The sequence below is a fragment of the Protomyctophum parallelum genome (genome assembly GCF_964188405.1).
Source record: "Protomyctophum parallelum genome assembly, chromosome: 1".
Lineage (NCBI taxonomy): Eukaryota > Metazoa > Chordata > Actinopteri > Myctophiformes > Myctophidae > Protomyctophum > Protomyctophum parallelum.
In genome coordinates this window covers 29,635,182-29,695,181 of record NC_139697.1, presented here as the reverse complement: position 1 = coordinate 29,695,181, position 60,000 = coordinate 29,635,182, and the positions used below count along the sequence as shown (strand labels likewise).

At 42.6% G+C, this 60,000-nt stretch overlaps 4 protein-coding genes and 1 long non-coding RNA gene across 5 annotated transcripts in view; 4 read left to right on the top strand and 1 right to left on the bottom strand.

Moving 5' to 3' along the window:
- Nucleotides 1-25,285: 25,285 nt before the first annotated feature.
- Nucleotides 25,286-31,287, bottom strand: cks1b (CDC28 protein kinase regulatory subunit 1B). Its single transcript, XM_083789366.1, has 4 exons — nt 31,138-31,287; nt 30,872-30,944; nt 30,494-30,621; nt 25,286-26,506 (listed from the first exon to the last, which is right to left on the bottom strand). The coding sequence occupies exons 2-4, from the start codon at nt 30,928-30,930 to the stop codon at nt 26,463-26,465; spliced, it is 231 nt and encodes a 76-aa protein (XP_083645492.1). The 5' UTR covers nt 30,931-30,944; nt 31,138-31,287; the 3' UTR covers nt 25,286-26,462.
- A 764-nt stretch (nt 31,288-32,051) lies between these two features.
- pbxip1a (pre-B-cell leukemia homeobox interacting protein 1a) lies at nt 32,052-47,352 on the top strand. The gene is made up of 10 exons (XM_083785722.1): nt 32,052-32,362; nt 33,226-33,352; nt 33,946-34,030; nt 34,190-34,257; nt 35,088-35,886; nt 37,859-38,107; nt 39,090-39,133; nt 39,321-39,416; nt 42,755-42,935; nt 44,845-47,352. Exons 2-10 carry the CDS (start codon nt 33,281-33,283, stop codon nt 45,873-45,875), a joined length of 2,625 nt encoding a protein of 874 aa, XP_083641848.1. The 5' UTR covers nt 32,052-32,362; nt 33,226-33,280; the 3' UTR covers nt 45,876-47,352.
- A 2,375-nt stretch (nt 47,353-49,727) lies between these two features.
- s100a11 (S100 calcium binding protein A11) lies at nt 49,728-50,895 on the top strand. Its single transcript, XM_083783923.1, has 3 exons — nt 49,728-49,877; nt 50,113-50,270; nt 50,739-50,895. The coding sequence occupies exons 2-3, from the start codon at nt 50,142-50,144 to the stop codon at nt 50,871-50,873; spliced, it is 264 nt and encodes an 87-aa protein (XP_083640049.1). The 5' UTR covers nt 49,728-49,877; nt 50,113-50,141; the 3' UTR covers nt 50,874-50,895.
- A 1,395-nt stretch (nt 50,896-52,290) lies between these two features.
- Nucleotides 52,291-57,988, top strand: LOC310868821 (uncharacterized protein). The gene is made up of 3 exons (XM_083779291.1): nt 52,291-52,595; nt 56,003-56,133; nt 56,626-57,988. The coding sequence occupies exons 2-3, from the start codon at nt 56,014-56,016 to the stop codon at nt 57,100-57,102; spliced, it is 597 nt and encodes a 198-aa protein (XP_083635417.1). The 5' UTR covers nt 52,291-52,595; nt 56,003-56,013; the 3' UTR covers nt 57,103-57,988.
- Nucleotides 57,989-59,935: 1,947 nt separating this feature from the next.
- Nucleotides 59,936-60,000, top strand: part of LOC310868813 — a 2,024-nt gene continuing 1,959 nt past the window's right edge. Inside the window, exon 1 of the long non-coding RNA XR_014570101.1 lies at nt 59,936-60,000. This exon is cut by the window's right edge and continues 971 nt beyond it. This is a non-coding gene — a long non-coding RNA (uncharacterized lncRNA).

Sequence of the window (60,000 nt, the reverse complement as noted above, 5' to 3'; positions counted from 1 at the left end):
CTTCGGCCTGGTGGAGACAAAAATACAGTAGTGAAGCAGAAGGATGACCATAGTTCAGTCAGGACAACTCATGAATGGATGGAATATATATTTATTGAATATAAAATGAGCAATACATTTATTATATGGTTTGGCAATTAATTGTCTCCACCAGGCCGAAGGCATGTGGGGAGAGTATGTTTTGCACTCCGTCCGTCCGTGTGTCCGTGTGTCCGTGTGTCCGTGAACAGCTAATCTCGGCCACCGTTAACCCGGTCGATGCCATATTTTGCACACACACTCCCTGGATGCCAACCATGAACCTCTGCCCCAAACTTTCCAGAACGGCCTGTTATAGCGCCACCAGGAGGCCGCTTTGTGCAAAACAAGTTTTTCGATGCCATATTTTGCACACACACTCCCTGGATGCCAACCATGAACCTCTGCCCCAAACTTTCCAGAACGGCCTGTTATAGCGCCACCAGGAGGCCGCTTTGTGCAAAACAAGTTTTTGCACAGTACACCTACAGATTTTGTCCAAACATCACGCAAATTGGTACACAGTCTCTCTAGAGCCATTCAACGAAACGGGTCTTTCAGATTTATCAGACTCCATCCTGATTGGTTAAGATTGGCTTCCAAAGTTCACAGGAGTGCTCAGTTTCAAACAAAATGCTGCAAATCATGAACACATCGCGTGATTTCCGTGAAATTGTGCACCCACATTCCCACTAGGCCGAGGACGAAATGCCACATGAACAATTTCAACTCAGCCTCAAGGTGGCGCTATAACTGGCCGAAAAGTGTTTTTACCTCTAACTGCACGGATCTGTGGATAACCTGGTGGAGACCTGTGCCCGGAAGGGCACTTTTTCTAGTTGGATCTGCTTTTTAGGTACTCTGATCAAGCGCATCAGTCCCAACCATATAGTGGTAGCTGGGGTGGAGGAGTGTGAGCAGCAAGCAGACAGCAGCGCAGCAGTATCAGTATGCAGCAAGCAAGCAGGATGAGTAGTTCAAACTTCCAGTTTAAATAGCAGGTGTATGAAGATGGAATGAGTGTGTGATTGGATGAGTGTTTGGAGTTTCCTGACTGAACTTGCTCTGCGCATATCTGTGACAGGCAAGATGCTCATAGTATAGAAATTGTGCAAATAGCAGTCAATATTTTCATAAGTTGTGCAATGATCTGTACAAATAATGATAAAAAAACGTATTATTATATTATATAAAGATTATTTACAGGTGAAAGAAAGTTTGGTCATTGTTCAGCGATCTGATGCTTCAGCTTGAAGGGAAAGTCTCTCTGTGGTATAGCTTTGTGGCATCGCATGCAGGCATTTGCCTGACCAAAGCACTGAAAGCAGCAACAGACCATTGCTGGGGTGATGGGGGTCCTTCATGATCCTTCTAGTTTTGCTCAAACACCTCCTAAAGCTAAGTCCTGCAGGGAGGGCAGTGAAGTCCCCATGGTGCGCTCGGCCGAGCTCGGCCGAGCGCACCACCCTCTGCAGGGCTCGCTGGTCCCGAATCCCGCGAGGAGCTATTTCCATATACCAAACAGTGATGGCCCCCAGTCAGGATGAGTGTAGTAGCAGAGTAGAAGGATTTCAGGATCAATAATTTCTTCAGGTGGTTCAACATAGTGTCTGTTTTTTGTATTCCTCAGTGATGTGCACGCTGATGTACTTCAAACTGTTCACCCTAGAGGGGGCGTATAGGTCCTCTCTGTCTGCAACCAACTCCTTGGTTTTACAGATGTAAAGGCGCTGTTGTCTTGGCCCCACAGTGACATGTTTGCCACCTCCTGCAGACGGACCATATCTTCAGTGTTTGTGATCGGGCCCACAACACTGTCATCTGCATTCTGTTGTTGGAGCTATAGATCTGGCCACACAGTCATGTATGAGCACAACCCTGTGCCTGCAGTTGAGGGCGAGTGGGTTATAGACGACCCGCCCTGTCAACCTGGGGTGAGGGGTCTGGTATAGTCAGGAAATCCAGGATCCAGGCACACACTAAGGAGTTCAGTAGTCCCAGCCAGCCTGTGGGATTATGGTGTTAAAAGCTGAAGTCAATGAACAGCAGCTTAACATAACGCCCCCACAGGCCTGCTGCATATATAGGCAGTAGGTGAGCATTTCCATAATACAATATGTGTTTGTGTAGTACCTTGTTTATGGTAGGTTTGTAGGTTCAGTCATGCAGTTGTGTGTTTGATTTGTGTTTGTACAGTATGCATTCATGCGTGTGAGTGTGTGTGTGTGCGCGTGCTTGCACATGCGTGTGTTCTTGCATCAGTGCTTGCATTACTGTGTGAAGGATGTAAAAACACATTATAGCTCTCCCATAACCCAGAAAAGGTGCTGTGGAAGGGAAGGGAAGAAGGAGAGGGGATGGGGGTTTGGGGTACAGGCAATCACAGCACATCGATATGATAATGTCTGCTGCGGCTAAGCATCACCCGAGGTCGGCCGGAGTATCACTTAGTTAGCTCATGATAGAAGCATCTGAGCGGCGGACCTCCCTTTCTTTCTGAGGCATTATCGTTTAATTGCAGGTGCAGCAGGTACACGGGGTGAGCAGGGGTTATCCCTAATGTGGAGCAGCTGGGTTAGAACCATGTATCACCGTCACTCTCCTCGCCATTAGAGCGCATCTCTGTGTCGTGGTATTGATCTCCAGCGCTCATTTGCATCCGATAGGCGGCACACAATTATCATTGCTCTGATGAAGATTTTCAAATACGCGTCAGGGTTCTCCACGACCTCAGCATTAAGATGCGTGGTCCGTTGCCATGGACGCCCCATCGTGACCCTTGTTTCATTCAATCTCATTATGTTGTGACATCTTGGCGTGGCAAGAATAACTTCAATCTAGTGTAATTAGCTCCTACGTATAATTAAGGCACCTCTTGTGGTGCTGTGAGTCTGCTGTCTGATAGTTTTGCTGTGGTGTGCTATGTTATTATTAGGAAAAAGGAGGGGGAGGCATAAGTCACTTGCCTGGCTCTGCTTTCATCTAATGATTGTCCCCTCAATGCTGGTACACAGGCTTGCACAAAAGCCGTGCTGTGTGGAAGTAACCAGAATGCATAGTAGTGGATAAGACATGCTTGTTAAAATTACATCCAGACAGAACATTAATTGTGATTTCCGCATATGGCAGTTGTATGTGGGCTGTTGTATGTGTAACTATAAATACAATAATACCACATGCTGACTTCCTTGCATCCCCCTTTGTGTGATTAATTATTTTATGCTTTAATATATTACTATAGTCTTTTGGTTTCCCCTGTGCACAGTCCGCACCTGCAAATGATAGCTCAATGTACGCTCGTTGCACATAACATTAGGAACACCTGCACATTCAATATAATAGACTGACCATGGGAATCCGGCCGGCTTGTAGCTTGGGTTCCCTTATTGATTTCCCTACCTAAATCCAACTCGTCGTGACGGGTGGGCTTAGATGAGAGGAGATGGAGAGAGAGACGACGAAAGAGACGCGTAGAGAGTTTCTAAGCCTCGAAACAAATGAAACCTGCATCGTGCCACAGGGGCTTGCAAATCAATATTAGCAATGCATAAAAGTGCTTCCTCCCTGGTGAAATAAACGTGTAATGAATATCGTAAAAGTTTTAATGAAGCTACAGGTTTACAGAATGGGCTACAATGAACTGGTTAATCCCAGAGGCTACCAGTTATGAAAGCTGGGTGGGGCCTTGGGTTCCATTAGCTCTCACTCCCTGTCGCTTGCTGATGTGCATAAATGAGTCTCTTTATCAAAGCGTACAGCAGCACAATGAGAAGTTAATTGAGATACAGCGCGTTTGTCTTGGCCCGTATACACTAACATTGCATCGATCGCTGCCGGCTCCTTGTTTATGTCGCATTTGACTGAGCATGATCAATTCTGTCCCGGCACTTGACTGATCACCAATACACCATGGCGGGTATCGATCTGGGCTATGGTTAGAATAATGCCATTGTCCTAACTGGGCGAGGAGGGTAAACATGCTGAGCTAGGCCATTTGTTTCTCTCTCTCTCTCTGTGTGTGTGTGTGTGTGTGTGTGTGTGTGTGTGTGTGTGTGTGTGTGTGTGTGTGTGTGTGTTTCTTCCACTAACATCTCTCTCTCTCTCTTCCAGCCCTATATCCTCTTTTGTAGACTTTCCTTCTGTGCTTCTTTCCCCTCCTCTACCAAGTACCAACCATCTCTCTCTCTTTCTTCCTCCCCACACACACACACACACACACACACACGGCATGTATACTTCTTCTTTCTTTGCTCATTATCCTGCCTTTTTTCCTCTTTCACCCGAAACTTCTTGACTCATTTTTCCAACGCTTCTCTCCCAGATCTCCTGTGTGCATCTGTGAATTCTCTCTCTCTCTCTCTCTCTCTCTCTCTCTCTCTCTCTCTCACTCTCTCACTTTCTGCAGTTCTGTCTCTATATAGCTGGGAGTTTTCACTCCATCCATCTCTGTCTCTCTCTCTCTCTCCCGCTCCCCTCATCCATCTCTTTGGCTCCCCTATTCATATCCCCACAGCCTTCTCCCCTGCTCATTGTATGTCATGGCAACCATCTTTCTCCTTGACCCTCTGAAGCATGCACTGCACACACACACACACACACACACACACACACACACACACACACACACACGCACACACACATGCTCGCACACACATGCTCGCACATGCACGCACGCACACACGCACGCACGCACGCACGCACGCACACTGTCTGTCTGTCTGTCTGTCTGTCTGTCTGTCTGTCTGTCTGTCTGTCTGTCTGTCTGTCTGTCTGTCTGTCTGTCTGTCTGTCTGTCTGTCTGTCTGTCTGTCTGTCTTCTATCTATAGCTATAGTGTGTGTCCAGTGCGTCTCCATTCATCCTCCCTTCCTCTTCTCCTGGTTGTCTCTCCCTCTCTCTGTCTCTTTCTGTCCCCCTCCCTCCTCCTCCTCTCCTTCACACAGCAGGGCCAATTAGAGAACATCCAGTTTTCCTCCTTGGCTCAACCAAGATGCTCTCCAGGGCCGCTAATTAAACACATCTCTCTCTCTCTCTCTCTCTCTCTCTCTCTCTCTCTCCATCTGTCTCACACCCTTCCTCTCTCTCTCGCTCTCTCTCTCTCTCTATCCTTGCGTTCCTCCCTCCACACAGCCCCTTTCCATCAATCCACCCCACACACACACACACACACACACACACACACACCAACTTCTCACTATTCTTGTCCTCTGTCTGCTCCATCCATCGACCCCCCCACCCTCCCCTCCCCTCGCCTATTTGTCACAGTGGGGGGTTTTGATATTCACATCGGGACTGTCTTCAGAGTCAATCTGTACAAAGTGCTGGACTTGTTATTCTCTGCTGGCCGTGTTAAGCCGCGCACCCTGCGACCCTCATCTCCTTGTTCGCTTTTGGAGCACTGTCCAGATCTGACAGTGCTGCTTCTTTTTAACAATGCCCCCCCCACACACCCACACACACCTCCCCATCACCATCTCCACCATCGCAGCAGAGGCTGCTGGTACTGACATCTGGCTCTCTAGTTAACGGGGTGGTCATAGAATACCACACAGTACTTCCTTTCTTCTGTCCTGCAGGAGAGCAGAAAATAAGTAGTCTGGTATTGATGCCCTTTCTGTATTTATGCTCTCTTTTTGTATATTGATTTGTCCATCGATTTATACTTATACCCCTCTCCCATTGGCTAATTTACATACATGTAAAAGGAAATAGCAAACAATCCCTTGTGTAAGTGTAATTATAGATTATAGGCGAGCTGTACTTTCTCCTTAAAGATGGAGTGCCGTGATTTTTTTCCAACCTAAAACATGATCATCAGGTCTTTTTTTTTTGTGTGTACAGTATTTGTTAAAATGTTGTTTTTATGTGGGCACGCCCACCAGTTCATTAAGTATGCCTGGTTTGGTGATGGGTGGTGATCCACCTGAACCCACAGCTGTAGTTGTATGATAAAGGGGGAGGGGTTAGGGGAGGGGCTGATAGTGTGATGTCACTATATTACTGTTTATTTAATTGGCCCGTTTGACTGTCAAGGGTTCAGCCTCCAGGAAGAAACCCTAAATACAAAGTTAATACACCATTGCACATAAAAACGACTCCAGGGTGTCTAATGAAGTACTGTCACCTCATAGACACATGAAAAACTAGAAAAATACAAAAATTGTGGCACTCCATCTTTAAAGGATAGAGCAGAGAATGTTGTCATGGCAGTGTCACGTTCCACTGCCGTCAAATGGCGTCAAAAGTAAACATCGGCCGGGCTGTTAAAATTACCCCACGGTCCCCTCATAAATAAACAATAAAAGGAGCACAAAAATGTTCAAACAAGCTGTGCAAACTCAACTAACTTTCCCCACAAAGCAGGAGTTACTGCCAAGTGATGGATCCACAGCTGTGCATGTCCACCCAGGCTATCCCCTGGTGAGTGTGCACACAGAGCACACCTGATCCTCATTTTGTATAAACAGAACCAATTTGAATCTGCAGATCAGGTCAATGAGGGGGGCATCGTATTATAGACTATTTGGTTATCAATGAATGTATAGATGATCACCCATGGCATTTGGGAATAGTCTATCCAACAAACGGCCAATGTATGATGCAGCGGATCCCACGGTTTGTTTAACCATTCAAGCCCTACTGTACAAACTTTGTTGGACAAAGTACAGTATAAGTTTATCTTTTTGAAAATGTCTTACATTTTGTCTTAATTTTTTTTGCCTAGGAACGCCATGATTAAAGTGCTTAGTGCTTAACGAGGGCATCGTGAATAATTTGTTGCAACCAAAGGTCGCAGTTAACTATGGAATTGTGGATTTTTCGTCACTCAAAATCCCCATACATGGGGCGTTTTTCGTCACTCAAACTCCACATACATGGGGTGTTTTTCGTCACTCAAAGTCCCCATATATTGTGCCCAGGTTCTCGTGACATCACTATGCATCATCATGAATATTAAGCCCATATACAGGAATGTATATAAAGGGCGAGGTCACTTCTCGCCCTTTAGGGTGAGGTCACTTCTCGCCCTCAGGCGTCTTACTGGTTCATCACTATAGGCTTACAAATAGCCTTATTTAGTCACAAAAATAGAAAATATTTGATCAGCACAGCAACCATGGTTACATTCACAAGCTGTAGCAGAAGACAGTCAACCTGGCAGTACATACTGTAATTTATCCCAGTTTCATCTTGATGTACTTAACTGTAACGACAGGCAATGTTTTTTGTATAGCACACACAAAGGCAATTCTGCGTGCTTTGTATAAGGCATAAAAAGGCACTTCACTGTATTCATTACTGGCATAGTAATGTCAAAGACACAGTATGTCAAAGAATGGTAGTAATAAAACCTGTATACCTTTATATAACCAGTAAGATCCCCTGAGGGCGAGAAGCAACCTCGGCGAGGTTGCGTGCACGCATCCGCCTGGGTGACGGCAGACGGCTGGGCTGGCGCTTTGGCATGGGGGGTCAGATCAACATATGGAATGAATTCTATACTGGCCATATATGGAATGTGTACAGGGTTTGATGAGGTCAGATCAACAAGAGTAGCTGGCCGGCTCCATATATTCAGATCTAGGTGATGATCTAGTCTTCTCCATGTATGGTTATCCAGGGATAGATGAGGTCAGTCAGTGTTGTGATCTTCATATATGGAGATGGCCAGGCATATATGGTGGCGTGATGTGTCAGGACTCAGGAGGCGTGATGTCATGAGGCGTGACCATATATGGAGGCGTTAAGGGTCTCCATGATGTCACATGATGTCAGAAGGCATGATGGATTGGCAACGGTGTGACGGACGTGAGACGCAGGATTTCATAGTAAATGTGACCTTCGTCGCGTGCTGAAACAACAGAGCTTCTTAATACGGCACAGTTGAGAAGCAGGAGTCAAACTATTAATCTGGTGTCAGTGAGGTCAGATGTAGAGTTGCTGGCCGGCTCCATATATGCAGATCTAGTGGAGATCCAGGTGATGATAGTCAGCTCCACAAATAGGAGATCCATGTGTTGTACCAACTTGGTTCATTTGCAAGTGTGATTCGCGTCGCGGCAACCACACTGGTTATCATGAGACTGTCACAATATTGGGTCATTATTGACATTCCCATATATGGCCTTAATATTGATGAAATCAGGGATCTCCATATATGGGCATAACAGGGATTGTATTAGGGCATTGGATGTCACGAGGCATGACCATATATGGGGGTGTGACAGATCAACAGGAAATGGGCGTGGCGGACCAACGGGAAATGCACGTTTTCATAGATAAAATTCATACGCATTGTTTTGTTGTGTATTGTGGTACCATGGTAGGCCTATATGGTTTTCATCTACTGGAGTTGATAGTTCATCCACCATTTTGTTTCTCTATATCATTACTTTAGCAGGTTATGAAGTTTCACAGCCTGAGATGTCCGGCAGAAACACATACCGGTATGTCAGTGGGGAGGGGAGGGGGGGTTGCACTCGGTCACCAATTGATTGATAAGAGGTTTTGTTCACATGACGCAAACCCAAATCACCATACTTCTGCTCTATCGTTCAATTCCCAGTCCCTGGTGCAAAACTAATCCTAACTAAACTCCTATAGGAGTCCTCTTCTCCTCCCTTGTCCCACTCCCCCCTCTCCGTTTCTTGTGTTCTGTCATTCCTGAAGTGGCACTAATCCTCTCGCCCCACCCCGCCACCCCACACTCTTCTCTTCTCTCTGTTTCATCTCCTCTTCTTCCTCCCCTCTTGCGTTTTTATGATCTGCTGGTACTGGAGCAAAACTAATCTTCCCTCCCTCTGTCCCACGGTGGATACTTCAGCAGTCCCCCCACCCCCACCCCACCCCACCCTCCAACCCTGCCTCTCTCCCGCCTCACCACTCCCCATCTTTCTCTCTCTTTCCCATCGTGCTTCTCTTCTCCTCCCTCGTTTCCTCACTCACACCTTTTTCCTTTCTCTGACACCTCACTGTGATTCACTGTAGTCTATGCTGCAGACTGTAACGTAAGTCTATTCACTGCACCCCACCTCACCCCCACTCCAGGTTCCCCAATGCCAATCGGCCCTATTTCCATTGATCTTCTTTCCATCACCCTTTCCTTCATTTGTTATTTTTCTACCTCACTCTGTCTGGACACACATCTAAATTCCCCTCCTAACCCACCCACCCACTCACCAGGTTACCTCTCCTGTCCCCTCTCATACAAGATCCCCTCTCTCTCCCTCCTTGTGTCCGACCGACTCTCTCTCTCTATCTCCCTCTCACACTTTTCTGTTATTCACCTCAGACCAGGTCTGACCTCGCTACCATCAACACACACACACACACACACACACACACACACACACACACACACACACACACACACACACACACACCATCCCCTCATCCCACTGCACAGCTCTCCTGACGACACTTTAGTCTTCCAGTGTTTACGGTTCCATTGACAGTCAGAGCCCGTTTGAAGAGGCCTGGGCTGAAACGGCTAAACACCTAACACAAAATAGACTTCTTCTGACACTGTCTCTGTCATATACAGTAAAGTGGAGAAGATTCACTGTGTAACCGCGTGCCAACCACCCATTCAAAAGGGAGACAGTAAGAGTAAGGGCAGCATGTCCAGCTTTAGTGTATGTGATGTAACCCAATTTTTGGCAACACAAACATTGCGTACCACAAACATTGATGACGAAGGTGAAGACGCAAATTCTGATTGTCCGGAATGAGATGACGTATGAGGATGTACAATGATAGGAGTGCCCCTCACTTCACACGGTGTGCTTTTTCTTCTTCTACATTGATAAACATAATAGCCTCTTTCTGATGGTCTCATTCATATGGTCTTACACGTATGGGCGCTGGCAAAGACATCCACACTCGCAAACAAATTGATCCATCCACATGCGTACGCATACAGCCAAACACATTTGTATTGTTTGGCCTGCCAATTCAGCTGCATCCCTGAGGCCAACGGAGGGAATGGACATAGAGGGAGCACACTGGGCTGTCAGCTCATTCCTCATTGCACTGCCATAGATATCTGCCGTAGCCACATAATTACAGCCTTATCTAAGCTCTTCTCAGGCCCTCGGCCACTGACAGCATATGAAAAGCTCCCAATTAAGCAATTATCTATAAAGGTAGAGTCTAATTCAGTCATTTGAGCTTCAAAGAAGCCCTGAGAAGGGCTGACAGCTATTTGAGAAAGTGGGGCTAGAAAGCATTATACGAGTCATGAAAGCAAAAAAAATACAAAAACATAATTAATGTTACAGTAACAAGAAATGTGATTTTCATCCACTGCAGTGGATGGTCACATTGTGGCGTTATATTCACATTTAATTCCCAGACATGTCACTGTTTTGACGCGATGGCTGATTGCCATTGCGCCCTTAGCTACCACACGACTAAAGATTAAATAAACAAGCTTCTTCTTCTTCTGCACCCTGTGCAACCCTTTATCAGCTCTGCTGAAACACAGTGGCTAGAGCCAAACGCTAAACGCTGTCATTTTAAAAATGAGTCTTTCTTTCTCTCCCTTCTGCCTCTTTTCTCCCCTCTTCCCGCTGTGCGAAGCCATTACAGCCATCCCTAATTGATCCTCTCACTCCAACCCCTGCACCCCCCACTGCGCTCTCGAGTCTCACTGTAATTGTCCTCACACACGTCTCCTCTTTTTCTTTTTGTTATCAAATGTTTTTTATTTTAAGACAAAAATCACAATAAGACACGTTAACATCATGAATGACTTAAAGAAAACAAAACACATATAAAACAACACATAACAGCAAAAGCAAGGAACACAAAAACAAAAACAAACAATCCCACCCACCCCTCCCCCCCGAGACCAAAGATGCCACAAAATGTCATTACTCCTACTACTGTGCAATGGAAACAAAAAATAAAAAATAATGATAATAATAATAATAATAATGATTAAACCATGCCCTTAACCAAATCTGCAATACCAGACCAAATCTCAATGTTTTCCTCTTTTGCACCATGCAATCTTGCTGTAGACATTTCTAGATAAATGATATCTAGAAAGGTCAAATCCCATTGGCGAAATGACAATGTATGAGGCGGTTTCCAGTGCGAAGCAACCATCTTCTTTGCGGCCGTTACGCCAGCAAAGAAGACACGAATACGGGTGTTATTTAATGGCAACTGGGATACATCATTTAATAAGAATAGAGATGGGGAGGGTGTGATGTTAACTTGTAGAATAGTCGAGAGGTTAGTAGCAACCAAATTCCAAAATGTGAGGACACTCGGACACTCCCACACCTTATGAAAGAATGTACATTAGACCACACTGTATCCCAGCTCCAATCTGGATCTAGATTTGGTATGTCATTCCTCCATACAGTATCGACAAGCAAGGTCCCATAACTAGATTCTAATAAATAATCATACAATACGGAAACAAAACCTCTTGACCTAACATCACAGATAAGTCTATGCAAAGTATGAATCCCCTTGGAACTCTGGTAAAACGAATAGGACGATTGTCCAAAAGCAAACCATCATTGTTGAACACTGGGGAAAACGAATTCCATTTCAAATCAATCTTGCGCAATTTTTCAGCCGCTCTCCACACTGTTACTAACTGAGAAATGGCCCAAAGCGAACTTTGCATTGATTATTCGTTATGTTTGAATAGATCAGATCTCTCAATTCAACAGGATGAACCAAACTCTCCTCAAGCTCTCGCCAACAAACCTTTATAGTTGAGTCGAAATATCTTAAAAGGGGGCGAAGAGTGAAAGCCCAATAATATAATTTGAAGTTAGGCAACGAGAGACCGCCATCAGCTCTGGCCCGCTGTAACAAGGAAAGTTTGAAACGTGGGCGTTTCCTATTCCACACAAATTTAGATATAACAGAATGAATGGTGGCAGTGGGAGCATAGAACTCACAAAATTAACCCTAGGGAGGACATTCATCTTTATGATTGATACTCGAGCTCGAAGAGAGTTGGGCAATGACGACCATCTGTCTAAATCAAGACAAATTTTGTTCAAAGTGTCACTATAATTGTTTTTAACAGTAGCTTGAAGAGACGGGAACACATCTATGCCAAGATATTTAAATTTGTTCACTACTGGGATTATGGGAGGCAGAACAACAGATCTCATCTCCTCATTTAGCGGCAAAAGGGCTGACTTTGTCCAATTGATTTTGTAGCCTGAGATGGCACTGAACTGATCAAAAATCTTAAGAATGTGTGTAATTGACTGTGGAGCATTCTCAATAAACAGCAGGATGTCGTCCGCATATAAAGAAATACAATGTTGTGTGTTGTTAACTGAGATAGGTGTGATCGCTGTGGACTGACGTACTGTCTGCGCTAACGGTTCGAGCGAGAGGGCTAAAAGGAGAGGACTAAGGGGGCAACCTTGCCTCGATGACCTGCCTATCGTGAACAAATCTTGCCTATTAATACCATCGCTGTTGGATTTGAGTACAATACCTTAATCAATGTGATGAATGTGGGACCAAATCCCATCTTATCTAGCACCGCCCACAGAAAAGGCCACTCCAAACGGTCAAAGGCCTTCATAGCATCGAGCGACAGCACCGCAGCAGGAGATCGGAGGTCACCAGCTCGGTCAATAATATGCAACAATCGTCTAACATTATCCGTGGCCAATCTGGTGCCTATAAAACCTGTCTGATCACAATGTACCAACCTAGTCATGTAACCCTGTAAACGACGTGCGAGCACCTTAGCAAATATTTTTAGGTCAGCATTCAACAGCGAGAGCGGCCTGTAGCTCCCACATTCCGTGGGGTCTTTGTTCTTCTTCAACAACAAAGATATAATGGCTACATTAACGTCTCTGGAGAAGGAGCCCCTTTCAATCGCAAACTGAAACATATCATGCATGTGCGGACCCAGATCGTCCCAAAACAGAGTGTATAGTTCAGGTGGTATCCCATCCAAACCCGGTGACTTGCCTTTGCGCATCCCACTGACTGCTTCCTTTAATTCCGTTCTAGAAATTGGTCTGTCTAAAGCCTCTGCGTCGGCCTTGCTGAGGGTTGGTAACTGAATTGTAGATAGAAAGTCATTACATTTACCTACATTATGAACGACCTCAGAGGTGTAGAGCTCATTATAAAAATCACGAAACACAGCATTGACCTCTTTAGGTTCTGTAATCATGGCTCCAGTTGTTGACTTGACACTTACAATATCTGCAAAATGCTCATTAGACTTAAGACGTAGTGCTAGTAGATGGCTAGGCCTTGCACTATTGAAATAATAATTTTGTCGTGTACGTTTCATTTGAAACTCAGAACGACGTTTAAGAATGGAGTTAATTTCTTTCTTAACTAGCTATCTCTGGGTTGCTGTACGTTCATCAAAGCTATTCTGGAGAGCAGAATCCAACGTGGCAAAGCGGGCCTCTAGTTCAACCAGCTTGGCTGACCTTAACTTTCTCACAGTAGAAGAATAGAGTGTTGAGTTACTTCTGATAAATCTCTTAATTGAATCCCATAAAATTCTAGGGTCATCAACTGAGCCCACATTGATATTTAAGAATTCACGTAAACCAGATTGGAATTGCTCTACAAATGGTGTACTGCGCAATAGTGTGGTATTAAACCGCCACCTAGGTGCCCTATCCATCACCTGCCGTAGAGATGCGACACACAACACTGCTTTGTGATCCGAGAGAGACATTGGAAGCAATTCAACCTTGTTGATTTTGTGAAACAAATCCCTGGGGGCAAAGATGTAATCGATCCGGGAAAACGAACCATGCCTTCCAGATAGAAAAGAATAATCTCTAACTGTGGGATTAATTAATCGCCACATGTCAACCATGCCAGTCGAGCCAGCCCAAGCACGAAGTTCTGCAGACGTTAGTGACTGTTCTCTGCTTTCTGCTGCAGTGGATCTGTCCAAGCCATAGTTCCACGCCGCATTGAAATCAGAACCAACTATGATTTTAAATTCCGTCAAATCCAATAGAGTTTTAGTTAGTAATTTGTAAAATCCTTTGTCCAGAACATTGGGAGCGTAAACAGACACTAAAGCAAGCATTTTGCCCTCCAAGCGGATTTTAGCAATAGTTATCCTACAATCATTGTCAGACACACGTCTCCTCTTTTATGTGTATCATTAAGATCCAGAGCGGACGTAGAATACGCACATCGACAGGCTGGGTGCTGGGCTAAAGAAACTTCAGCAGATGATGGATGGAGACCGCGGTACAAAAATACTTTCTTTATTGAGAAATCTGACAACGTTTCGATCTATTTGATCTTCATCAGGTCATCGTCATTAAGATCTAGTCATTTCGTAGGCTACAACTTTCATACCATTCCAGATAGGAAAGAGACTTCTTAACTATCCTCTTTAGCTTGCTTTGTCCCATAACAGAGGGACTTATGGGTCAAATTTGTTTCCTTCTAAATCAATCTTTCACTTTTTGTGAGATCTGTCATGTATTGTGACATGTCTGTTTATTCTGCCATCCAACATTTGAGTTTGGGCTTCTCTAGCAGGACCGCTGCTATAGTCAACTCTGCTCTACCTGCAGTGCCATCTGTCTGTCTGCTGTTGTCTGTATTACACGGTTTGTGACACAGCGGATCACAGTGATATATAATGTGACATGTTGTACTGCTTGTACTTCTGCACTGCCCTTGGATTTAAAGTGTATGAAAGTGCTGTTTCCCCACTTCCTCTATTATCATGCCACTGTCCAGCATTGCTGTATCTAAGACAAGAGAAGAGTGGATTGTGTTTCTTTATGTTCATTTTATGATTTCTCTTTCTTTCTTTCTTTCTTTCTTTCTTTCTTTCTTTCTTTCTTTCTTTCTTGCTTTCTTTCGAAAAAGACAGTGTTAGTCCTTTCCTATAATTATATCCTTGTGTGCTGAGAAAAACTGACATGTAGTCCTTGCAATTTGTAATTTCCATGGACCAGTATATGATTATTGTACGCACAAGACAAAAGTGACTATTACATGTTGCTATCTGGCAATGTGAAGAATGTCCTTTCAGTTGATCAAATGTGCTGTGGCACAGCCTGACAATATTCAACAGTGCAATGGCCAGACATAAAAATCACGCCCGTTCCAACATATTGCGATGCATTATTCATTTTTCCGCCTCTCTGTCTGATTACTCGAATTTGACAACCATCATGCTCCAGTATGTTTGGATTGTGAGTTGCGGGAAGCAGAAAGAGGGTATTGGGAATGATGAGGTATCTATCATGCAAAGAGGGTTTTTGCAGCAGACAAATGAGGAAAACAATTATTCACAGATCACAAAAGGTATAGATCAGAAACGGCAAGCTTTGGTAACATTTGCCATTAGGCTATATGATCTCTCAAAAGACAACCTTATGGATACATTCATGACGTCATTAGAACAGATTAGAATAGATACATACCGGTATTACATGTGATAAACGCCAGAGCATGATAAACTGTAGTACAGTTAATGTGCAATTCATACATAAATGCACGCAACCATACAATATTGCTAATAATAGTTTATAAATTGAAACATATAGCTAATAACATTAGCTAGAATGGCCACCAACTTAATCAAAAAAGTCATCCAAAGAACAAGATTCTTATACAGGATCTCCTAAATGGTCAACAAAAACACCTTGAAGACCCTAACAGGAGCCCTCGCACTGCTTGAAATGTACTGTAATTCTGCAAACTGTTAATAAATACTAATTAATCAATCAAAAACATTTAGGAAACAAATGTAGGCCCCAACCACACTTGTAATTTATTCCAGTGCATTTTCTTTTACATAAAGTATTGTGTAAATACTAAAGCACTTGCAGTATATGATGTCTTACAATGCACTTTAGTTAAGTACTACCCAGGTTTTAGCTTGACATAGTGCCATGGAGGGGGGGGGGGGGGGAGTGGCAAAGTAGCTCCATAAGTGGTCGATATAGCTCGCCATATTACACAAAGATAAATCTACCATGCCAAGGCAATTCATATCATTTGAGTTGTGTGGGGTCATTTAACCATTCCCATTGATTACTGTCATTTCGGTAGTGTGTTGTCGTCAAGGGGCCTGAATGGAGAGGATACTTAAGACCCGACATGGTGATCAATAGGGCAGTCTCCAGGTCCAGACTGCATCTCACACATACAAGGAAGTCCTGCTCCTCTCCAGCTGGATCAATATACTGCTCTCTCTGTCTCACAAACAAAAGCAAAATACGTATGCAAAACACAGACACGTGCTTCCACAAACGCTTGCACGGCATATGAGCATACTCCATCTTTGAACAATGTCTCAACAGGTGCAGTTAACGGGCCTCAATTAATACAGCACTATGAATCAGCCCCCATTGAACCCTCAAATAGAGCAGGTGGATGCTTCAACTGACATTCACTGGTTCCCTGTTGAAATCTACAAATGTTAAAAAGACCCAGTATAAAGTATCTGGCAGGGTAGAAAAGTGTCAAAATTGATTCATAAACTACCCTCTTACAAAGAGCTCTTTGGAAATACAGTACATAAGCCAATGCCACCGTGATTTAGTGTGAATTTCTTCTTTCCAAATTGAGCCAGGGACATCATCCAAAAATGTGGTCAAATGATTTTTCTGTCTGGTTGAAATCTACTCGAGGGAAAGATGGAGTGAGAATTGAGGGCCCTGAATGGTGCCTTGTGTGTTTACAACAGTGTATAATAAGGACAGGCAGCCTGCCCCTTGTTGCACACATCGACAGAAATTACCGATTTCTCCACTATGAGATGGCAACTATAGCTAGGCTCTAGTGAGACATACATATCAGACTTTTGACAGAATAGAATTCAGTTTCTCAGTTACTTTCCACACACATTTGTTCTGCTGGCTAATCCTGCAGGGGAAATTCAGCTTCACCCAAACTGATGGCTGCTCAGATGGTTCTGATGAGCATCCGGGGTGAGGAAGGAAGGGGGGGGATATAATTGGTCGTCACTAATGCTCATTATAATATGGTACTATTTTGGTCTACTCTGTCTGTGTCTCAGTCAGAGGAGGGCTGTGGACAGTGCAGAAACCCGTCTACCAGTGACAATGCTATAATAGAAACTGCATGCTTTCTATTCTTGGAAAGTTGGCATGCTATAATAATGGAAGCCATTGTCCCCGCGTTAATACACAAATATGTATATATACCTGCCTAATGATGATGTCACTGTTCGGCAGGTTTCGGGTTTTAGAGTTTAATACTTATCTCCCATCAGGGGCGCTGCTGACCATTTGGTTGCCCTATACGTAAGATATGTTTGGGCGTTACATTACCTATAAAATAGCTCAAAGCTCTATTGCTGGTTGCCTACTGTAGGTTATAACCCGCTGCAGTGGTGTCCGATTAGAACTTAAAACAGGATGCTTAAACTTCTGAGCTTTCAACCTTGAGCAGACCCTGCTTATATATTATCCGACTATGCTTTGTCACGATATATGGGTTCTACCACATCAATCTGATGTCAGCACTAAGTCAGCCCGGACCAAATATAGAGATTGTCCTACTAGGCATGTCATATGTCATAGCCCGACGTACTAGTCAGATATCCCCATGTATGGAGACTAAGGGCTCCAATTTCATCGCCGACTTTACCCACGCCGCAGCCCGCAATTCAGCCGTGTGGTCTAAACCTGTGTGCATAAGATAGCAAATATAGGGAAAGCGCATCAACATGCCTACAGACACACCTCCACCCGCAAATATAGTAGTCTGCAAAATGAATAGTGGGTTGTGTGGCCGCAAGATAACGTTTACGCATAGTGGAAGCTCCTAAACGGAAAATGTGTATTACTTGAGGATAAAGCATGGCATAAGATGGAGCCCTAAATATCCAATGAGCAACTCTCTCAGATCCGATAACATGAATGGAGATGAGGGTCTTCGTGACATTACCTCTCCAGGCACCTGCGTGGAATGGCACATCTGATCTACTACAAGCAGAGACACACTACACACACCCATATCTGGCACAGAACCATCCATCAAACTATGAAACAACAAAAACATCCGATCATATAGTCGTAAACAGTGTCTGTGTTGACGCTACAGTGGAAGTGATGGACAGACACCCTGAACGCTGCCACATAAATTCACTGCACAGTACAAGAGCTCACAGCTTGACCCCTGCTGCTCATATCGACAGACATTACCGATTTTTCCACCATAGGACACCTATGTGTGTGTGCTTTGCAATGGACCCAGGTGTGAAAATAACCCTTGCTGCCAATCCCGTTGGTCCGATTAAATAGAATAGACCAACCAACACTGCAACTCATACACAAACACACAACCACCATGAACTCCAATGAGGAAGAGGAAACACACAACCACCATGAACTCCAATGAGGAAGAGGAAACACACAACCACCATGAACTCCAAAGAGGAAGAGGCTGAAAGAACACAAACACACAACCACCATTAACTGAGGAATCAATGTAATCTAAACATGTTAGATCAGCTTCACTGAAAGTGTCCCCGTGGATCAATTCTGGGCCAGACCAGCTTCATTGTCTCCACCAGGCCGAAGGCATGGGGGGAGAGTATGTTTTGCACTCCGTCCGTCCGTCCGTGTGTCCGTCCGTCCGTGTGTGTGTCCGTGAGCAGCTAATCTCCGGCACCGTTAACCCGCTCGATGCCAAATTTTGCACACACACTCCCTGGATGCCAACGATGAACCTCTGCCCCAAAATGTCCAGAACGGCCTGTTATAGCGCCACCAGGAGGCCGCTTTGTGCAAAACAAGTTTTTGCACAGTACACCTACAGATTTTGTCCAAACATCGCGCAAATTGGTACACAGTCTCTCTAGTTTACTTTTGTTGCCCTTTTATCCAACCACCAGATGAAGGCAAGCTGCAATGTCCTACATTCCTATCCTGGTGGAGACCTGTGCCCAGAAGGGCACTTTTTCTAGTTTGAAGTGTGTTTTGACGTTGTGGCTCTTAAGGGCAGGGCCATCTAGAAAGGTGCGTGCGTGCGTGCGTGCGTGCGTGCGTGCGTGCGTGCGTGTCTGCGTCTGTGTGCGTGTGCATGTGCATGTGTCTGTGTGCATGTGCATGTGTCCCCGGCTTATCTCGCAATCAGTCAAAGGAGGGAACCAAAATATTCAACCAAATACATGTATTTTCCACATTTCCCACAGTTTCCTTAGCGTGACGCATCTTGATGTTACAGTGCATCCCCCTGGACATGATGCTAGTATGTCACAGGGACTTAATCCAATCCTTCATGCTGAGTGCCAAGCAGAGAGGCATTGGATACCATCTTTCTAGTATTTTGCCAGGGATCATTCTGGGAATCCATCTGCAAAACAAAGGGAAAACAGTGTCTGTCTCGAGAGACTAGCCAGGGATTGAACGCTGACCTCCCAATCTCATAGTGGAATCTCTAAGGACAATGCCACTGAGCTTGTGATCCACATGGAAGCCATGCCGTTATTAGACAGTAGGCTCTCTTTACTCTTAAAAAAAAACTAATGTACAAGAATGTCAATAAATATATTGTTTAAAAAACAAAAGTTGTTGTCAACCCGAAACAGAGATATCTTCCATGTAAGGCCTACTGTAGTTCCTAAAATCCGACCAGCAAAGAGATGTGGTTTTGGCTTTGAACTAAGACAGGTTGGAGAATCCATACTTTTCCAAACTAAAGCAATACATCTATTGCCAGTGCAGCACCCAGCCAAGACCCGGCCCACTACAGCCCTGCCAATCGGGCTCAGTCCTATTGGCACGACATGTTGTGTGTAGGTCTGGCAAGTGGGGGTTCAATCCTGCACATCAATACAATCTGGGGTAGTCGGCGGTCTTGGAGCGCGGGGATCCTTGTGTGATGGACATGAGGGACATTGTGTGCGGTGGTCCGCGGGACGCAGTGTGAAGTGTGAAGCGCAAGGACGCACTCCAAAGATTGTAGCACCCAGCCAAGACCACAACAGCCCTGCCAAGTGGGCTCAGCCCTATTGGCACGACAGGTTGTGTGTCGGTCTGGCGAGTGGGAGACTGGGGTTCAATCCCCACTCCTGCGCATCACTACACCAGCAATCATGGCCAGTTTGGTAAACCACACATTGTTTAGCAAGCCTGTGTGATTTTTGCATACACCAGGCACTGGCATGAAACTTTGAAAATCAAGACTATGTCAACTTAATAATGCATAATGTAAATGCAGAGAAATACATGCAAAATTGCAAATAGATATTTATATACACATTCTGAACAGTGTACGACTACGCATACACACCTACTGTATACCTCCATGATACACAACATTTAGAAGTAGGAACCATGCACACAGCACCAAGCACTTCAATGTGTGCTTATGCAATATGCAATATGTACATCATTTGTTATTCTCTTTCTTACTATTGCTGCTATTCTTTATTATATTTAGTTAGTTTTTTCTGCGACAGTGTTGAAGAATTGTACTCATCTAGGCTATATAACAATTACAATTGAGAATCTTGAGGTTTAATTCTAAATACAACATTTGTCCCACTGGCTCTCTGGAATCATAAGTGATGTGTCTTGGGTGTAAGTGCTCATTTTCACATTTCCATTCCATTGACGGTAATACCTTTTGAGGCAAATCATGTAAACTAAATTATACATTTAGCGGTATGTATTATTCAAAGACTAATTTACCATGGACAGTTTGTTGTTTCTTTGAAATTAACCTGGTTTAAGGTGCCCTTTCATGTATACTTTGAAAGATGATTCTTATAAATGATTTAATGGTGCTCTAAAATTCATTTTTAGAACACAATTCTGTGGACTGTGGACATCCTAATGGTGCAACCTTGCAGACTTTTTGTTTAGCCCTCTTTCAAATAGCAGCTTTCTCTCTCTCTCTCTCTCTCTCTCTCTCTCTCTCTCTCTCCTTCCCTCTTTCTGCTCTATTCTTCTCTATCAAATTTGCCTCCCCTTTAGAAGGCACCCCGCTGTGCCACCGACACCCAGACATACTGTAAATACCCCTTCTCGCTACAGCACTCCCCATCTCTCTGTCTGACCTTCTTTCTCTCTCACACACACTTTTCCTTTCTCTGTGCCCCTACTCTTATTCTCTCACTGTCATTCCCACCACTTGCATCTTTCTTTCTCTCACACCTAGTCTTTTCATCTCACAAATTCTCCTTTTTTTCCTCCCAGCATACATGTCTCTCCTTATAAGCTTAATTAAAGCTGTACTTTGTCGGACGCCTGTGTCTCTCAGTGAGAATAACAGATTTTCGGTTTTTCAGTTAAAAATAAAAGTAATTTTTCTGGATGTCTGACAAAGTATACCATAGCTCACTCCTCTAATCCTCTCCTGCAAGACCATTGTATCTGGCATGGCTTTGTGTCCTTGTTTCTCGCCTTCTATTCCCTGTGCAGATTTTCTCCCCCCTCTGCATGCTGCTCTCCTTGTCCTTAGCATCTTTTTCTTCCATCGCACATTTCACTTGCTGTAATTCATTTGGGTTTGTAATTACCGGTATTCATTTTTTTTCATATACTAACTACACAGAAAAATCCTTACAGGTCTATTTTTATACTCCATGAGTTGAATTAACAAACACTCATATTATATATATATTACTGTGTAGGCCTACCTGGCAGAATCTGATAGGACCTCAGGCCTCTTTATGGAAGTTCAATGTGTCTGTGTGTTTGAGAAACTGATGCACGCAGGCAGAGATTATGATCATTTTGCCCTCTTGTATAAACTGCGTTCAGCAGTGGTTCTTTTGGCATATAATCCCTAGAAACAAAATGTCTAACCGCAATTTCCCAGATTGGTCACACACTGAAAAACTGCTGAACCGTGACATTCAAGCAGCGTGTGCAAGTTGTATTTTCTCATTTTGGATCATTACCCTTGATTAATTATTGGAGAAGGCCTGACAGCAGAAAATATTGTTTCACTAGAGACAGCATTTATCATACAGACTGTAAACATAATTGTAATTTATATCGGAGAAGTATATTTTCTCATTTCTAAAACCACCACGTGGCTCAATGGTGGGTACCCAGCAGTACCCACCCTTAAATTGAGACCCACTGGTGTAGCCTACAGCAAAGTTTGGGCAATAGTATTTCGTCTTTCCTGTAAACGGTTGCAGGTTTGGGTTATCATTCACTGGCAAGCGTTCTATGGAAACCTTTCCCAGCATAATTCATAGATACCCCTGTGAGCTATTGCACCACCTTTTTTTTAACTCCACCCCATGAGGCGTCAAAGATCTCATTCTCACCACACATCTCTGGATCTCAGCAGGGGGGTTGAAATCGCTGACCATCATATCTTGGTGATTGCCAACCTCTGCAACATTTTTCTGGAGATGGGAGGAAATCTCCCTGTGATCCCCCTGCCACCACAAACATTTTATTTTCCACATTATCCGTATCTGCCCCAGATTGTGGTTATCATCCATGTGTAAAGGCTTCCACGCAGTGTCTACAGTACACCCAATCCCAAACCATGCATAGCTTATGGTCTCAGTATTTTATTTATTTTTTGAGACCACATAAGGATTGATGGACATTGAAGTGATTTTCAGACTTGCACTGTACTGTATGTAAATAAGAGGAAGTATAGTCTCTCTAGGCATCAAAATAAATATATGCCGACAAATACACATTTATACGGTTAAAATTCTGGAATTCTGTGCAGTCTATCTACCACCCAGCTGAATATAACTGCTAGTCTTCCCCAACTGTGTAATACTGCCCTCCATAGCTCAAAGTTTAAAACACATGTATATTTGTTTCTGCAGCCTAGAAATAAATGTGCAGAGAATATTTGTGTCTTTGCACTACTTTGCACTGACATAATTAAATAATGATTTCTCTCACACATGCTGTTCATAAATGTGACCCTTTAGGAGTAAATGTTACTCGTTTAAGTATTATCCAAAGCCAGCATAATGGCCAAAGTTATATCAATGTTTTCCATATACATAATAAAGGTATTGCCATACAAATATTAATAGTTAAAAAATAATATAAGAAGAAGTCATTATATGTTGCATTACATAATGTTCCTATTTATTATTCTCTTGATTTTAAGCTGTTATTCCGTTTAAGAAAAACAAATCTATTATGCCAATTCCCCTTTTAAGTGAGCAATCCTTGAAAGCACTACCAACAAAAATAGTAATACGGTACCCATTGTGAATAATTTGACTGTGCTGTCTGCTGAATCTGTTTATGGCCATTAGATTGTGGAGTCAGTGCAGGATAATCAAATATCTGGAAAGGCTGTGTTCGTTTTTTTGTAATAGGCTACTATATCTGCGTAGCTCAATGGGTAGAGCATGGTACTCACACTGCAGGTTTGTTTCCCACTGGGCCAGCCAATGCTAAAAATGTACAGTATGCACTGTGATGGGTCATCATAGCATACAGTAGTTGACAGGTGTACAGGGTAACCACTTACCAGAAATATTTTAGAGGCAAATCACCTTTTCCACCCAGTTGAACAAGAACACATTAGCAAGAGTGACTTATGCCTGTGACAGAAAAACAAACCTAAATTAAGCTTAAACATTTTATACACTACTAATGTGGACACTGGATCTGCTGTTGTCTTGCATATTGTACTATAAATAGGTGTGCAAAGAACAACCACTAGTTTCCAGTGTGACACCCCACTGTCTCCATTTTCCAGAGATGATACTGTGCTTCGTTGCAGGTCCCAAGTGAAGTGAGTGGGGCCTGGAGTGCCATCGACCAGACTGAGAGCGGACACCTGGATCCAGGTTTCAGAATAATTTCTTCAACACATAGAAGTAAAACTATGACAATCTGCAAAACTGTGGTTGCAAGGCTGTCTCCTACTCCTTATATATTAAGGCAGTATACAGTATATGGTCACTGTAGATAGGTCAGTAGGTGACTACAAGTGGCTCTGTAAAAAGTCAATGTCATATTACTGTTATAATCTAGGCTCTAGGGGAATTACTACACATTATTCAGGGGATCGATGACTGCAAACACACTATAATATATATATTACATAATTGTTGCGCCTCGACTTTGCATGTTTCAGTATGGTGGAAATACCAGTTTGATGCTATAAATGCAATGAGTATTACAATTTCACTCAAAAACAGAGAAACAGTTACATAAATGCTTGCTTAATATTTTGTTATTCAGAGAAAGAAAGGAAAGGTACAGTACTTTACACCGAGCCATCACGTGAAAAAGTGATATCCAAATGCGGGTTGCTCATTTTGATTTTATTTTCCACTGAATGTTTCGGTTTCCGTCCATGGCAACTATATTTCATTCTGTATGGCATTTAGTATTCCTCAGGTGACTACATGAATAGATATGTTGACATTCACAGTAATAAGTTCAATAAATGCTATTCAAGCGTACCATATTATTAGTTCTCAATAAACATGGATGCTGCCATGACCATTAAACATGTTAGTCACTAATAACTAAGGTTAGTCACGTTGCCATAACCGTATGTTGGGTTGGTTGTATGTAAGGTGGTAGCCTTGGGTCAAGACTATCATAGATGGATTTTATTGATTTTGATATTTGCATATCATACTACCATGATAGAATGTATCAAAATAGATCAAATATATATTTGATAGTCTTGATCCAAGCCAAGCAAGGTGGACTGGTAGTCACAAAGATAGTCACAACCCTCCCATTAGCAGGAAACCCTGCTCGTGGTGTAAAAGAGCAGTGGGCAACAGTCTTTGAGCCTGTCGGTGAAACATCTGAACCAGGATATGGAAATGAACAAACGCTTAAATCTAATTTATACTTCTATGACCATGTAGCTTTGGGCAAGCATGGTTGTATGACAAAGTATAAACTAACTGGGGTTTAATTACACTGAGTCTACAGTGATAAAGTACACTCAAAATTAGATTTGTTCAAAGCCATGGTTTAATCTACCCGATTGAGTGCATCAGACACATTTTTAAACGACGAAAATGTACTTTTACAGGACATTACAAAGTCAGCTATACATCATTTTTTAAATTACATCCATCATTTTGAATACAAAATATGTTTACTCTTTGAAAATGACATGGTATTACAAACCTAAACAGATCCTCCTTAAGCAATCCCTGAATCTGATTACAAGTCATTTTGGGGAGAGGTGACCAACTAATTATATATTCAAAAAAAGGATACATCACTTTAGAAAATCTTGGCTTGTGAGAGATAAACTCAAATCAATGAAAACAGTATTTGCACATAATCATAACTAAAGCATGGTATAAAAACATAAAGCCCAAGTCTGCATGTCAGTAAAGGTTTAATGCTCATTTCTGAACCATCTCAAGACTACAAATTTGACCAAAAGCAGAAGGTACTTTCTGCATCCAAATATCAAGGTCACGGCTATGTTCCCATCTCATAATCCAATCATACAACCATAAATCTATACAATGAGACTTCATTATTGTTAACAAACATCAAGATAGTACAATGGCTTCAACTTTTATTTCAAAGTGGGAATAAAAAATTATAAATATTGGAGCAGCTGATCAGTACAATCAATTCACCTTGAAGAATAGTAAACTGGCTGCATTACTCAGCATCCGAGGCTTCTGCCACTTACATAGATGCAGGTTTTCCATGTGCTTGATTAAGATTAAATGTCATGTTACAGTGTCATTTAAACTGAGCAGCAGCATACCACATATTAAAAACCACCATCAACACTTTAGCAACAGTGGGTTATCAACAGCCAGAAGCTCATGCCTGGTAAAAATGTATCTGTGGTTGGTATGTTTCTCTACTTTAGTGAAAGAATTGCAAACTCGAAGGTACTTTCTTTCTATGGTAAATATATAAGGATGGGGAAAATACTGAGTGTCACACATCATGTTCAGTTCTTTTTTCTTTTAAAGGACATGCTTGCTTATGAGGCTCTCACTACTAGCAGGCTCAGGATCTAACAATGAGAATAAGAGACACATTGGCACAGAATACACTGGTTTAGAATCTGTTTAACAAGTTTCATTCCCCAGATGTTAAATCACAAGGACAAACATTTTAAAAGCTTGGAATGGTACAGTGATACAGATTCAGTAAGACGCAAGAGAGAGAGGGGGAAAAAATGGATATTAAGTTGACAGGACAGTGTGTGCCGTTTTGCACATAGCCGGCAAGTGGTAAGTCACAGATTGCAGATGCACCAAGTATTTTTCCAAAAGAGGCATCATGATCTTTGTGTTCAAAAGTACTTTTCCCTCTCTTTTCATTACTGGGTCCATCCTTCTCTCCAGGTCCAAGACAGTGTGCCCAACCAGGGAGCTTCAGATAATGATTTTCCAAGATCATCTTCCACTCACAGTGAGCTAGTCAATCTATCAAAACGTGATCCCCATTTGTGGTGTGTAGTTGGGTCTGTGGTGCTCCCCAATAGAGCCAATCATCTCTGGACCCCAAGAATCTCCCCTTCAAAAGTTCATTTGCAAGGCAGTGGGCGCCTGAACAGCAGGATGTGTGGCTCTGTGTAAAAAGGGTAGAAGGGAAAAACAAGATTAACCACATGAACCATAGCGACTCATCCCTTTTCTGGGTAGGTCATAACATTTGGTGAAAATAACCCAACATTCTGCAGTAACAGTATAGTATAGTTTAAGATGTCGACATGAGCAGCAAAACACTGGTTACATTTGTCGTATTAATGGTAAAAAAAAAAGGATACAGAAAACTGAACATTTTTAAATCAAGTGCCCCATTCCAAGCTAAAAGTTATGTTGAGCTACAGTATGCGTAACGGAGAATCGGAGCTCTAAGACAAAACACTCATAAATCTCAGGATATATTTTGCCAATCTGTGCACCCTTTGAATCCTTGGGAAGGTGGTTCTGTATACCCGCTGAGCATATGGTGGTGGTGTCAAAGGTTGCAAGTAACCAGATAGCCATAGCCCATACAACCCGTTATGTATTCTCTTAATAAGAAAAGGATGCAACAGCAGGCATTACAAATGGTCCCTAGCATTGTCTTTAAATAGGCTTTTTCTAAGAGAAGGGTGCGTCTGTTTTTTCTGCAGAAGAAAGCGAAAAAGAAAAGGAGGGATCGACTCATGCAGTTTTTGATTCATTGAATACTTAGTCAGAAATGTAACAGCATGTGGTACACTGGTATACAGTCTGACATAAAGGCTAAGCCTGGGGCTTAACGGTCCAGGCACCTTGGCTGGTAAGTGGTAATCCAGCATGACAGTGTGTAACAGGTTCGAGTCCCGATCCTGACAAACTTTGCTGTGTCTCCCCCGCGACCCACTAATTATCATACCAGTTGCCGTGCGCTCCCTCGCAACCACCCGCCTCCCCGTTAGACAGGATGACAGCGCGAGCAGCGAGCGGAGGGAGAAGAAAATGAATGCGCAGTTTGACAGGCAAAGCTGTAGCGGCACAACAAGCGGCAAATAATATACAGTTACAGTAGATAACTAGAAAAAGTGCCCTTCTGGGCACAGGTCTCCACCAGGTTATCCACAGATCCGTGCAGTTAGAGGTAAAAACACTTTTCGGCCAGTTATAGCGCCACCTTGAGTTGAAATTGTTCATGTGGCATTTCGTCCTCGGCCTAGTGGGAATGTGCGTGCACAATTTCACGGAAATCACACGATGTGTTCATGATTTGCAGCATTTTGTTTGAAACTGAGCACTCCTGTGAACTTTGGAAGCCAATCTTAACCAATCAGGATCGAGTCTGAGAAATCTGAAAGACCCGTTTCGTTGAATGGCTCTAGAGAGACTGTGTACCAATTTGCGCGATGTTTGGACAAAATCTGTAGGTGTACTGTGCAAAAACTTGTTTTGCACAAAGCGGCCTCCTGGTGGCGCTATAACAGGCCGTTCTGGAAATTTTGGGGCAGAGGTTCATCGTTGGCATCCAGGGAGTGTGTGTGCAAAATTTGGCATCGACCGGGTTAACGGTGGCCGAGATTAGCTGCTCACGGACACACGGACGGACGGACGGACACACGGACACACACACGGACGGACGAAGTGCAAAACATACTCTCCCCACATGCCTTCGGCCTGGTGGAGACAATAATACAGATCCAGTGCTGGTTGATGCGTTTGTAAAGCGTTATACTATTAGTATTTATTATAGAAATGGTAAATGGTGCATGTATATAGTACCTTTATCCAAGGCGCTTTGCATAGGTTGTGCATTACATTCACACACACATACTCATACACCGATGGCAGCGGAAACCATGCAAGGCACTAACCAGCACAACAGGAGCAATTAGGGGTTCAGTGTCTTGCTCAAGGACACTTGCTTAAGGACACCAACTTTCCCCGTGTCCTGTCTACTTCTATCAATAAAAAGGCAAAAGAAAAAAGCCCCAAAAAATAAAAGTCCAGTGGGGACTTGTTTCCATTGAGGTTCTATAAATAAGAGGTGTACAAAATGTGGGCTGGGATATATCTATTAGATTGCAAAATTCGCAACGTTAAAACATGAATCCATTGTAACGTTAAAACATGAAATAAAGGTTAAATGTTCACTTCAACGCTGCATTGAGGATTTCTCTGTTTTATATTTGATTATTACATTAGTTGCTCCGTTGTAAATGGTGCATTTATATAGCACCTTTATCCAAATCGCTTTACATAGATTGTGCATTACATTCACCCATTCATACACTGATTGCGGCGGAAGCCATGCAAGGTACCAACCAGCACATCGGGAGAAATTTGGGGTTCAGTGTCTTGCCCAAGGACACTTCGACATGCAGACACTAGACAGGTGGAGCCGGGATTCGAACCGCCGACCCATGGATCATTGGACGACCTGCTCTACCTCCTGAGCCACAGCCGCCCATAATGTTGCTCTTAGCCTACCAGTAATGGTAGGCTAAGGTTATTACACATGCATGTGTTATTGTGTGTACTTAGCGTCCTAAGAGTAAGAAGACCTTGATTTTGGTCAAATAATGTTACTTGAAAAATAAAATGCTTTATAGATTTCCTTAGCTTTTACAGTAATTTAAAACATGGCCGTTGTCACTGTTAAACCAATTGTCATGTCAATTTTCATGAATTAATTCTACATTAGGTTAGTTTCCCTGAAAATGTTGTGCAACCCTGTACAGAAACCTGGAATTCATATAAACTAGTCAAATGTTTTTTTTTGTTGTGGCTTTCGCTTTTATTTTATATTTTTCATGGAGTGATAGCTGACAGGAAATCGGGAGAGAGATGGGGGGAAGACATGCAGTAAAGGCCGTCGAGATCGGGAGTCGAACCCGCGGCACACTGCCAGACTGGATTACCAGCCAAGGTGCCTGGACCGCTGAGCCACGGCCCAGGCCCAAATGCTTCATTTTTGTGCCCTACCAAGTTCATGATTCACCAGTTAATGTTCTTACACATACAGTACCACACATACATTAACGCAATGTATCTGTACTTGTCAAACTAGTTTTCACAGGGGTGGGATAGACCAGGTGTTCTCAACCTGGGGGTCCCCTCAGCGGGTCGCCAAATAATTTTGGAGGGGGTCCCCAGATTATATATATTATTATTTTTTAAAGAATCGCTGGGTCCCCAGCCAAAAAAGGTTGAGAACGAGTGGTTTTCAAGCTGTGCAGACATGATTTTGGGGGTGTCCCCAGACGGTGACAATTAAAAAAAAAAAGTCAATACCATAGACTGACATAGAAGACACTAATCCATAGTCTGTATCGATACCAGTAGTCGATCTGATAACAGTTAGACCTACGTAAAAACAAGAATCAAGCTGAATACCGCCTTCTACAGGAATATTGTTTATCAAGAATGTTCTAATCATACAATATCTAAAGATTTGTGGCTTCCAACATGAGGTTTGGGAGACCGCAAATTAATATAAATATTCATGTTAAGATGTAAATATTAAGTCCACAAAATATACATCTGTATAATTCAAATCCCTGACTGCAAAGTGCAAATCCTGGTTATGTGTATATGTGGTTCTCTCAACCTTTTCAGGCAGGGAGCCCGAAACCCCTCAAATTGATATTTTTTAATTGGGGGACCCCCAAAATAATAATCATATTTGTACTGGGGATGTGGACAGACACACACACACAACAAACATTGATTAAAAAATAGCAGATCTACAAGCTCACAGCGTTGAGTTTGTAGATCAGCTATTTTGTATTTTCACAATCTTTTGCCTCAGTCACAATTTGAGTATTTGACTATTTTTTTTATATATATATAGTTTGCTGATTACTTTTGATGCAGTAATGCTCTTCGGTAGTAGGTCTTAAAAGTCCTTTAATTGTCACTGAAAAATCAGACTCACAGGTTTGAGAACTTCACTGTTGTATACCACAGGCCAACACCACCGTTTTGGCCTTGGCACATTTTGTACAAGCTGTATTATTATGTACCCAAATGGAGAACCCATCATCAAAATAGTTAAGGAAAAACAGCACACTCCTTTCCTTTGGATTTGATGGAGTCATAAGAGACTATTATGTACCTGGCTGGTGGATCATGTAGTGCACCCATCCTTGGCTCTGCTGGACCCCGAGGTTCCTCCACTCAGTCTCCGACATCAAATGGGTTTTGGGGACACGCTTAGCAATATCCTTGGGCAACATCACGTGCCTATCGACACAGAAGGCAACAATCATCATCATGAAGAACTGACCCAGGTTACGTCATAATTTGGACAGCAGCTCCGACTGTCGAGCGCACAGATGACCAAAGAGAAAGCATTGTTTTTGATCCTCATCAACTGAAAATCGATCCGCCTCCGATGGTGACACAGTTGAATGTGTACATTGTGCAGGATAATTAACATGGATGTAAACTACTGTAATAGTACATTTGAATAGTTTTGATAGTAGTGTCATACCTGTACTCGTATTTCTCATCATCATATTTGTCAGAGTAGTAGATCTGTTTATGGGACATGGCGTGGCGATTGTCTGTTTATGAAAAAAGGGCGACATGTCAACGTTAGCTGGCAATATCAAAATTCATAATTTATTCGTCGATTATGTAGAAGGGACAACACAAGTCAGTTCTTTGCTAAATGGCTAACAGCTAGAACACTAAGGTCTGCTAAGAGCTCCTTTAGCTATCGCTACTGGCTGCAGCTTATATCTAGTGAATGCTTACCTTATGTGATATTTACGATGAATAAACGGCTATAAAGCTTGCAAGTTGCTATAAAGTTAATAAATTATTCCGATGTTTAGCGTCTTGTTCTTGTAGTTGTTGACACGGCGTGCACTGCAGCATGAAGTGAACGCTTCGCTTTTGTTTCCCTCTCGAATATGACTTGAACCCGCCTTTCACCGTTCAAAAAGCCCTCACTGCCCACCATTGGTCAAAGAGCCGATGCTGGTTGCTTTCCATTGGTCAGCCGTGTCTGTCACCGGAAATGACTTTACGTTTCCACACAGTCTCATGATTGGTCAGTAAAAAGGAAGCGAATTGTGATTGGTTCCTGGCTGCGTAGTGCTTAAAATCCATGACCATTCTGTTATTATCTTTGGTTATTATTATGATCAGGGGCGTAGCGTAGTGGTCTGCTACGCGTCGCTAATAATTTATAGTAAATGGCACGGTAATGCACTGCAAAGTAAAAATAGATACGTTTCAACTCTCATACATTTCTCATGGAAAGTAAATGAAGAAATCAATTGATGTGTTATAAGATTGTGTATACAGTAAAGGCTTAACAACATATGAATGAACGTTTCTTAGGTAAAATTACGGTACAGTTAACTACAGAGCTCCGAGTGGCATTTCCTTTTGGTTTAGAAGTAAAAGTGCCAACAACCAGTATAACCACACTCCACACAGACAACAGATGCGCCCAATGTGGCACACATAAAGGGGGACATTATGATGAAACACATGGTCGTGGTCATGCAACCAGCCTGAGGGGCTGTCCACACTGGAAGGTCCCCACTGACTCCCCCAGACAGATTTAGCTCTGCAGACGTGTCAGTGTAGGGCTGGTGGGAGTTCAGTATATATGTGCACGTCGCCACGCATGTATCTTCAGTGTTAAGTTCACCCAACAACCCATTGAAAAAGCTATCTATATTCATCATCTGCTACTTTCACCTGCAAGTGTCAATCAAGCTGAGAATATGCGTCCTTTTCCCTGACACGACACATCGTTCCGATTGGCTGCCTCGGGTTTAGGGGCGGTGGCAACGTGGCCTGATCTGAAATCCTATTGGAGAAGACGCGCCTGCGTTTCCCGTGACGCAGTTTGGAATTCCCAAAGTTACCAAGTTCAGGAGAAAGAAGCGGCTTAGTGCGTTCATTGCAAAAAAGGGGGTATTTGAAGAAAAACAAAATACACGTGGAAGTGTGAATGCAAAGCGAGGTAAAATGTGATTCTTCGGGTATAATGTGTTGTAAAATAACAGGCGTGACGGTGTGAAACGCCAGCTTGCATGGGGGGGGGGGGGTGCTTTATGGGAACACGGAAGAGAATAGTGGGAATATTCAGCCACCATCCTTTGTTTACCATCATGAGTAGACCTTGAAATTTGTAGCAACATGCGAAGCCTACAATCACTGCCTTTTCATTCGTTCGCATGGTTTCATATTGTAAACATAGCTTCAAATATAGGGCTCTAAGTGAGTATAAATCCTTGTTTTGTTTTCTGGTAGTCAACGGGTTGCATATTTCTGGATTTTAACGTCTCTGGTCATTTAGCTGTCCACTCTAGATTGAACACGAGCGAGAGAGAGAGCCTGGCTGAATGGTTCCATATTAATAACATCGATGATGAATGCAATCAAGAAATGTGTTTTTGCCCTTTCTATATGGAGTGTACTGTGTACGTAACGCATCGATTCGTGCGCATCGTGGATGTCATGTCACCAAGCGTTATATAACTTGTGTTGTGGCAACTGGCAACCGAAAAATAATCTTTTATTCATCGCAAAGGATCGAATTGTCCGAAACTAGAATCAGTGACAGTGCAAACCAAAGGTTGTGTCTGTCAACAATGATAGAAAACACTATAGTTTGTCATGTTGAATCGTTGATACACTACACATGATACGCACAATCTGGCTATAATTTGACACTCCATACAATTATGTCTTAAGTGATCTGTTCTAAATTACAAAAAGGCCCAATGAACCCCCTAGACAATAATGTGGCTAGTTGGCTTACTACTACAGGCTTGTGGTGAGGCGTGTTCAACATAGTGGTGTTATTTCTGTCGTCGTTTGCAGGATTCCACATTGAATCAGAAGCCTGTCTTATGCTTAGTTAAGCCTGAAGAGGGCGATGTCTGACAACAGTAACAGTACAGGCAGCACCGGCTCCTCAACAAATAGTTGGACCCTCCTCTCCCCTGAGGTAAGAAAAAGCCAGCTCAGCACTGAGGCCTTGCATGCATGCACAGACCAGTGACTGTGACTCTCAAACGTTTTCATTTCAAGGACCCCCAGTTTACTTTATTTTACATGAAATTTACATGACAGGTAATGCTTTTATGCACGCACACAACACGACTTTACTTACAACAAATGCGAAGGAAGCAAGCTTAAAATCTTGGAATTGCCAACTGTTACATGATATATTGAATATACCCTCCACCACGAACACGCATTGAGAATGAGATGATGAAACATTTTTACACAGCACAGACAGACAATATTATCTAGCAACAGTATATTTTCCTCCAGTTTTGTGGGAAAATGTGTGTTACAGCTATTCTCTGCTGTTGTAATTAACCCCTCAAACTGGGTGTGCATGGGTGACTGGTAGGGTTGCAGGTGTGGGTGGGTGTCGTAGTCTCATTTGCGTTACATAAACTTGTGAGTGTGTAGCCTCTTCACATCCCTGTGGCATGCGATAACTCATGTAAAGTAGGTTGGGATGTCAAGGTGAGTGGAGTGGAGGCTTAGCTGCTTGTAACCCTCATCTCCTTTGACCTTTGTTCTCTATAGGAAGCTGCTGTGGAGAATCTAGGTGCAGTTGATGATGGCACTGAGAGCCTGGGCGATGTCTCTAGTCTCTCAGAGGAACTGGCAGGTAGTGCTTAGCAAAGAGGATTAAATGTGTTTTAACTTTGACTTCTTTATTTTATTTTATTTTTTATTTTGTACCGAGTACTTTCTTCAAATGTGTGAAATGATAAAAGGTTGACAAATTCATCATTGCCTGTTTGACATTATATTAATGCTATTCCAGGGGCAGCTATGGAGATCAAGTCAAGTGAGATTCCAATAGAAACTATCTTGTCTGAGGAGGGCCACGAGGTCAGTGACTATTACACAGAAGATTGACATAACATGACACATTTCTAGGGTTTAGCTAATTAGTCCCCACAGGAATCCGCAATTCCACGATCGCGGAATTTACCTCTGATTTCAAAGCCGCCCGTGGAATTCTCGACCGTCCGCGGAATAGTAGAATGTCCGTGGAATAGTCGGATGCCCCCGTTTTTACTCTCGGGATACAGACGTTTAGTCGTTAAGCAGCTCAACCCCAGCAGCTCAACCACTGAAACCAAAACAAACATCCAACACAGATAAAAGTAATTACTCACATACTACTGCAGGTTCCATGTTTAAGTAATCCCAGTGTTGTTCAAGATGCATGGTTTTCATAATGTAAATAATTATGGTCGTGGTTTAGCAGAAGCACTGCATAACTTCCTGTGCGCTGACTTCCTCTTCAAAATAAGAGCCACGTGTAATGAAGATTAGTCAACACTAGTTTTATTTCTAAGTCTACTTACAGGACGTTAACATGACATTTTAGTTCCTTTTGAATGCCTGTCAGATTTCTCTACATAACTGTCTCAGCTGTTGGTAATTTTAGGTGTCCACGAATATTATCTAAACCACGGAATCAAGGATTGTTCTCCGCTGAATTAGGAATGTTCTCCGCGGAATCAAGACTTTTTCTCTGCGGATTCCTGTGGGGACTAGCTAATACTCTTTATAGTACTTACATATTCAGCATAGCTGGCCCCCATTACAATGTAATGCCCAGATTGTATGTTAATCTAATTCTCTTATGAATTGAGCTAAACTGGGAACGCTTTTATATGCCGAATACTAATGCTATTACCTTTTGATTCTAGGTATGTCAAGAAACCTCTCCAGAATCCAGCGTGGGTCCAGTACCTTCCAGTCCCACTCTGTCACATACTCCTCCCACTGACCCCTTTCTCCCTCTGGACTATGACACAGAGAGCCAGGCTCCAATTATCCACGACATGGTAACCAGCTCCCCCAGCGACAATGACCAATTGGGTGCCATACCCTTTGTCACCAACATCAGTGTGGGAGCTGTACTTGACATTCCTTTCACTGAACCCTTTCCAGAGGAGATTGAGCTTGATGTTGAGCCTGAGCCTCAACTTGAGCCAGAGTCAAGCCCTGCTCCTTTTGTGCCAGAGTTCACCGCCCCTGCAGAACCTATGCTTGACATCCCCACTGATATGGCGCCTACTGTTGTGGAAAGTGTTGACCCTGTCACAGAACTAGAGGTTAGCCATCCGGTGGAAACCCTTAACTCCAGCGAGCCACCTTCCCATGTTGATGCCAGTGTTAGCCCAGCTTCAGGGAGTTCTGATCCGCCAAGTCCAGTCACAGAGACCACAACACCAGAGGTCAAAACACCAAAATCCTTTGCCCCAGAGACCATCGTCTCTGACACCTCAGCACCAGAGGCCTTTGTGTCAGAGGCCTCAGTGCCAGAGGCCTGGGTGTCCGACGCCCCAGCACCACAAGGCTTGGTGTCAGAGGCCTCAGAACCAGAGGCTTTGGTATCAGCACCAGAGATTGTTGGACCAAATGAGACGGGAGAAGAGGAACCAGCAGTAGAGAAGGATGAAATTGAGATGCCTGAGAAAGTGACCCAGGCTAAGGAAGTAGAAGGTACAGTATGGGATTATTCAAGAATCAAGATGCTATGAGAACCACAATTTTTTGTTCAGTGGAAAGTTCCCACGCATTGCTTTTGAGTGGTGCTAGCCACTCCTATACGCAGCAATGTGTGTCCCTCTGTATGTCTGTCTGTATGTATGTATGCCTTAAGCACGGAAATATCGTTTTTTTTTCACCACCAAGTGTCAATGTTACGCAGCCTAACACACACACACACACACACGTACAATACAAGTACAGTACAGTACAGTACAGTACAGTACAGTACAGTACAGTACAGTACAGTACAGTACAGTACAGCACCACTCAGGTCTGATTTTTGAGTGGTGCAACCACTCCAAGGAACAGCAATCTCCGTGTTCACCTATGTGACTACCTATGTGGCCATGAGCACCAGTGGTATGACTATGAGTACCAGTAGGGGCACTGTTGTGCTAGAAACAGAGAGAGAGAGATAGTGCTGCACTGTTGCCTTCTAATGAGAGAGAGAGAGAGAGAGAGAGAGGAGGGGGGAGAGGGGAGTTGCACCACTCGGTTCACACAGGTGTGATTTATTATTTATACACTGGGGGTATTACTTTTGGGCTTTACTAGCTTTGTCTTATTCTTTGTCTTCTCCAATTAGGCATTTGGCATATCATTAAAAAGAAAAGAAAAAAGACCTCATTCCGAATGCAGTAGGGTGAAATATCAGCTATGTTTTTATGATGTAATTTCTGCTTGCCTATCCTTCAGGAAGTAGATACTGGTACTGGCTACTGTTATGCCTAGAGCTGAATTCAAATACCCAAAATCTTGGCCACTCGCTCACTAACACACACTCCAGCATGGGGGTGTTACAGTGAAATTGGTAACCTGCTGAAATATGTGACAAACGTGTAGACATCACATAAAGTCTGTGTCTGAACATAAATCATTGCAGTGTGTTTATTAGAATTAAACCTATAGCGGTATTTAGGCCACGTATTTAAAGACCTCCATGTAAGTTATGTGATGTCCACAAGAGGGTCACATATTTCGTCAGGTCACGGATTTCAACGTAACACCATGCTGGAGTGAGCGTGTGTGAGTGAGCGACTCGAGTGGCTGAGATTTTGGGTATTGGAATTTGGTTTAAGGGATTATGCTGGCAAATATTCGTGTTGTAGCTAATCCACTACCTGTCGGCTGATTTATAGAACTGATACTGATGACATGTACACACCAGAAGACAATTAAACCTGATTTATACTTTGCTCGAAAATGTGTTTCATCCGGCTACCACATAGGAGGTGAGTTGCAGCCTGCAGTAGACAACTCTGTCTTGCATTTTATCCAGTTATGATGACATTGGATCACAAAACAAAACAACAGCAGAGAGAGCTCAATGATGTGAAGGGATTCCAGTCATTTTCACATTCACGTTTTCCAATTGTTGTGGTATATGTCACTGACTCACGGTACATTTGCACATGTGAAAATCCTCAGTATTTCCATCCTAAATATTAATGTAATACTACATGCAGAAAGCAGTTGGGGGTTAAATGTCTTGCTCAGGGACACTTAGAACAACTTGTGAATATGTTTTCACAGCAGGCTGGTGACTGGAAGATCATTGTTATGGCAAGCAGGCATTCACCCTGCTGAGAAATTAAACGCCTTCAAGCATGAAATTAATATTGTTACAATTGAGTGAGAAAATACATTTTTTTCCAGTTTCACTGACATTTTTTGTACATATCCTATTCATTTTAAATTTTTTCTTTAAAATGAATGATTTGTCGAGTATGTTTTTCCGAACCTCTGGCACTGAGCTTTTCCTCTGATCGATAGAAACAGTGACTGTTAGTATCTAGCAGTCACTGTTTTCTTTAATTTTAGGCCCACATGTATTATTGGTTTATTTCAAACACATGCACACTATACTGTATGTGCAGTACTTTACATTACATCTATCATTTTAGCTTTTTCTTTTTTTTTTCAGCTCACGTTCAGACATCCACTAGTTTTGACTTCGCTAGAGGTGACACCAGCAGTGATGACGATGGTCTAAGAAGGAGGAATGTGCCGTTCTTTGAAGCCCCAAGACCAAGAACATCAGATGAGGATGACGAGGAGGAGGATGCGGTGTTCCAGCTGGTCCAGAAGAAGGAGGAGAAGCGTGGGTTCTCCATGAACAGATGCATTGTGGGTGCTCTAGTTGTACTCTGCTTAGGCTCCCTTTTCCTCTCCGGTGAGTTCAGATAACAGAAGATGTTAATCTACTCCACCTGGCTTAAACTCTTTTACAGATTTGCATGTGATTGTAAAGGGTTTGGCATGAGTATGTTTAATTGAATGCACATAAATGTGAATATTGTTTTGACAATCCTTGAACCATGATCTCTAAATCCTCATCTGTTTCAAACTGTGTTTCACACACCCTTTTTCAACCAAGGTTCATGTTTTAGGTTGTTATTAGAGAAAGTAAAAGATGGGTGTTAACTTTTTTCCATTTGCTGCTTTCTTTCGTTTTAGCGATTTTAGCAATTTTTGACGGGTTCGAACATGGGGCTAAGTAAAAAATATTTTACGACGATTTCTTTATTATCATTTACTATAGTCCTACTAGACTCCAGGAAATGTCATCTGGCCACACAAGATCACGGGATCTACTGAATGTGAAGGGGGGTACTAGGGGTATGCCATACTGTGTGTTGTAGGCTCAATATGTCAGTTTGTCACCTCCCCCTTAACATTCAATAGATCCCGTCATCTTTTGTGGCCAGATGTAATTTTATGGGGTCCAGTAGGACTATAGTAAATAAAATAAAAATAAATTGCTATAAAATGTTGTAAAGAATTACATATTTTGCCCCATGTTTGAATGCCCCCCCTCCCCTGTCCAAAAATAGCTAAAATCGCTAAAATGAACGAAAGCAGCTAATTAAACAAAATGTACGCTCATCTTTTACTTTCTCTAATAACAAACTAAAACATGAACCTTGGTTGAAAAAACCAACGTATATATACGGACTTGGGAAAGAATTAAGTAAAAGTTGAAGTAACATTTTTAAAGTAACAACGCTAAACTCTGTAGATCTGTTTGTAGTGCCAGAGTTCATGAGTATTTAACAACAACAGCGATTGGTATTCTAAGAGGCCTTGGCAGCAACATGGCAATAAAGAGTGTCTTTTGTAACGCATGTGAAACATGTTACTTTCTTATCTGACAGATGACTCTGACTCCCCTGAACTGAGCGATGGAGAACAAAACCAGGTTTGTCCTTGAATTATGTCTCCTTGTCTCAATTCACTCATGTTTTCAGATTTGCATGTTGTGTGGTATGTGCCTTGAAATTGAGAAATGGTAAAAAACAAATACCCAAAGAGAACATGATGAACACAATAAATCACTGTAATGATTTGGTTATTTATTTGCCAATGAATTTGGATTTTTCAAACAGGACTGGCTTAATGGTGATCCACATTATGTAAAAGAGCTACTGGAAAAACTGGCACAGGAAAACCAACAAATCTCTCAACTTGAAGCACAGCTGGAGGTTGGTGTATATCATTTGTTGATTAATACCAAGTGTTAGTAAATTGGATACTGTATGTTCATTTTTATTTGCATACTGTAGGTCTACACCCCGTCAACACTATAAGGCCACTAAAACACTAGATAGTCTCATACTGTTCATTCACGACAGAGATATACATTGCTACTACATCTTAGTTATCTCTCCTCTTGCTTGTTTTTCATGCATACTGTACTGGTGCTATGAATATCAATATCCCCACAGAGATCAATAACAACGTATGGTACCGCATGGGTACCCGAGGCTAGAGGTGTAGAGACTGCAATGTAATAAATACAGTTCTGCCTAAATGGTGTTAACTATGGTGTTATTGGTGTTAATGGTGTTACTACATATGTACATACTTTTTCGTCTGTCAACAAATTACAGTAACAGTAAAAGCATAAATATGAATCCTGGCCAGTGGCCAATCTCTTCCAATCAAACTCCATCTTACAGTATGTATGATGTCGACAACTGACAGTATGTATGGCCTTGTGCATCTTCTTTCTTTTATTTAGAGTAGCCAATTGTTTTTAGCCCCTTTTCCTCCCCTAAGTCATTATGCCAATTCATTCCTCACCACACACATTTCTGTGTTGTCACTGCTGTTGTATCCTACTGACTCACCTGACAGTGAGGGGTCCCCACCGGGAGGACATGGGGCCTTTGTCCTACTGACTCACCTGACAGTGAGGGGCCCCCACCGGGAGGACATGGGGCCTTTGTCCTACTGACTCACCTGACAGTGAGTGGCCCCCACCGGGAGGACATAGGGCCTTTGTCCTACTGACTCACCTGACAGTGAGGGGCCCTCACCGGGAGGACATGGCGCCTTTGTCCTACTTCTCCCGCCCAACACACCCTGCTCAGCCCATAGAAGTACATGCAATGATGACTAATATCACGCTCCCCCGTCCGGCTTCCCTCCCCCAAACACGGGGGCCAATTCTGTTTGCATAGATGCCCGACAAAGCCCAATGCAACCTCCGTGGTGGTGGGCAGGGACTTTACCACTGCGCCACCCAAGTGCCTGGCTTTGTGCATTTTCCGTCATTGTCATAAAAACCTTATCATAGTTTTCATCAAATACTACAGCATACACTACACGGTATGATTCAGCGTGTGTTATATAAGACGATATAATTATTTATTTCGATTTTGAAGTACATAATCTGGTCATATGCATATTTCGTGGCCCATCATGTCATTTAAAGTCCTGGATATCACTAGCTTGATCACTACGATACTCTTAACAGAAGAACCACATTAGGCCCAGGCCGTAGCGTAACGGTCTGGGCACCGGACTGGTGATCCAGTCGCGGTGTGCCGCGGGTTCGACTCCCGAACCCGACACGGCCTTTACCGCATGTCATCCCCCCATCTCTCTCCCGTTTCCTGTCAGCCTACTATCTGTCCCTTAAAAAATCAATAAAAGGCGTAAGCCGCAAAAAATATCTTTAAAAAAAAGAAGAACCACATTATTTTGTATTTAAAATATTATTATATTTTATATATACGTTTATTTAACAGGGACAATACAAAAAAACAATGTCAACTTATAAAAACATGAAACCGTTGCATTGTATATGGGGTTTATAGCCAAGGCTAATTTGTAACCCCAGTCCCTGGTTAAGCCTATATACTCTACCTACTAAAAACAATAATTTTACAAAAACGACGTGCAAGAAGCTCTGATCTAAAGTACAAAAGTAATAACATTCCCGAACTTTCAACAATTAAAAATGTGCTTAACATATTCGTGTTCGCACCTCTGGCCCGACTTCAACCAGTGTTTAACCTTTTCATTAAATATTTTTAGATCAGTTTGTCTTTTTATTTCAGTTGGTAGTATTGGGCATTCCTGAATAAGATGACTGACCAAAAGTGGTGTTGCTACCGTTGCTACCTTTTGGTTGCTGGCTGCTGATCCCTTTGTGGTGATTCTATTAGTAGGCCAGAAGTGTACCTCCCAGCCCTGGCAGAGTAGTTCTGGAGTAGTTCCAACGGATTGTGTGCCCCTGTTTTTTCCCAGTCCCTAGTGGGACTGATTGAGGGTAGCTACTGGGACGTAAATCGGGACTTGATCACTCCCGGCTGGGTCGCCTGAGTGAGGGGTATGATGTTGAGAGACCCGAAACCCCGTTGACCTCAGGATACATCACTGTATTACTTAAGTTGCTATTAAATGCCTTGATGTCACATTTGACCATAGGCCTAATATTACCTATCATGTTGTTATTAAACCGCTCTGGCGTCTCGTGTTTTGTTTTAAATTTAAATTTGGTCATGGGTGGTATGGCCGACTTGATACTGTATGTAGCCTATAGGCGATATTTCTCATGTTATTTTTATCCTGCTTAAAACACATCTTGCAGGAAAAGAGACAATGAGGGAGCTTTACAACAGAACACCAACTATTAGGGGACTAACTAATGGGGCATATGAGCACTGATGCCTGCCAGTCACAATGTGGGACAGGGTCTCGATTTGTGGGCTGAATGAAAAGTCTGAAAATGAGGGACTGTCCCACGCAAAGAGGGGCATCTGGTCACCCTACCTACTGTACCTGGCCCTTTTAACTGAGGACAAATTACCACTTGGGCAAGATCATGAACACATTTAAAAATATTTGTTATATAGTATATTATGCTGTTGTGTACTGCATGTAGTCCGGCAGCCGAGGTGGACGTCTTTTTTTTATTGGCCTAAAATATTGTCTGTATACATTCATGAATCCACTTGCTGACCGGCTGTCAGTATTGAGCAATTTTTTATAGGGGTTTCTTGTAACCCTACCATTTACATCCTATGGCAGGCATAGGATGTCTTTACCTTAAAGATAGCCGGATGAAGGCTGCATAGGCCGAAACGTTGCTGTTTCCCTATTAAAAGTTGGTTCACTGTATTTGAAGACAGTGTGTGGGTGTTTGTTCCTTTTTCATTGTTGGGCATCGTACCCTCTCCTACGTACTTGTCGCTCCCTGTAGGTGTGCAAAAGCATTTTATTAAAACGTTTATTGCAAAAACATGCTTTTTGGGGGATAAATCTGCTATGTTTGCAATAGCGGAGCCTACGTGCGTCGTGTGCTATAGCGAGACAGGCCAATTTCCTCCCATTCAGTAATGTGATCTATTACATCGCATTACCCACTTAATTACATAATTACATAAACGTACATAATTTGGTGTTCATATATTCAGAACGGGTAAGGCCTAGTACCAAATCTCCCACTTTAAACGAAAGAAGCCTGTCGGCTGCCGGACTAATGACCCTTTTAAAGCAATTTAATTTGACCCCTTTTTCTCTTCTATTTCAGTCCCAGAAAGAAGGATTAGATTTGGCACTGAAAGCAGCAGCATCAGCTGCAGCAGCAGCAAAGGATGGTGGAAATGGTAGAGAGAGCTGGAGGATGAAGGAGGAGTTGTCCTCCCTACCTGGCCTGAAGGAGGAGTTGGAGACTCTAAGGGCCAGGGTTACTGAACTCACACAGCTCACAGGTATACTGCACAAAACACTGTGGTATTTATTTTTAGCCCATGCTAGACTGAAGCCCTTCAATGATAATGGGAATGAAAGTGAAGGTGATTGATAGAAATGTGCAATTACCTTTTGAGTAATGAGATGATGAAATTCACAGTATTTTATTTTATTTTTTATTATTTCACCTTGTACTAGTGATGCTCCGTTCGATCTGGCACCGATTTTAAATTGTCAGATTTTCACAGCTCCAAATGACTGGATCAGTCATTGCCAAACTAATCTTAGGTCACATTCTCACCTAATACTTCGGTAGACTCATGCGTATGGGCGGAGATTTTGGGATTCTTGCATATTTAATTTGCTGCGGTTTGCCTTCACACTGTCATCCGTAGCAATTGGAAACGCAGCAGGGGGGACCTTTATCAATGTGTTCCATTCATAAACCTAGCCTACAACACAGCCTACAACACAGTGAAATCTATTGTGATAAAATTATACTCATAACGTGCATGTGTCGTGCCGTCTGGGACTGGACCCCCCCCCCTCTCTCTCTCTCTCTCTCACTATACGCACGCAGCCACAGTGCCACACACTGTTCTTTTGGGCATGCAGGCACAGCGCTGAGCGCACTGATATAACAGACAGCAGCGCAAAATGTTTACACGTTTATTGAGATGAAAGTTCCAGTCCCCACTAGTCCCCACACAGTGACAGCACTCCATGTTTACGGCACGCACAGACAGACAGAATATTCTGTAGGCTATAATACTATTACACTGCACTGCAGTGTTTATGTGTTTTCTTAAGCAATTGATTAATGTACTCGTCCTCATTTCGATCAGGGCTTCAGTCTCCTCATTCGACCATGTCTATCCACGGTAACGGGACATCTTTGCGCTGCGTAAAATATGCTTTCTCCGTCTCCAACTGTGTTCAGCTCCTCACCCGCTACATTGTTTGCTTAATTTCCTTTATTTACTGCGGATTGCATTCACATCTGCACCGAATCGTAGTGCGATTGGAAGCGAAGCGAAACCCCCGTTTTTGCTCGGAGTATAATGCGGTTCTTTGATACGCATTACGATTCGAATGAGCCTTCACACCTGCCAAACGAAGTGCACTTTCTGAAAATGCGCAGCAGAATTCGTTTTAATCGCAGCAAAGCTCTCTGGTATGAATGTGACCTTAAAGACCATGGTGTCAGCACCAACCATGGGGTCAACCACCGACCCCATTGGTATCTCTCCAAAATACCATAAGGTATTTTTATGAAAGTCAGATCCTGTGATTCCTCTGAACGGAAAAGCTTTAAATAAAGCAAAAGAAAATAACTAATAAATAATAAATAAGATAGGTATCAGAATGGGATGATCTTGAGGGGGAAAAACAAGGTTCGAGATAGGGACTCCAATATTCGAATTGGAACACCCCTACTTTGTACTGATGGGTCTCAATTATTTCACACTACAATCATTCCCCCTCAATATTCCATATTATTCAGCAATTCTTAAAATTATCATGCATATAAATTCAGGTGATTGATTAGAGGGATTCCTGGTTTCCTCAGTGCATTGCTAGTGCCACTTTCAGATTATTATTTTATCAATCCATAAAGTGTTTATTGAAATAAAAATAAATAAATAAAATGTATGTAACCACTTATTTACAGCAATATATAGTCCCCTAAACATTATTTTTTATTTATTTTTATTTTTCTGCTTTAGAACACATACGTGTATATACTATACAAGGCATTGAAGGCATACATTATACCTACATAATCTTTCATCAGTAATGAGGAACACACAGAACAACCATGTCAATTGTCATAAAGTATTATATATTCCTTCCAATGAAGCGATATGGGAATGAACACATAATACAATATACAATATACTAACAAATTATGTGATGCTTCCTCCGCAGCTAATCCGGCCACGCCAACACCTGCACCAATCCCAAATACTCAGCCTAGTGAACCAGGGAAGAGCAGCCAGAACGGAGTAGCAGGACCTGAGAAGAAGGGAGACTCCAGAGATGGAAGCAGGCTGAAGGAAGAACTCCAAAGACAAAAGGTTCTCCTAGAGGAGAGCAGAAAGAGGCTGGAGGGGATGAAGAAGAGAGAGGGAGGCCATAAGAAGGGCGTGAGGGACAGCCTGGAGGAGATCCAGAAGAGGCTGTCTGAGCAGGTTGACAAGCTGGACAAGAAGAAGCCGTGGGAGTCAAAGTGGACTGGGAACAAGGGAAAAGAGGCTAGCAGGGAACACTGGAAGAAAGAGGAGAAGAAGGAATGGAGGGGAGAGAAGGAGATGAAGCACTCCAAAGACGGAGGCCGGAGAGAGAAAGAGGAGAGGAGAGAGGACTGGAAGTCGCACAAGCAAAACTCTCATAAAGAGGCATGGAGGAAAAACCAGGACGAGTGGGAGAGGAAGAAGGACGAGCGCAGGATGGACAGAGATGACAGAAGGAAGGAGAAAATCTGGCATAGCCCACCAACAAAGACGTCCCACAGCCACCATCAACACCAGCAGAACCATCACCAGTCTCGCCAGTACAACCAAGACAACTTCTGGAAGCACCAGGAGGTGAAGCTCCGACGCATTGTCCGCCCTCTGGTGGGATGCAACAGCGTGGAAGACTGTGCCGTCAAGGAGGGGCTCTACCCTGTGGAGCTGTCTGAATTTGAGGAGCTGCTGGAGGGTTACCTGAGCAAGCTGGAAGGTTCTCCGACAGAGAGCAAAGACCAGATCCGCAAGCTGACTGCAGAGTTCTTCAAAGGCGGCGTCTTTACCCATGACCGGGTTCTGTTCGCTGACTTCGCCGAGGAAGTGGCAGACATCCTGGAGGACATGGCAGACATTTTGGAGGATGACGGGCCGGGCGACAATGACAGTCTGGAGAAGGAGATGGAGGAGTTTGAGCGCGAGGCCCTTTGGAAGTTTTCTGCCACAGCATAGATGGAAACAGCGGAGCCGAGGCAGAACAGAACGCAAGCAAGGTACAGTGGCAGTGGTGGCTTCTCACAGCTGGACATGTGTTCCCTACTCTCTCTAAAGAGCTGTAATTGTAGTAGAAAATGCTTTTGGCACAAAGAGTGATCTTGCCTCTCATAAATGTTTCCAGTTATAAGCTAGAGTTGTGGCTGTCTTTCGGAACGTGAGTGTTGTTGCTGACCTCTGCCAGGTAAGCCACCCCCAAGAAAATGTCCCACAGTTGTGTTGTGTTGTGTGGATTTGCCTAAGATGTATAGTGTTTTCTCAACACCTACTGTATTGCATGTTGTAGTTCATTATGTGAGTTAACACATTTTCAAATGTTGCAGATCACAAAGAGAATAAATGTGGTTACATAAAAGCAATGTAAGAAACACAAAGGGGTAAAACGCATTCTAGCTAACTTTAGACCAGATCAAGGCAATTCAGTTGATATCCAAAAGTATGCAGATACTTTGTTGTGATTTTCTCATCTGTCTGTTACTCGGTGTCTCAAGCTACATGTCAGATCCACCCCACCCATACAGTACACCAAGCAGGTTAAAACAAATGTTTTTTCAAATTATTTGAGTGCAAACTAGCCAATGCCTGACGATCTCTTCCCAGATGTACCTCTACGATAACAACAATCAGAGCAGGACAGACCAGTTCTGAGACAGCAGCTCACTGTGTGCTGTATGAGAGCCCTTTAGCACTTGGCCTCTGCGTTTGACTGATGTCTTTACCCTGCCAAGTGTCAGGCAGCTTATGGAAAACCTCTATGAACTAGTGACATCTTTCATTTAATTTAAAAGACAAACCAATAGCCATAGATACATTTGAGAACTACTAAAACGCTTGGCACTTTGTTTGATAGATTTACATTTACTAAATATAATTATTTTTTCCACTTATTTCGATCACAATTAATCTTTTAGATGGCCACTCATAGCCTTAAATGAAAGATTACAAAGTGCAGTAAATGCTCCCATGAACCAAAACATTGCTTCATTTAATTATTTAATTGCCCAAATAGAATTGACTACCAAAAAAGTTGTTTGTTTTCTAACAGGATTTTCTTCCTTCATTTGAATCACCCATGCTAAAGGTGTTTTGAATAGTACCGTATTGTGCCGAATAAAAGACTACCGGTACTCTGATTATAAGACGACCCCCATTTTTCAAGACTAGTCCCCGGTTACAATACGACCCGTTTTTTTTGGATATTTCCATTGTATATTCAGCACAAATTGCACAATAAGATACACACAATATGGGCATACGGAATTGCATTACAATGATGAGGATTGCCAGGAAAAAAAGGCCAGACAATTTATTACTTTTGAAATGTTTGTTATTTTCTTGTAGTTCTATTGTAGTTTTCCTCCCTTTCGGTGGATGTTCAATAAGTTCAAGTTTGTTTTTAAAGTGATTTTAAATATAGAAATCCTTGGTACGGTTACTGTGCAATGTTCTTTTACTTTCTTTTTTTGCTGTTGTAAGAAGCTGTGTACACATCCCAGAAAGTATACATTGAATGTGAAAATATTAAGTTATGTCATTTTGGTTTTCAAAAAGCTTTTTGCTAGCTGCTGCTGCATATGTGCCTTTTGTTTGAAAAAGAAATTTCTTTCATAGAGGGTGTTTGATACGTTGGACTAAATATCTCACATGCTGAAAACACACTAGTTTACACTGTTTACAATGGTACTGCTATTTCTAGGGCAGAGAACGAATGTAAGATGGTTTACACAAAGTTCAATAGTTCGATCTTCTCTGCTGTATGTACAGAGAAACACCTGTGGGATATTTTGCTTTCATTTAATCCTGCCAATGCTATAAGGGCAAAGGCATTATAGATTGATTTACTACACACAGAATCCTACAGTGAAGCACATTTCTAAAACATTGATTCTTCTTTCTTGAGAAAACAGGCTTTGTGATTAGGAACAATTTAGGACCAGTCTCCTGTGCATCAAGTTGAATCTTAAGATACATTTCAGTGTTTAATTTTCCCAGTCACAAGTCAGGTCCTCTCTTAGCAGGTTTAATAAAGTTTCCACATTGACAACCTCTGTTGTCTTTATTTTGTTTACACTTTAAACGATTAACTGCTGTGGTTTGAAATCATATATTATGTCGATTGCCTGTTTGGTATCGATATCAATTTGAACGCCCAGTGGACTTAAGCCATTAAAAGGTATATTAAGTACATTTCAACATTTGTCCATGTTTCCATGGACACATTTGCCCATCTGGGCTGCCACTCATGCAGTGGGGCAGGATAATGACATTTTGGTCTATATGAATGGACCAAACTGTCCCATTCAATTAACTTGTATCAAAGTTTGGATATTTTAGGTGGTGGTTGTATCGGTATTCCAATGCCCAGATTGGTATGCAGGCTTACAGTACTGTTTGAGGTAAAAAAGGTACAAAATGACTGGCATCCATTGTCATAGCTGTGATACTAGACTGAGGTATTTAAGTTGTGATGAAACAGCATGAGTATTCGCTTACTCATACACAGGTACACACAATGGCATTTCCTGGCAAGTGACACAACCAGTGGGGCAAGGTCATCCCAGGCTGGATATGTCGACAAGTCCTCAGTAATGCTTGACACAGATAACTGTACTTGTGTGTGCTGAAAGAGACATACTTTACTTATTACTACATTCTTCAGAGGAGTCATCAATGACGGGTGCACACGACAGCATTTTCTGCTTACATCTCTGGTGACATATTTATTTGTCCAGGTGTGTATCTTTTTAACAAGACAGGCCTGGCCAACAAAAGTAGCAGAAAATTCAGTTACAATGTAAAAAAATATACTGGGTCAATAATGTTGGTTGTGGATTTCAGACGTCATGTGGCTGGACTAGGACAGTCTTATGACGTATCTATGTCATACAGTATGTCATACTATGACTTCAAGGTTTCAGCTTATTTGATTGCCATCCACTTCCTTAAACTAGACAGCTGGCTCTGAAAGAGTCTTAACTGATGACATCATCTGCCCATTTGGGCAAATCCCTAACCACAAGAGAGTAAAAGTTTAAATATTTCAAAGTATAGAATATGTGAGCAAAAATGTGTGGGATTCTGTTTGCCTGGTTCCAGCCCATATACCCCCCCACTCCACTGAGTGAACTTCAGGAAGGTTCAGTCTGGGATTCTGTTAGAGTAATAGACTGTGCATAAGAAATTTGGAGCTGTTCGGTCCAGCTGCGAGATTAGCTCTGGAAAGACAGACAGACAGCAGACGAACAGACCCTCTTATATAGACGGAGTAGCCTCTTTCAGACCCATGCTGTAAAAATGTTATCCATCATAGACAATATTTGCAAAAAGTGAATGAATGAGAGCAAGTGATGGCACATTTTGTCAACAACTTCCAAAAGATTGTTTCTTTTTTCCAAACAACACAACTGATCTTGACATGTTGAGGATAACCATTGATAAAAGGTGACACCAATGATACTTTCTAAATATAATGAGAACAAGAAATATAATGAAACGGATCTTCTAATAAGCACGTGACTTGATTTGAAAGGTGTTGAGTATAAGCTAATATGTGCTTATTCAAGCTTGATTCAGCAGCTTGATTAGAATGACCTGACAAAAGATGCTACAGTATGCCTATCTGTAAATCGCTTGCGCTGCAAACAAAGTAAGCTGACATGGTTCTGTCCTGTCATCAATACGGTGTGTGTGTGTGTGTGTGTGTGTGCGCGTGCGTGCGTGCGCGCGCACTCGCACACATAACATAAGCACTCATTTTTATTATATCATTTCTTCTCTGTAATGGAAATCAGGCTGAGATAAGGTCACTGCTGGATGGGGGAGAAGAGGGTGTGTTATGTGGATTTTCCGCTGATGTCTGCATCAGTGACAACAGATGAAGGGAATAAATTGAGAGATTTATTTCAGAGAGAACGTTCTTGTTACCTACATGATCTACAGCAACACACCTCAACTCTACAGGTGAGATCCTTGCTGCTACCTCCCAGCCTGGAATGGGAGCTAGAACTACAAACTGGTTTTGATTCTGATTCTAGTCTTCCAGCTTACTTCTTTAGACAAGGTTTTATGCAGTATTGACTACTTCTTTGTACCGTTTTGTAGTTGCATGCTTTGTCCTTGTCATGTCATCTTTGTTGTTAATTGGACTGAAGAAAACACCCAGCCATGTTGTCATTGTGTGTTGTTTTTCTTCCAGTATCTACATTACACTCCACCTGTAGCATAATGGAAGCTGCCATTAACGTCTTCGTCTCTCAATTCAAGACATACGCTGGTAAAGATGGGTCCTCAGACACGCTGAGCAAAGACGAGTTCCACAGTCTGGTGATTTCTCAACTTCCAAACTTTGTCAAGGTAGGACTCTAAACATGTCCACACCCACTTGTGCAGTCCATAACTATCTGTTTCTCTTCATTGTGGGTTGAGGGTTATCTTGATTGCCCTCTGACATATGTGCATAACATGCATGTAAACATGTAACAAGTATGCATATGAAATTTTGTATATGTCTGGAGCTGTTCAAGGTATGATAATAGCACGATTTAGACAAGAAATTCCTGGGGGGGATACTTGTACATTTACAATACTGTGAGGCACTTATACATGTTGCATTTTGCAATGATGTAATCAATTAATTTATTCAGAGTTAGTTAACCTATTTCCCTGTGGAATGATGACCAGCAGGTATTTAACTTATATTTAGTACTATAATAGACCATTAGATGGCAGGACAGTCATTTGAAGGATCCTTCCTACTATATGTGTGAAATCCAGGTGAAACCAGAGTAGCCTTGAATACTTTCTACTGTTTCTACTCTGCAGAATGCCAGTGATCCAGCAGCTATCGACCAACTCATGGGCTCATTGGATGAGAACAACGATGGGGAGCTGACTTTCTTGGAGTTCTGGCAGCTGATTGGGAAATTAGCTGGCAAGCATGGTGGCTTCAACCAATAAAACTTCTGCCTATTCCTTGTCATTGAATTGTGTTTTTTGACAAAATGTGCAACACAATCAAAATGAATTGAGCTGCTATTTTATTATTTAATCTCCATGACAGCCCTACACGTCTAAGGCTTCATTAAGCATTTGCTGAACACAGAGGACAAGGAATTAAAGGATTCATTCTTGAACTTTCCAACACTTGAACCTTTGTCTTTTATGGTTCACTGGCAAAGTGTATCGCTGCCTTGATTTAGTGGCACAATTGGTCTGTAATTCTATAGGACCTGCTTCACCCGCAACTACACCATCCAGCCTGCTGTTGTTCCACAGGCTTCAATGCCAATACAAAGATGCCTGTCCAAGCATAAAGTTGCTGTGAAACAATACAACTTTATGGCTTTGCTGTCTATAATGTGAGGCCTGAATATTGTCTAATGGGGATATAAAGAACCATTCATAAAATCCACCTCAGTGTGCTTGGAAGGGCTTAATGATTTTGCAAGGATGGGTACTTGAGTACTACTTAATTACAATGTGTGTTTTTTTGTGTTGTTGCATAAATGTCTTGGTACTACTACAGTCACTTGTGCCCGATTTCAAAAGTCTAGACAGAGTTATTTGTCTGGGCTTGCTCACCAGCTGTTCAGTTCGAGCCTAACTTTCTTCTTGTGAGCAGCAGACATCTCTAAACGAGTTTGAAAATACAGTTCTGATTCTACCCCTGCAGGCAAGAAAATGTGGACTTTGTATCCAAATTAAACACAGTAAGGTGCCACAGTGGGTGTGACCACAGACAAATGAGTCAGCAAACAAACAACAAATAGTGGCACTAACTGACACAGCGTGGTATCCACCTATAATAGGTCACATTAGGACAGAAAGCAAGGACTTATTTTTTATCAAATGGAGTCATTTGAAAGCCTTGCATGTGAAGTGTTAATAATGGCAGGGTTATGTGCCACTTTTGCAGGATCGTGGTATTTTCACCACATTGCCTGATGAGGCTAACATAAAAAACATTAAATGTGTTGTGACGTTTATGGCCTACTGTACTGTAGATATTGGCTATAGGGTACATGGCAAGGCCACATAGAAGCAAAATAGGTGTCCACTTTACACACTACAGCCCAGCCCAGTAGCAGAAGCATTACTTGCTAAAGTTGCCATTGCCATCAGAAATAAAGTTATATCTTGTAATCATGTAGTGCCCCCCCCCCCCCCCCCCAATACACACACGTACACACACAAAGGGGGAATTGTACATTTAAATTTTAAACGTTTTCCCCGCATACAGCCAGTTCTGAACGCTCCTTCTCTGCCAGATAGTCTTCCAAGCCACAACTCCCACAAGCGTGGATAATTGGTGTGAAAACTTTTCAGATCGTACAGTAAGTGACGTAAACCAAAACTTGTACAACTGGTGCCACTGCCAAAGATAACGGCAAGAGAGATATGTGTCAAAAGTTGTGATAGCGTTTCCCCCTGCTCGTCCCTAAAAGTTATAGCTCTCCTCTTCCCTTCTCCTTCACACTCTTCCAGGTACACGCCCTTTGACTTGTCAGGGGGAAAAGTTTTAAGAAGAAAAAAAACTAAATCACGGAAGAGATTCTGCAGTCCTACTAGTTTGGCAACTTCTCACTGCTCTCAAAGCAGCGTAGAAAGGCGGAGAAGATACAGAAGAACCGCAGATTTGGGCACATTTGTACACATCTCTTGTCCTTTAGGCGTTATATGGTGAGTCATCTGCGTCTTTATACTTTATAATGCGTTTTTGCTCCGTTTTAACTATCGTAAGCTCGTCCTTTATGCCACGTTTCGATATACTCTTGCATGAGCCATCTCTCCTGAAAGCAGCTCCGGACAAGCAGCGGGACGGTTCAGTGACGGCATCGAGGACTTAAGTTTTAATCCTTATGTTTGCTGTTTCATTAAAGCCTAGGCTGTATGACAAACTGTCAATCAATAAGCATTATTTCATATACTTAAATGAACATTAGTAGATCAGGTATTCAAGTTGTTGACGTATACAGGCGACAATGTAGTAGCTGTATGTACAGTAGTCTACCAAAAATTAAGAAAATTAAGACTTTGATCTCAGCATAATGGCCTGTTCCATTATAGCCATATAGGCACCAGTCCCATGCGTAAAGGCGCAACTTTGCGCAGAACCACAACTTTGCGTATAATAGCCTATAGGCTATGCATTCCATAATCAGGACCACCCGATTGAAAACTTGCTATAGGCCTATAATTAGGGTTTTTTTCGCCGGCCCCTGTCTTTTATGTAAAAATTAATCGTAAGAGAAAGGGCTGCTGTTATATAAAATATGTCAAGTTTATAGGCCTACTTAGCTGGCTTGCCTTATCGATGACAAAACCTGGCAGGCTGGCACGCAACTGTTGATAGAATTTTGAACATCATGTGTGAAGTTGTGAACATCACCTCGTTTGTGTTTCTAAGGTGAAGATTAAAGACGGCCGATGTAAGTCTGCTCTATGCAGTTTATAGCCACAGCCTAACTTGTTCCTCTGTTAATATTTCATGGCACACAGCGGTAGTATTGTCATTACCCTGCGCACGTACCGTATCATATTCGCCCATTTGGAAACGTAACACTCAATCTCCTTTGGGCGCTGGAGGGAAACGGGAGACCTCTGATTGTATTTAATTATTTGCGCGGTTGTTTTTGGCCTTTTAACACAAATACCGAGAATTAGTTGGTCCTTGTCGCTTGTCGGAACTCTGAGAGGGACAAACGAGGCTTCTGACGTGGGAGAATGGAAGTGGAAACCTGAATTCATTAGTTAAAATTAGTATACCGGTAGCTCGTGGACTAACGGGGTTTCAGTTTTATGAATTATTTACACGATACAAATATGAGAATGGAATTTCGGACGGGGCCAAACTAACGCTGGAGAGAGGCACGTTGGTCTTTGTGTCCAAGCTTCATCAGGACTTATTTAAGTTAGAGGGTGTGTCAGGGGTGCGCCTTGCTGAAAGAAATCCACAAAAATCCCTGAAGTTTTGAGAACAGTGAACTAACAGTGCAACTAAAATGCAAACATTTATTTTATTGTAGACTACATTGTAGACTATTCATTTATTTGCACTGTAATTTTACCCAATTGCTTGTCTATAATAACATTAGCTTCTGCTGATATTCTTACACACACTATAAATACTAGGCCTACAATGCGCTCATAAACATGCTCATTCAGAAAAGTGCATGTGGGTCAGACTCAGAACAGAATCACAGTTAAAGAGATTTTGGCTGCATGGTTGTGGTTTACAGTCAGTAAATCTAAAATGTGTCAGGTGTTCATTGAAACTGTAGCTTCACTTGTAGCTTTGGCGTCTGTAGTGTCGTCCTGCCTGCTGATGGCATAATTAGCTAACTGGCATGGATCCTAATTGGCCGTTGTTGCATAGCATACATACCGGTATGCAAGAGAGTCAGGTGGTGTTAAGTGTGTGTGACCAGGTCACCAGGCTGTTACTAAAGGCTATAATTTGTTACTCTACTATTACTCAGATTTCCTCAATGAACAGGCACTACCACAATGGTTTTAATTAAAACAGTGAATGAATGAATAAAACAACACAGACTGAGAGGCAGTCCTGCAGTTGCAGCCTGTGCACATTATTGATTCATCTTTTTTTTTATTTGTTTGTTTTTTTTGCGGCTTACGCCTTTTATTGATTTTTGAAGGGACAGACAGTAGGCTGACAGGAAACGGGAGAGAGATGGGGGGATGACATGCAGTAAAGGCCGTGTCGGGTCCGGGAGTCGAACCCGCGGCACACTGCGACTGGATTACCAGTCCGGTGCCCAGACTGTTACGCTACGGCCTGGGCCTTGATTCATCTTTTTAACACCTCTACAGCCCTACAGCCATTCATGTGATTCTGACATACAGTATATCCTGTTTAAAAGCGAAATTTTGTGTGTTTGTTTTCCTAGTGGAATACGGTGCTGTTTGTTTTGTCACATTTAAATACTGTAGTTGATAGACGGGAATGGCTGCCTTATAAACCCCTCACTGCTTTGGGGCAAACTAGCTTGAGTTTCGCCTGTAAATTCCTGTCTAAGTGATGTTCACAGACAGCAATGAATGGCATTCCTGCATGGATGTGTCACCCACTGGCATGTGTTGTATTTTGTGCACTATATAGGTGCACTATAAGATATCTGATGGATAAATCTCATGTAGCTAATGAGAACCATAGCTCATTCAGTTAGTCAGGCCCACAGACATACTTGCACATTTTGTTATTATCACACACACACACACACACACACACACACACACACACACACACACACACACACACACACACACACACACACACTTTGTACTGGATAGAAAAAAGAACTACAGTAGGAGAAGAACAGACAATAGAAGTAGAGTTTCAATGAAAGAGAATCAAGAGGGGTTTATTTCTCACTCACTCATACAGGTAAAGGCAGCGAAATGTGAGGTTGGTACACTGGTACAGTGACAGTTCATACGAGAAAGAGCGAGAGACAGCCGTACAGAAAGAGAGAGAGAGGGATACAGAAAGAAGACGAGACAGGTGGTAGGTAATCCCCTGGGTAATGTGAAGCCCAGCTCTCCATAGTGGCTTCAGTAGATCAGATATCCTATCAAAGATCAGTACATCCATTGTGCATCACAGCTTGTCTCTCAATCAGACCACTTCTCACTCTCGCCGTCAGTCTCACGTCACCGACGGACATCTGCCCGCCCGTCCCTTAGCCGGACTCAACACCTGAAACGACCTTGATCGCGGCCCGGAGGACATCCTCTGTTTCTTTTTCCACTCAGTACTTCCCGTCAGGGTTTATACATTTCTACTGTAAGTGAGATTGCTCTGTGGGTCCCCCTTTTTTCCAGTTCAGGACGAACTATTTTGTTCAGTCTGAATTGCTGTGGTTTCTTCTGTAAGTGACTCATTAAAGGTCATATATTGGGTCCAACCCCCCCCCATGTTCTCTGTCTTTCTCAGTACTTTCTTGACCTCTGTCTACTTTATCTCTCTGTCTCAGTCTCACTCTCTCTCTCAACCCCCATGCACACACATTCACTATGTTATTACTTGTCTCAACCTCCTTTGTCTACATTTCTCCCCTGTCACACAGTGAGAGGCATCATGGAGGCAGCCATTCAGACAGTGGTTAAGGTGTTCCTCAAGTCCACCAAGGGAAAAGAAAGTCTGGGAGGGAAGGACTTCCAGAGCCTCGTCAAGACTCAGCTCGGCAGCATTTTGACGGTTAGGAAAGCATGGCGCTCCCTCTTAACTTGATACTACCATCTCAGTGATCTCACAGTCATGTATCTTAACCTTTGAGTGTCAAAGTCCAAAGATCATTGACCTATGCAATGGGTGCCGTCTGTGACCTGTTGGCTGTGTCCAATAGGGGAATGGGATCTGATATGATAGAATGACAGAGCGATTGCTGTTACGAAGCCAAGCAACTGATCATGGATCACTTACTAATCTGTCAATCTGTCTGGTGATTTCACCAGTGAGAGAATCCCAGATAGGATTACAGTCATCATCATCCACCTGCATCCACCATGCAAAATAGCCTGCCTGAGGCCGGTAGTAGTAGCATTATTAGATCATTAGTAGAAGTAGTACTAGCATCATTATCATCATCATTCTGTCTCGTCTTTGACTCATGGTGTGTGTGTGTGTGTGTGTGTGTGTGTGTGTGTGTGTGTGTGTGTGCGCGCGTGCGCGTGGTGTTTGTGCACTCAGGATACAGACAGCTCAGAGGCAGTAAAGGAGATGCGTCAAGGACTGGATGCCAACCAAGATGGCAAGGTTAGCTTCGAGGAGTACATGAAGCTTATCGGTTACCTGGCAAACTCACTCAGTCAGCAGCAAATGCTGTCCCAGGCCGAGCCGGCCCAGAGTGCCGAGGTGGCGCCAGCGGCAGAGAGCGCCCCTGCCCCGGAGAAAGAGGAGGAGGCATCTCCACCAGCAGCAGAGGAGCAAACGCAACCTGAAGTAGCAAAGGAGGAGGAGGAGGAGAAGCCAGTAGAAGCAGCAGTGGCAGCCTCAGAAGAGGAGGTGAAAGAGGATGAGAAGGTGGAGGAAGCGCCAAAGGCAGAGGAGGTGGCAAAGGCAGAAGAAGCACCAAAAGCGGAGGAGGCACCAAAGGTGGAGGAGGTTGAGGAGACCCCGGCCGAAACTACAGAAGAGGGAGAGAAGAAGACAGAGGCAGAGTCATAGGGGACAATTCAGTCATTAATACACCCACACACACACCTACACCACTACATTACGTACTGTAACATACAGTGCCAAATTAAGTCGCTAAACCACTAATAAGACGTAAAATATGTTCCAGAAATGCACAATTTGGAAACAACATACACTAATCGTCAAACACTACAAATCCAGCTCCAAAGATCTATCTGAATATTTGTTATGTGACACTTATGTATGTACATGACACTAAAATCCTTACAGTGCTTACCACTATGTTGACATGTAAGTACATGCCACTTTAAAGCACACTTACCTCATTACAATGATATACTATGACAGCACATAGCAGATAGCACATGTGCCTGTGAAATAGAGTTATGTAAGCCATTAGTCCGTCCAGTGTATTGACATCTGAATTTGTCAATGTACTGTCAGTAACAGCCAACTTACCCAGCACTCCCAGCACTGCTAATTTGGCTTCACTCTTCTCCATGGGTCTTTCCCTATCTGGAACACAGAGGGCTTTTCCACAGTTCCACCACACTGCTGGACTTTCCACTGTACAGTTCAAATTTCTCTGCATCAGTCTTAAAATAGAGGTTTGCTTGGTGTAACTTATACCTTATTTATACTTGTTTGCGCATCATGCCATGCATGGCAATCTACATGCTTGTCTGCTTTGCAACGTGTTGTGAACTTGTAGATCAGCTATTTTCAACACAGACATGCCATCACGCAAGTGACGCAACTATAAGTATAACTCAGGCGTTATGCATCCAGCTGACAATGAATGCATTGAAATCTGCCACTATTCATCTCTCACTATTTCTGCCTTTCCATTTGACCCTGATTTTCTGTATGGAGCTGCTGACTTAGCGTTGCCAATAAACAAAGCGTCTTATTTGTGCATTGTTACTTCAGCTCCATTTAGAAGTCCATATTTCCCGCTTCTACCAATTATATCCTATATCTTAAGTAGTTCTATGGTGGGTTCACAGCAGCCTTTAGATGCCCTTCAGTCAGCAATGTATTAGCAGGTGGAAGATCAGGTGTGGACTGTTGTCCCCCAGGCTAAATAATTAAGGCCCCAGGCTGGAATCCACACCAGGCGACCCTTATGGTCAGCTGGCTATTCAAAGTAGCCCCACAGCAGTAGGATGGTTACAAAGGATGGCCCCTCAAGCTAAGGAAGTTCTCCATGCATGCTAATGACTAGGTTCAAGAACCCATGAAAATCATAACATCAGTCATTAGATGGAAGCTTTTATCCAGTGCATCTCACAGTGCCATAAATATGTACCTAACCCAGGTTTTTAATATGGGGTACAGCTTATATTGAACCCTAACCCATGCCAGTGGGTTTAGCTAATGCCTCGCTCTGTCCATTGAGCTAGGTCCTATATTTGAGGATTTGAAACCCATGTTTGGTTCACACTGAAATATCAATGCAGAACGAATGTTTTGGTGTCTCTTTTAGAGAGAAAATAAAACATTTTCTCAATTGTTTTCCTTTGGTTCTGGAACCTGTTGGTCAGTGTTACATGTTTGATTTTGGTCGACTCATGACCACTGGCTCTGTTGGGAGAGCCTATTTGCCCTGAAACTGGATCTCTTGAGCCAATGGCTAATCCACTGGCTTATGCAATAAATAGGCAACACACCCTAGGACACAAACAATTACATGAAAGTAATCCTGGGGCTCTGCACAAACTGGCCTTTACAGCCGAGGGGCAACTCATTTTGTCTCATAAGCAAAAGACTGAATACTGAGCCATGACAATAATGGTAGTATGAATTTATCAACAGCATACTATTGGGTACTGTACTTGCAATGTCATCAGACAGTCAGTACCATTGTATTACATTACATAGTGGTCATTCTTCAAGACTAAGATGTTTTTAGCTTTGTATTAACATTTTATATTTAACATTTAATATGTATATTTTCATGAATTAGACCACTATGGGGAGAGTACTTGAAGTCTCGAGCAAAGGTAGTTATTTGTCACATTATATGCAAACAATTTGTTAATTTGAGGTTAATGATAAATTGGTAATGGTAATGGTAAATTGTCTGCTCGTCAATAATGCAACAATGGGGAGAAGAAAAAAGGCTCACGTTGCATGCAGGCTTCTGCTGCACAGTGCTAAAGCACATTTTGGGCATACGACCAAAAACATGCACCTGTATGTATTGTGACAGCACCTGGCACTTCTAACTCTCCAGCGGCAAATGGGCAGGGACAAAAAAAACTATTCTAGTGGGACGTTAGGTCACCATGTCTCACTGCGGGACACTCCCATTGTAAATACTTATTCATACGGCAATTCCACAAGGCTTGTCACTATACAGTATTCTCTTTGTGTACTGCATTTCCTGCATGATTTATTGTAGTCAACCATCCAATAGAATCTTGTGGATTCTTAGAATCATTTAGGGTATATGATTAACCCATTTTTTTTTTTTTTTTTTATACAGCAGAATACTACTTCTTACTAAGGTACGCCGGCTACGCCCTGTGATAAAATACTACACTCGCTTGCACCCTCTACAGCCAGCCTCCCGCTCAAATGTAGGCCTCTGGCATTTTGTTTACATTGACTCATGTTTAGTTTCTATCTTCGCAACCCAGTAGCTCAGCATTGATAGATATTACACTGATGCAACCAAGGTTATAATAGTTTTTTATAGTTTAGTTTGAGTTCGTTTTGACATTTCTTTTTCTAATTCAGTTAGTTTTAGTTACACTGATGCAACCAAGGTTATAATAGTTTTGGTTTTTTCATTATAGTTTAGTTTTAGTTAGTTTTGACATTTCTTTTTCTAATTTTTAGTGCGGGTTTGCTAGTTTTTATTTCGTTTTTATTTTGGTGAAAATGCTTAATTTTTTAGTTATAGTTTAGTTTGAGTTTTTCTCT

Excerpts from the sequence above, each read along its gene's own strand:
- cks1b (XM_083789366.1), bottom strand. The coding sequence starts at position 30,930 with ATGTCCCATAAACAGATCTACTACTCTGACAAATATGATGATGAGAAA. Across the intron at positions 30,622-30,871 it reads GATGAGAAATACGAGTACAG|GCACGTGATGTTGCCCAAGG; the intron begins GTATGACACTAC and ends CTGTGTCGATAG. Across the intron at positions 26,507-30,493 it reads CTACATGATCCACCAGCCAG|AGCCACACATCCTGCTGTTC; the intron begins GTACATAATAGT and ends CTTTTTACACAG.
- pbxip1a (XM_083785722.1), top strand. The coding sequence starts at position 33,281 with ATGTCTGACAACAGTAACAGTACAGGCAGCACCGGCTCCTCAACAAAT. Across the intron at positions 34,031-34,189 it reads TCTCTCAGAGGAACTGGCAG|GGGCAGCTATGGAGATCAAG; the intron begins GTAGTGCTTAGC and ends ATGCTATTCCAG. Across the intron at positions 35,887-37,858 it reads CCAGGCTAAGGAAGTAGAAG|CTCACGTTCAGACATCCACT; the intron begins GTACAGTATGGG and ends TTTTTTTTTCAG.
- s100a11 (XM_083783923.1), top strand. The coding sequence starts at position 50,142 with ATGGAAGCTGCCATTAACGTCTTCGTCTCTCAATTCAAGACATACGCT. Across the intron at positions 50,271-50,738 it reads AACTTCCAAACTTTGTCAAG|AATGCCAGTGATCCAGCAGC; the intron begins GTAGGACTCTAA and ends TCTACTCTGCAG.
- LOC310868821 (XM_083779291.1), top strand. The coding sequence starts at position 56,014 with ATGGAGGCAGCCATTCAGACAGTGGTTAAGGTGTTCCTCAAGTCCACC. Across the intron at positions 56,134-56,625 it reads AGCTCGGCAGCATTTTGACG|GATACAGACAGCTCAGAGGC; the intron begins GTTAGGAAAGCA and ends TTGTGCACTCAG.